This window comes from Coloeus monedula, assembly GCF_965178545.1.
Source record: "Coloeus monedula genome assembly, chromosome: 2".
Taxonomy (NCBI): Eukaryota; Metazoa; Chordata; class Aves; order Passeriformes; family Corvidae; genus Coloeus; species Coloeus monedula.
Genome location: NC_138782.1, coordinates 18,428,093 through 18,490,687, shown reverse-complemented (window position 1 = coordinate 18,490,687; position 62,595 = coordinate 18,428,093). Strand labels below are relative to the sequence as shown.

Below are 62,595 nucleotides of genomic sequence, written 5' to 3'. Positions count from 1 at the left end.
TGCCCTGCATCCAATAACCCCCTTTCCAGAGCTGTCTGCTGTAGAAATTTTACTGCAGTGCTTATTTCAAGTACTACAGCTATCTTGTGTACCACCATTTATTACAGTATGTCCACGGCAGGGAGATAAAGGTGCAGCTCAGAGTGCTGCTCAAACAAGATACATCCCACCCGCCAGGATAAGGGCTACCTGGAGTCCCTATCTAGCTTGGAAAAGAACATACCCCATTTCTGCCAAAAAAAAAGTATTGCTAAAGTAACTGTGATGTTATAAAGCAGAGTCATGAAGGATTTGTGCAGCATATTCTGAATTACTTTAATCATCCTAGGGATGATCCCAAGGATCACTTGCTTTAGCATTTCTTACATGGGACAATGATAAGGACAGGCACTTCTCCTGGAACAGCAAGGTGAAAGCCCGCTTCCCAAAGCAACTGGAGTCAGCAGACTCATCATGTGTGTGAAATCAGGATAATACAATTTAACATAATGAAAAGAATCCTCTCCAAATTCTTCAGGGCAAAACGAAGCAATTCTGCATTTCTCCTTCTCTCCAGGATTTTAATCATCAGCATAGACAACTATGTTTTGGCTGCAGGCAGGGGAAAAAAAAAAAAAAAAAAAAAAAGCAGGGAAAGGATTGCCTGTGTTTTGTCAAAGGCAAGCCTGGCAGAGTATATTTGGTTTTCATCCATTACACTGAATGGAATCTCAAAGTTCAGGAAAAAATGTCCCATTCTTTATGCACTGGCTTTCTCCAGTGACAGGAATCAATTTTGTATCAGAACGAAGGAAATACTGAAGATGGAGTTAACATAAACTGAGCTTTATCCATCCCATGGGAAAAATCACAGTAATATTCCACATCCACAGGCTCACAGGCATTTTGTATGGCAAAAATAAATAAAAAAGCTGCATCTCCATTGCTCCTAGGAGCCTTGGGCTGGGTGCCTGTCTGTGCTGCAGATTTTGCCTGTAACATTACACACACTCTGGGCACACCTCAGGAGAGGGTCCTGCAAGGCACTGGAGCACAAAGGCCCTCAATCTGCGAGGAGTGCCATGCCAGGGGCATGCAGCATGTGGCTGAAGTCTCAGGACAGTAACACAAAACACAGAGACCAGTAAAACTGCAACATAAGGGATTTTATTATGGAAATAGAGGAGGGAACAAAGTCAGAAATAAGGATTACAGCCACCTGCCAACGTCTTGAGAATGAAGCTGCAGCATGGAACAAGTGTGAGGAGGAGATGGTGTTTCATCACTCATGCACCCAGGGACAGGCAGATCTCTGCATCTCTGTGATGTGAGCCTTGTCCATGACCTGCTGCTGGTCACCTCTTGCTGTGTCCAAGCACATTTCTCCTGCACTAATACTCTCTTAGTCCACAGTCCCTCTTCCAGACTGCCTGGACATGGTGGAATGAGCCTTTGTTGATGCAGGCCTCTCCATCCTTGAATCCTCCATCATCCCAGCAACAGGACGCCACAAGGAACATCCTCTTCCAGAGCCACACTGCAAGATGTCATCCCATCCGAACTGTGGTCCTTTTGGCTCCCAGAAACTGCTCCCATCTCCCATGGTGATGCCAGGATGCAGCTTGGCAACACACTCACTTGACCTGGTCTTTGTGCTGTTTGCTGGGTTGGGCTGCACAGGCTGAGCAGTGTCAGCCACAAGTGAAGCATCCTGGGGAGGACAGCAGGAATTGCAGCACCATGGCATGTCTTGGACAGGAAAAAGGCACACTCTGCCTCTGGGGCTGTGGTTAATCAAGGATCTCAGGAAAAATGGTTTGTTGCTTGTAGTTCATTTGTGGTAGAAGACAACCGGCATAGATCTAAAGGCTTTTGGAGATCAAATTCACAATCTTCCTGGGGTTTTTTTTTGGGGGGGAGGCCTATGAAGAAACAAACAGCAATGGGAATTGTCTAGTAAATTATTTTGTCTTCTGAGAAATGGAATCCAGAAGTAATCATTGCTTGGAATTTTCCTGGGCAGATGTCGGAGGGTAAGTGTTGGATAATAGATGTCCACTTGAGTCCAGGCATAAATGGGCCATACCTCTTGGTCCGCTGCTGAAGGTTTTCCTGCCAGACATGGTATAGTTGTGATTCTAGGACCATCTAGCCTTCAAAGAAACTTCTGGGTTTATATTCCAGCTAACCCACACCCATGAGGTGGTCTTGGTGTTGGGATGGAGTGAATTCTGGGGTGCTTCCTTTTCCTTAGGTTGCAACCTGCAATGGCAGAGACAGTAAGTTTGGGATTTGTATAAGGCTACTGCCTTGGGTCCTCTGGAGCAGCTTCCATTGGACCTTTTTGCCTATTCCTAAAACACAGGGTTCCCCCCAGCCCATCTGTCTCTTGTACCAACACCAAGGTCAGAAGGAGGTACTCACCCCTTCACTTGTGGAGTTCTGCCACTGCTGGGCTGTGCTGGGAGAGTAGAGCAATTTCTTCCCATTGGCTGTCAGATGACAAAGTGACTGACCAGCATTTTGGAAGACTGTGAATATCACCTTAGTTTTCACCTAAAACTGAGCAGTTCTTGTCATCTCTGCTCCATGAAACCACTGCTTCCCAGGCCTTGTGTTACACTGGAGTTAGAAGAAGAGAGGCTGTGTGTAGAAGATCCTTTTGCAAAAGAAACTGAAAAAGGCAGGTGTTGGCCAGAAGGAGGGAAAAGGTGGTGCTGTAGAAAGACAGGTGGGTTGGAGCAGGCACAGTGTACTAAGGTGACATATTCAGAGCCCTGACATTTTCAAGATGACATATTCAAGCCCAGCTATCCAGAATGTGGCCCATCAGGCACCATGGAGACATGACCACCTGGACTGATGAAATCAAACCTGAAAGGCAACCAGATAATTTGGGGACATAACTGAGCTTTTACTATCTGACTTATGAGACAGAAACCCTGCAGTTTAGGTGTCTATGCAACTTGTTAAGACTTCAGTGAATTGAGAGATTTTAGTCTGATTTTTAATCTGAAAATCTGGTTCTTGTTTCCTAAAAGCATTCCAAATTCTTGCTCTTTCTCCAAAGAATACCAACAAAAAAGCCAGAACAAACAAACAAAAGATCAGTAAAATTATGAAACTAGATTCCAAATATAATTTAGCATTCATATAGCATTTCAAAAGCAATTAATAATCTAACTTTGCACTTATTAACACTGTTTAGACCTATTTCACCTGTGTAAGTAGCATTCAAGCAACCTTGATCTGAGAAACGCTCATGAAGCAAAGCAATTAAAGCCAAAATAATGTACTGGTTATCTTAGTTATGTAATAATTCTATTTTTGCCAAAATAGGTCCAGTTCTAAAACTCTTATTTTGAACATGAAAACATAAACAATTACTAAGAACAGATTAACATTAGGGTTGTTAGAAGTTAGTAACTCCTGCAGCTATGTCTAAATGGGTACGTTTGTCCAACCTGCTGGGAGAAGTGCATAGGAAATAGAAGAGTGGGACAGTACCACCACCAAGCAGCACTTCACAGTGGTGCCAGTGCCAGAAGAAGGTAGCTGGGCAGGGATGGAGCCCACCTGAAAAAGTCATGGCTTTGAGTTTCCACCCAGGCAGTTTAGAAAATAAGCAGCATCTGGTGGTTGCTGGGAAACACATCACCTCCCACAGCAGAGTCCATGCACAGATGCTAAAGGCAGTAAGTAACAGGACTGCCAGCAGCCATAAGCTCCCCTAGCTCCAATTTGCTGTGTCATTAGCCCCTGCTTCCTCAGTGTGGCTGCATGATGCAGAATGAAAGAAGAAATAATCAGCTGAAGTACTGCTGCTTTACACAACGGCTCAAGGTGTCCTAGCAGGAAGCACCACAGGGCTCAAATTTACACAGCAAGTGATTAAAGCACAGCAGTTTGCAGTCTAGTCTCTCCCCTGCTCCCTGGGAACTCCCTGGGAAGCAGCTGACACAGCTTCTCCACTGCAAAGTCTGGCCCCACTACTGTGCTAAAATCGTAACATGTTCTGCGTTTCCTTACACGAAGCCCCAGTTTCACAAACATAGACTCAATTTGCAGAAATTTCACTGGATCAGCCCTTCAAAGCCTATTGCTTTTTCCCTTTTCTTTCTTTTTTTTTTTTTATAAATAATGCTAAAATTCAGACTCCAAACTCAACATTCATATGTCTGAATAGGCACAGGCAGCTTTTATTAGTCTGGTGTTTCTTGCAGCTCCTACTCACTTCATTTGGCCAGCACTTTTCCAAGAAAACACTTTAGTAGAATCCAGTGGATGTTAACATATTTCAATGTCTATAAATGGAGCCACAATATAACTGTAGGCAACACTTCCTTCTCCCTTCCTATTTTATTTTTTTTTTTTAAGAAGCCTTGGACAGAGGCTTTTTGAAAGCAAAATCCTCAGCATATTTTTCTGCCTGCGGTAAACACATTATGAAAGTTTACATATTTCTATTAGTTTGACTGTCTCCAGACTTTTGGCATGCCTTGGGACAGCTCTATTTTTAAACTCTTAACTGTGTACAGAGCACTTGATAAAGAGGTTTAAAATTTGACTGGGCAGTATTACTACCAAAATGTTTTTTCAAATGCACGAACATTTCACAGAGACAAATGATTCTGCAGATCTCAGCTAGAGAAATTATTCAAATGTCAAAAGTTTAAGCTACTGGTAGAAAATAATGTAAAGCTGTGGAATGCCTCAAAAAAAAAAACAACCCAATTCTTACTTTCAAATAAATTAAATCTGAAGTTAATTTTGCACATCAAACCTTCATGTGAAAGAACTGCAGGGAATTTGTACGGCTTATAAGCTTCCTTAAAATTGCCTAAACTGCTGACTTGATTTTACAGAAGCAAACCTACATTAAATAGCAAAGAATACTAAAAACAGTCCTGTAAGCCTTGGGAAAACACATGGATCACAGCAACATGGTGCAAATCTCTGAAACCTGGAGCACAGGACAGGAATTTTGAAGACCTGAAGAATCTCCTTCTGCCTTCTAGTTCTCCTACATCTCTCCACCAACTCCTCTGCCCTCCCTGTCCATTTTCCAGTCTCCACAGCCCATGCCCTTATCTTCCCTCTCTCTGCCATCATCCTTCCCCCACCATTAGTCCTGGCTTAGTAGTAGAATACCTGAAACCAGGACTTAGGAAGATTGTTGACATTTTAAAGAGGCAGCTAGCCCAGACAGGATAATATAAGACTAAGACAATCCATACGTTAGTAACACACACTTACTCCCTTTTTAAAAGTACAGATTTTACAGATATTTTACATGAAATACAAAAAAAGACAGGTGCCCTTGTCTTACACAGATCTCCAAAGCCTCAGGTACACGTAATGCAAAGGATCAAGCAAAGGATCAAATGCCTTCACTCTACAAAACTCGAAGCAGGATACTGTATTCCTCAAGAATTTTTATGCCTTTAGGAAAGTACCATGTCTTTAGAAAGGTACTGGTAAAATGACAAAAAACTGGAAATTTAAACCCAAATATTTATATTTTTCTTTTTCAAAAAGTCAAATTTTCTCCTTTAAGGTAAATTAACTACTTCCATGTGTTCAATTAAAAACATAGCTGGTTTTGCTGCAATACAAGTTTTCAGTGAGGTACCACCACCAGAAAGAAATGGGAATAAAGTGGGAGGCATTTTTTGTCAGTGCAGTTTTTGCCATGAACGTACAATCTCAATGCACAAACCCATGAAAGAGGTAATAGCAATCAGCCTTTGCAAAAGCACAGTTGCCTTCCTACAGCAAATTTAACCACAGCACCTTCTAGTTCTGTATCATACCTACCATTTCTTAAATGATGCTAGAAAGCCAAGACACAGCAGTGACAACACCACCTTTCCTATTAGCTGTGTGATGTTGTGATACCATTTTACCAACCAACTTCTGCTTCCCATCCCACCCATTGCCCAGCTGGTACACAGGAAGCATAAACCCTTCCCTTATCAGCCTTACTACTACAGACTTGAGGTTTACTCAGAATGATCAGCTCTACTTCCATGATACTGCACTCTTGAAATGACTGACAGTACATCTGCCTCCATCAAATAAATTAGGAAAACATCGTTTTAAAAAAAATCCGTAAATCTGCAATCTCTTTTCCTAAAAGATTACTCCAGCTTCTACCAACAACATCCCACAGATAAATCCCAAACCACGACAGCTGATGGAGGTACACAAGCATAAACCCAGTGGAGACACACACCCAAGCCCATCACTTTATAGCACAGATTATTTACTTGAATTTTTATCTGGAAGCCTGTCAATCTTCCACACCACGGCCCTGTAGGCACTCTCGTATTTTGCTGTTCCAACCGAGACCTGGATTACGGGATCAGATTCAACCTCATGCAAGGCCCCAAGGCATGCTCTCCTATTCATTTTTGCTTTTAGGGACTTTTGCCTTTGGAGGTTCATGGTCCAAAGTGCTTTGATCCACTGTGTGGGAACAGGAAAGCGTATCATAACGTTTTCACAGTATTTTGCAGAGGGTGAACGTGTCAGGATCTGAGCAGTTGAAGACATGTTTATGAAAGCCTGAAGTTCAATGTAAGCCCCCTGAACCACCACTGCAGCCTTCACAGAAAAGGGAAGGTCTTGCCCGCTGTAGCGTGTCCTGAAACGCATCAGTTCCAGCCTGCAGGCATCCGGGGGTGTAAACTTAATAATCCGTGATTGCTCAAACTCCTGCTTTTTCACACAGTTATGGAAATGGCAGTCGAGAATATCGATCCACTTCCTCTCCTGCTCCTTCTCAAAGTAACGCTCGTCCCTCTTCTGGAGCTCCAGGTCGTTCAGGGTTAGAAAACACTCAGCACCACTGTTCACAAAACACAGGCAGTAAATGTGTGTGATGACTGCACTTTCTACGAGTTTTCCTTCTGCCTTAGTGACTTTCCCCCAAAAGTTATCCACTATTTCCAGAGTCATTTCCTGCTCTTCATAATTCCTCTTTTGTCTGGAAACAGTAGGAAGTTTCATGAGCTCCTCCTCGACCGTCACGAGGAAATCGGTGAAGTCGTTATAATCTGTGGTGCCCAGCTTTAACATCTGCTCCACCTCCGGCTCATGGATCACCTCTACTTTGGGATGGTACCTCCTCTTCTCCGTGTAAGACACGCACTCGATCTTCACAGTGTGGATTTTTCCTGAGACATTGTAGCTCTCCAGTTTGGGTTCGGACAGCTTGCACTGCGGCTGCAGCTGGAATTCCTTGAAAGGTTTCTCCAGGCCCTTTTCATAATACATCTGCAACACCCCTCCAGCCAGGACGCTCAGGTAAATAGGGCCCCACTGCCGAGATGACATCATGTTCTTCTTTTCAGGAATCCTCAGCATGAATGGCCACCCATCTGATTTCCGGCTCCTGAAAAGGCTGCGTGGGATGGTGGGGGAGAGCTTGTGCCACGCGTGGGTGCTGGAGATGGGTGGGTTTTCCACAGCCTCACAGTTGTCAGCTTGCAGATGTTCAAGCCTCTCACAGATGTAACTGAAGGAGCCCTGGTTAAGGCTCTTCTGATCATGACAAGTTTCTTTGTCTCTAGGATGACACCCGCTCCTGTCGAGCACTTTGTCCTTCCTGTGCATGCTAACATTAGCTGGCAACGTGCTAAGGGAGCACCCTTCCTTCCAAAAAGGACTGGAAAAAGCACAGTCACTGTGGAAGTACGGGAAGTGTCCTGGAGCCAGCTCCTCAGAGCTTCCTGGTGGGTTAGGGCTTCCTTCATCTGCTGATTTGGAGACTAAAGTCTTAACTGGATGGTCATTAGGTGAGGGGTTCAAAGGAAGGTTGCTTGGTTTCTCTGAGGCTAGGGATGAGCAAATCCCGGGGGATGGAGGAGGGTTAACATTTGTTGGCCATTCAGGGATGGGATAAAGCATGTGAACCCCAGACTTTGGAAAGCACAGGTTTCCTGGGTAGTCTCTGGTAGGTGTAGTAAGTGGAGAGTTGCTGGGGGGTCCAGGACTTAGGTAGAAATCAACTACAGGAGATGAGAGTGGAGTGCTGCCTGTAGAGGATGACCTACTTGAAGACTCATGAACATTGGACAAGTTGAGCTTAAGGCCATTTGCTTTGCAACTACTCTGATTATCAACCAACTTCTGAGGTGACTGGAAGAGCGGCTCGTCATCAAAGGTGACCCAGTTTGCTGGATTTGGGGAACACATCTTGTGGGAGAAGCTTGAGGCACTTGCACACGGATCACCTGCAAGCCATCTATGAAGAAACAACAAACATGATTCAAATCAAACTCAAATCACACAGAGCTCAAATCTGCATGCAGTTCACAAATCCAGTGTATTTTGTTTTACACGTATAATCTGAGACAGCTGTGTAGAAACAGATAAACTGCCCATGAATCCCCACAGCTCTCACAGGTTGGGGATTGAAGGGAGTTCTAAGCTCTATGAGCTGTTCAGAGCATCTGATGTACAGACCCTCTCAATCAGAGAAAGCAGAATGCCCCACAGCAGTACAGCACTGCTTGAATAATACTTTGAGCTTCAAACCATACAACATAATACTATATAGCTTATGCATCATTTGGAATATGGACAGAGATTTTCCATACTGGGCATCTGCTCCTGGTGAGGTTTCCCCTCCTTCCCCCACCAAACAAAACAGCATTTTACTAAGAATGGTGTAGCTGTTTCCAAAAATAGAATCAGGAGGGGGAGAGGGGATTATTTTTTTGATGACAAGCTGTAGCAACTCAGTGCTGACGGCAAAGGTACACGTGCTGCTGCCATCAGGGCAAAAACCTGGATGCCTGCCAGACCTGTGCAGGAATCTCTTCACATCAGTTCTTTCAACACAGGCTTACGCTCTTGGAGACTGGACATGTTACAAGGAAGCGCTGGGAAGGCATTAAAGTTATAAACAAGAAATTAACCCTAAGGATGAGCAGTACCTTCCTGCTAGAGAGCAGACTGCAAGCCTCCACTGCAGACAAAATGCTGACGAAACACAAGTCAAGGCCAAGTAACAACACTCACATCTGCCAAGCACTGAACTGGCTGGTGGCCTGGAAAAAGGACAGGTCTTTAAACCAATTAATAAACTACACTTCATCAAACAAAGTGTCTTTGGTAAAGGGCTCAGCTGGATGTCCTCAGAGCAGGACTGCAAGCAGTAAATCATTAATCTTGCCTTCATGGTTCTGAATTGTGCACTGAAATTAAACGCTCATTGCATCCTTATGCAGGGCGTGTTGTCCCCAAAGTTCTTCCTCCCCACTGCTCCTGCCTGATGAGGGAGCAAGCAAAAAAATTGCCAATGCCTGAGGAGGAATTGAGTACAATGAAACACCAGGGGGTACATATAAACATCGCTCATTTGATAGAAAGTTACTCTTGTTCTGTCAGAACACATTCACATTTGCCTGAAAGCACAAGGAAGGCAGAGTTCATATAGACAAAAACCACCTGCATGTACATTACTCCATTAATTAAGATCAGCTAATGATGACTTAGAGCTCTTGCCCTCCGTGCAGACAGCCACAGTCAGGCTGCTTAATTGCTACAGAATCACATAACCATAAAAGCCATTCTTTATCTGTAACATTCAGAGAACAGTTCACTTCTAGACATGCCACAGTTCAGCCAAGTGAAATCTTGTGCTACAAGTCTTTCTTTTTACCATTTCTCCATTATTTCTGGGGCAGTTTGTAGCTGGTAAGAAAGTGCCATAAACCGTGGCACAGCCTGCTTACTCTGAGGCTGAGCAACTGAGAGCTGGCAACGGAGGAGGACTCTGGTCCTTCATTAGTTTTTGAACTCTCAACCTTTTTGTTCAGAAAATATTTGCACTATGCTAGTTATTTTATAAGCACCACTTAGAGAAAGAGAGAGAGAAAAGGAGCAAACAAGAACAAATTACTGTCATAGCTCAGACACACACAACTACCAGTGTATCCTTCACCCACACAATCACTTCATCATAATAAAGTGCAGCAATGGAAAGAAAAATCACAGCTATTTGCTCTCTGACTTGGTCATCATGTTTTCCTCCCATATCACACCCTTCTCCTCCTCTCCCTCTGGTTGCCACCATGGCTCTTTCAGCATTAATTATTTCTAGAGATGAAGTCTTGAAGTTTTCAGCCCTTTTTTTCAAAGCCTCACTTGTTAAGAGCAGCTAATGGGATGCTAACTCGGGACGTGGCCTTTTCGTGGAACAGCCAGGACACTGAAGCAGCCTGGCAGACAAGAGAACATAAGGAAACAGCCTCAAAGGCTGCCATTAAAAACTCCTCTGGCATTTACAAGAGATAAGGGACAGCCAGAGAGAGAAAAAAACATGACGTGGATGGGAGAGAAGCCTTTCTCTCTGGAGGGGCTCTGGGGATGATGCCACAACCCTCCAGTGCAGCCACAGCCATGCTCAAGGGGCAAATCACACAACACTGAGATACACCAGTGGAAAAGAAATCATAAAATCGGGTGTTTACAATAAAGAACACATTCGCAGGCTGTTTCCCATTCTTGTTAGAAAGGGAGGTTTTCAGCATCCTTTATTATTCCCAGATGTCTGGGGTTTTTTTCCCCTAACGTCTGTTACTATTCACTTTTTAAAATGCCATGCTGCAGGTTATTTGGCAGGTTTTTTTCCTGTGACAAAACAAAAAGGTGTTTGAACTCCACCTGCCAAACATTTAACTTCAGTCAGTAAGTGTCAATGAAGGAAACTTCTTTCCCAGATGGAGCCCTCCTCTGCAGTCACAATACCCTCAGTGTACCTGTCAGAGGCTGCAGCTTTCTCCTCTTGTCGCTGTTGCAGTTACGTGGGAGTTTTGTAAAAGAAAAAAAAGATGCTGATGATAACAAAAACACACATGCAAGAAGTGTTGAAATAGATAGTGGTCCCCCTACTGTTACCCACTGATCCCCAAAACTGACCACTAGGATTGGAGAAAAAAATAAGCCCAAACAGATTTTTACAAGCTGCTTTTATAAAGTCATGCTAATAAAGGGAAACACACCCTCTTGTGTGTTCAGGATAGCACCACTCATCTAGCATTGAGAAAAAATAATAAGATCAGTCTAATGCTGCTTTACCTCACTTGTTCTCTGATTCTTTTACATCTGTACAATGCAATAAAGTAATGCTTTCAAGTTCTATTTTGTCCTAAACCGTGCTCCAAATTCCTTCTTAAGAACTGGGACATTTTTCCTCGAAATTGAAAAAAATTCAGGCTTCAAGATGGATGTGTTTTTTCGCCAAAAGGCAAAGGTCCCCCACGGGACCCACATGAATGTAACCCAAATGCTTTGGGTAAAAGGAAAATGATACAAGATACCATTGATCACACACATGTTATGTGGCCTGTAACATTTAAAGTACAAGCACGTGTGGTATCTTGTTCAGATATGAGGCAGGAAATACCATTTTTAGGATATTGAAACTGCCAATAAATAAAGCTGGCTGAAATAACAGTTGATCCTAGATGCATTAATTCCAGTGAACCCAAAAGTTGCAACTCATTTCAGTTCATCCTCTTCTGCCTGAAAACAATCTTCCCATTGATCAGATGAACGCAGTCCCTCAGCATTTAATGAACAGTAGTTGCAGCTTAATTTCTTCATTTTAATACCTTGAAGACAGAAGAAAGAGAAATGCTATTCTATTATTAAGAGATTTCATAGGCTGTAGCTATCACTGGTTTCTCTGTTGCATCAGAAATCTGCAGCAAAAATACGGCTCAAATTTCGTGCCTTGCTGGGGGATATTGTTACCTCTTCCTACACTGAACACTAATAATAACTCCCTACTCACTCTAAGGTGTAACTCAAGGTATTGGCATTGGTACTTTTAATCCAGATGCACCTGGGTCCTCAGCGAGCTGAGGGTGCTGACATGTCCTCAGCCATGTCCCCACCATGCTGACAGCACAGCCTTCTGTCACCTCCTTCACAGCAGCAGCACTGAACCTGCACAGGGCACGACTGAACCCCTTGCACATCTCACTCTCAGGGGTCTCCCCTAAAATTTGGCACCAGTTAAAACCCTCAAGCACATCCCCTTCTGTTCAAACACAAAGGTCCTCTTTTAAAATATTGGAGGAGCACGGGGTCAGCTAATGAGGAACATCAGGAAACACCTCCCTTCTGCAAAGCATAAAGCAAGTAAATGCAGTGTTTAATAGACAGTGCTCACACTCCCAACACACAGAAAAGCATAATTCTATAAATACATTCCTTATTGCCTCTCTAGCTCCAGAGGCCATCATGGCTTCAGAACTGTTGAGCTACACATCCTCTGAACAAATTCTCTTTTTAACACCCAAGCACGTACCTTATGTGTGCCACTTGTTCAGTGGGGTTTTATTGGGTAAACACCAGCCTCATTACTTGCTCCAAGCTCAAAAAAAACCCCAGATTTATCTACACACAGTGTGACAAAAGAGTTAAATAATCCCTTCCAAATAAGCTGAGCTCTTCACATGAGCTGCTCTGTTTGTGGACAGTGCCTGGTCATTTTATTTCCGCCCTTCCAGAAAAACTATGGACCCCATACACTGCTACACATCAATTTTATTTCCAGGAGCAAGGCTGTCTGTTGCATACAGGCCACATAGAAATTTAATGCAAAGCTCTGCATCCTGTGCACGCTGTGGTGAAGCTGTTCCATAACCACATCATCTGAGTTGTTACTGTTCCTGGTACAAACACCCAGACAATTCTTCAAGCATTTTGCCACAGAGTGTAGTAGGGAAGTACAAATTCTCTAAGTTTAAGCAATGAAGCACATATGGTATATAAAACACCCAAAATGTTCCTAAGCCCTTGTGATATCCAAGTAAAACATGGCAGATTTATCTCTGAGTTTTACAGCCATATTCTTTGTGTCACTGTTTTGGTTATTACTTACCTACAAAAAAACACAAAGCACAACTTCTACATAAAATACTCCTTGATTTATGATGATTCACCTCAAATTTTACTTTGCTACTACATGTGGCTGCACTTCTATTTAACTCTGCTTTTTCTATCCTGGATACACATAAAATAATTTATCCAGTCTATACTTCTGAAATAAACATAAGCAAAAGCCACAGCTGATGAGAAATACTAATTTCTTGGCATTTTCTTGTATTTGGGATATGGGTTAAGCCTCCGACTGCATTACTCATTTTATAAAATAAGGAACTGGTGTAATAGTCAAAAATACGCCAACTTCAAAGTGCAATGTGACCTTTTATTTACACTGCTCGCTCTCTGGGGCATAGGCACAGCTGGGAGAAGTTCAGAGCTTGCAGCTAATCTGTTTAATTTGGAATTCCTTACTCTCAGCCCTGAGAGTTGGAGGAATTAAAGCTTTCAGCTTTTGACAGTGTGCACGTCCCCAGAGCAAAGGCAGGCCCAGCTCTTGCACACACTTGTTGCTTGTTCCTGCCTCGGTCGCAGGGGGGTTACAAATCAGGTGGTTGGTACTTGCAAAAATCGAGAAAATTGACATTTTTAAGGGCATCAACACAACACATCACAGTTCTCAAGCAGAGACAACACTTACTTTCCTCGATAGGGAAAAGGGTTGGGCAGAGGCTGAAATGCTCTCCCGTAGTGAGGATGATGTCACAGGGTTTGGGGAGAGGGGGACTCCCCACCACAAGGTCAGGGACTGATGGTGACAGCACTGCTGGTCCCTGCACACCAGGGGAGCATCCAGAGCACAGCCCAGCAGGGCTCCTACAGGCACAGCACGATGGAGGCCTGAGGAAATTCCAGCTCCTCTGCCTCTCAGAGTCACACCTCATGCTTTACAGGCTGTGAGCAGATACGAGATTCACACAGGAGGAAAAACCTATGGGAAGCTCCCAAATGGAAAATGAAAGAAAAGCAGCCAGATTCACATCTCTGGTAACCATTCAAGCCTGCTCAGCTGCAGCTGAAATGGGTCTTCCCCAAAGAAGTAGCTCCTCTTGCTGACAACAGGAGGAGGTTGGAGGATGGAGGCCTTCCAGCTTATGTGAAAATTTAGCACAGCTACTCCAAACAACTCCCATCTTTGCCACGAATAATCATTCGAATATGCACTGTAAAAAAACTCCTTTTGATGTCCAGATCCATTCTGGGAGACATTCCCTAACACTCAGATGTGAAGTCATTCCAAAGCTGCCTCGAAAAGACAACAAAACATCATGCATGACTGGTCTTGTGTGTAACACCATCAGCTTCAACCACTCTTCCCATACACAGTGAGCTGTGATTCCCACACCCTCCCTCTCCCCACTCCAGCACTCACATCACCATGGGTGAGTCACATCAGCCTTGTCCTTCACTATTTTCTTAGTGGGGAATGAAAATCAAGGCAGAAAAGCCTAGAGACATTTTAGTGGAAGTGTCTGTATGACTTTATGGAGACAAACCAAAGGTATTTCCTACAGGAACTGAGAGATTTTTTCAAATCACAGCCACACAGCCACCTGGGATCTACACTGCCATTCCTCTAAGGGATTTTTTCCAGAGCTTGTTATCAGGAACATAACTTTCAGAACGGGATAACATAAACTAAATAGAATAAACTAAAAATAATAATTAAAATTTTTTTTAAAAAATAAATAAAATAGAGATCCCATTTAAGTGTCATTGGGAAAGATACTGGAATGGAGACCTGAAGCTGCAAAAAGCAGCAGAGGTCCTCTTACCCCACAGGCCACCTCTCTCACCTGAGGGGAACTATGAGGTTACTTGCAGCAGGTCCTGCACTACTTGCTGTGACTCAGCCCATACACAGACATTACAGAACACATGAACCAGCAAATATAACAGCATGGAGAAAGAAGTCAGGCAAAAATCAGCCTCCAGCTACGAAACACCCAAGGATCACAGGCTTGCAACAAGCACTTTCTAACATAAAAACCAGTTTTCCCAATCCACAGCTACATGTAACTATTTTGTTTCAGGAAGATGCAATAACATCTTACACCACACCACGAACTCTGCATAATTCTGGTACGTAAGGAAGAGCCATATTTGGGTACACTTAGACCCTGTTTGTTTTTCCTTTTAATGTAACCAAAGTGATAAAAAACACATTTATCTCTGGCATATCTGTCAGAATAGCAAACAGCAGTACTCAACACAAGCCTGAGCATCTTTCTTGGATACATCAGTTCTAACTTCTCAGTCAGTTCCTGCAGATGACACCCAGCAGAGCTCCATCCTGCATGTCCAGTGTTTTCCTGTTCACTGGGCAGATTCCCCATCTCAGAAGGTGACAGACTGTCCCAGGTCTCACTAACACACTGTTCAGGGGCACATTGTTTTCTGCATCTTTGGTCTGCAAGCTGGGAACGGAGAAGGCAGGACAGGGTGGACCCCTGCTCCTGCCCCATTAGCTGGCAAATGGGATGGTCAGGAAAATCCTCAGGAAGACACAGTCTGCTATCAAAGACAGTAGGAACACTTTAACCAGCTCAAATTAGAACTGGATTAAATCTTGAGCAAAATGGTTCTCTACGTTTTAGTGAACATCTTTTACAGAAGAAAGCTCATTTTTCCTGGAAGAAATAACAAAAAGCCTGATGAAATCAGTATTAACTACTCAGTGTTTTTATTCTTCTCCTTTTTGGATATCACAGTGCCTTCTAAGACACACCACTTGTGTGCAAGATGTGACTACAAGGTGTGATGGAAGACATGATTGCATCTTCTCAAAGCAAATCAGTTACATGTAGCTGTATATTGCAAAAACTTGGTTTTTTAATGTTAGAAAGTGCTCACTGCAGACCTGTGATTCTTAAATATTTTTTAGCTGGAGATTGGTTTTTGATCTGTGCTGTTGCACTTAATTTCTTCCCACTGCCTGCATAGACAAGATAGGTAAATCATTTTTAGTTCACTTCACTGTGCACACGTGTGCTCCCATCGTGTGTACAACACCCCTCCACACAGGGGCCATTCACTGGGCTAGTCCTGCTTCATCCTCTGAATCTCATCCCTCTTCAGCATCACCACAGTGATGGCAGAACTCGCACTCCACAGGCAGATTTTGGACAGTGGGGATTCATGTAAACTGTTTACTGACACCAGCTGACATTGTACTGTACAGAAAGTTTGTTGGGTTTTTTTCATTAAAAAAAAATGCTCTGGCCTAGGAGACAGGAAAATAAAACTATTTTTATTTGCAGTACTTCTGCAGGTCACTAAGTTAATGGAATGTTACTGCATCTACTGAAGCAATTTTTAACTGTGTTTAGGAAACATGTTATTATTAGGAACACACGCACATCCCACAGAAGTGCTCTGGTCACGGCAGCTCTGCACAGGGCTCTGGCAAGCACTTTAACATCCCAAACCTCTCCCTCTCTTCTCCCCCTGGGCAGATCCAGAGGTTTCTAATCGGCTGAGAAGCAGAAGAAATGGAGTTATGGGTGGCTGTCCCACTTCTGTAATAGCAACAGCCTTTTTTTTTTTTTTTTTTTTTTAGGATTAAGCAGCCCTCTGGATTAAAAAAAAAAGCCTGAGTGCTTTGGCACACAAATCACATATCAAAATATTAAGCTGGCTGTGGTCAGAAAGAACTTTAAGCCTGGTCCTCTGCTAGTGTTTGCAGTGTCCAAGGGAAGGGAGGAATGAAATGCCACAAAGAATAACAAAGAATACACAGCACAGAAGAACACTTCAAAACCTTTGCCACTAATCTCAGAATGAGTAATAAAAGGTAGGGATGCTAACAGAAATACTGTATTTAGCAAATTCACTGAACAACATAATAGTCCCCCCTTTTTTTAATTTAGTTTTTTTAATTTATTTTTTTAGTTTAGTTAATTAGTTTTAGGTTCTGAGTCAGATTTTATATCTGCCTTTAAAACTGCCTCATGTTTTAGTGTCCAACAAACACGTGGCAATACCTTCCTGGAGTCTAACCCATGACATAAGATTTGCAGAGCTCTTCTAAACATGAAAAGTACTGTCTGACAGCTGTCAGTAACAATTTCTGACAGAACAGCTCTCACCTCAGCTGTGGGATACTCCTCTTCTCCCTGCCTTAAAGCCTTACAGGAATACTAGCACTAAGGAGAAGGTGTGCCACTTGAATCCTTGTTTATCTGGATAGAAGTATTTTTAATAGCAACTGATGACAGTCATGTCAGAAAGCGTAATTCATAACACTGACACCAAAAAAGGCCTCTTTTGGGTTCCTCTCCAAAAGCCTTTTATGACAGACACGTGGGCAGCGTGGTTTTCTGAAGCAGAACACGTCAGCTTATATTTATACCAATCAAAAACAAAAGAAAAGGAGTGGTGGACTAGAGGGACCTTGTTTACCCAAACACGAAGTCAAACACTGCCCAGGATAGTGCATCTCTGTTTGTGTAGCTGGCTGCATTTCATGTTGGAGCTAATGCCCACACACAGATTAATTTACAAACCGACATTAATTTTCTATTCAGAGATCAACAAGCTGGGCCATTAAGCTTACAAACCCCAACAACTTTTAAAGTGATGGAAAATAACACTTACTACATATTCACGAGGGAGAAGGAAAACAATCAAAACCGAGCATGAAGTAAGGACCTCGTGCCTGCCTTGGGGCAGGTTTTCCCAGAGGTGTGATTTACAACTCCAGCATCAGGTAAATACGATCTCTGGCCACAGTCCCTGTTGTACAAATTCCTCCTAAGCTCAGCCACAACTGGTTACAGAGCGCAGTGCTAAGTTCTCCTCCACTCACACACAGAGGCGAGAAGGCAGCTAATCTTTCCTCCCAGTGCACAAAATAAGGCAACATAAAGTGTTGTCTTCAGCTACTGCTGTTTCTTCTTTCACAACTACAGAAGAGTCTCAGTCTCAGCGAGTTAACTCCAAAATGAACAGTTCATGTCTAAAAGCCTCAGGCTCCAAAACTTCTGCTCCCTCCTCTCCAGTCGCTCATTACCACTCTCCCAAAAAAAGCTAAGTCCTGTTTGCAGAGAAATCACTCAGGGTTTCTCCACCTCACAGAAAAAACACTGGGAAAGCATAGAGTTGTGTAACTTTCACTTGGGTCCATAGAACAGCTTAGTCAGCAGTTTGCTCAGCACACTCATTTGCCGCAAGTATCTGAGCAGCTACACCTTTAAAAAAAACCTCACTGCAAAGCCCCCCTCCTTCAGTGAGCACTTACCCAAAGCCAGAAAGTGAATTCTGTCTACATTTTTTTTCTCACTTACGCTATCCTTGAAACTCCATCCCCGGCGTCTGCACTAGGGGTGCATATGGTCAGCGCCGTCTAATCATCCCAGCCCTGTGCAGCACATCCTCCCGCATCCGCTCCGCCTGTTTTTCCAAAGTCCTGCGCCCCGGCTGGATTCATGGGAGAGATTTCTGCAGCAGCGGTTTCGAACACCGTGACCCTACGTGCATACTTTAACATCATCAGCCGAACCACTAGAAAACGTGAGAAAGGCTCCAGGAATTCAATTCACTTCGAGTATTAAATGAAAACACTCCTCGCTTGCCCCAGTCTCCTCCCTAACAAGGCAAAAGTCATGGGAATGTGATCCCGTAGGATGCCCGGCACCCAAAGCCTCCCGATTTCCGCCGTGATTCAAAGCCCCGGGTACCCCTGGGCAAAGGGAAGAGAGGGAAAGAGGAGAGGAAAGGAAATGGGAGGAGGAAAGAAAATTTTTAAAAAAAATTTTAAAAAAGAGGGGAAAAAAAGGAAATTAAAAAAAGAAAAAGGAGCCAAATATTTATGTTAACTGTATCACGTTCGTAAACCAAAACAAAAGAGCCCCATCCACCGGCCCGTTTCAAGCCAGAACTTCGCGGCTACGCCTCAACTACCCGGAAAATTCCACTTGGGACGGACCCCCCCCGGGCCCCGCTCCTCTGGCGCGGCTCCCCCGGGGCAAAGCCGCCCCGGTCCCGCTCCTTACCCGCTCCTTGCCCGCTCCTTGCCCGCTCCGGTGCCGCCAGGGCCCGCCCGCCGCCGGGAGCGGGGCAGCAGCAGCAGCGCCGGGCCGGGGGCGGCGGCCGAGCCAAGCCCCGCCCAGCGCATCCCGCGGGAGCATCGCCCGGCGCGCCGGGAAAGGCAGGGGATCCCGAGGGGAACCGGCGCGGGCAAAGGTCCTCCGGGGGTAGGAGATCCTCCGAGGACATGCAGCAGGAGGCTTGGAGAATGTCTTAATCACCCGCAGGTTTATACAGTTGTGTTATCTTAAGTGATAGAAAGTCCTTGTTATCCATTCCCCTCCGCAGGCACCTAGCAGAGGTGGCACGGTACCGTGCAGAAAGACTGCTCCCGAAAGGCCAGAGCACACAGATAGAATGGGGAGGATGAAGAGGGGGAAACCAGCTATAAAACCCTCTAGAGCATTCCCAGGGACATGGAGCAGAGCTGCCAGGGGCTGCAGGCACGCAAATTGCCCATATGAAAGGCTTTCAATAGCAGTGAGAGCTCACTCACAGCAGCGAGCTCCGGTTTCTTGTGTAATCCATCCAAAATTCTTTGTGAAGCGTTACTCATCCACTCCAGCTCCACCGCTCTTCAGTGGTTGAAATTTCCCTTGTATTTTAATAAGGAAGGACATCCTTCTGATAATAGTTTTGTCCGATTTATCTTCTCTGTAAAGTTTTCTTATGTTTTCTCTGAAAATGAAGCAATCCTACCTCTTTGTTTTATGCATGGGAAATACTATGCAGGCTCTGTCTGCATTTGCAATAGAAGTGCTCAGTACAGCTTTCCCTACAAATAAATTCTTCTGTAAGCTTAACACCATTACACAAATTGCACCAGGACAAACACTGGCCGTTCGTGGTTTGCAAAAATTCTGGGTTTATCTTAATTTTAAAAAATCCAGTGCCAAATCTGGCACCGAGTTTTTTTCACCATAATTTAACCAGTAACTTGCAAGCCAGTGAATTGTTACAATCCTCTCACCTTGAAGGTCCTTCCTGAGCACTACCAGCCTGAGGCCTGCAGGCTCAGAGCACAGGGTTAGGCAGATCCACCTGTAGCCTTGGAAGTGCCAGAACCTCATCCCAACCTCTTCCCGCTGGAATTCCATCCCTGTAAGTCTTCTGCCCTTGAAATCCAGGCCGGATGTCAAAATTGTATTTCCATAAAAATTGTACCTTACATAAACAACACAGTCTTCTGCCTTCTCCCAGGACACACACAGCCTCTTAGCAAAGGGAACCAGTGGATCAATACCCCCTGTTTTGCCAAAATGCCAGGAAATTTGAAATAATTTCTAATATTTTCTACATACTCCAAAATGAGTCCTTCAAACTCTCGTGTACTCCTGCACAACACTCAATGAAACCTTTTTTCCTGTTTGGCTTCCACAATAGCTCTTCCTAGTGGTTTTCAAGTGGGAAGGGTATTAATTTCTCCTATCTCCTTATCAAAGCAAACATATCTAAAAATAGATCAGATTTCCTTTTGCTGAGACAAGTGCATACATTTTCAAGACTATTCTTCACCAGTAAATTCTACTATCACTTCATCTTCCAAAATAATTCAGTGCAATATAAACTCAAGCATCAGAGAAAAAAACCCTGATACTAAGATTTTAAATTCCTTACTATAATTTGACTTTGATGAATAGCATATGCAGAACAAATTAGAACTATTAAAATTACTTCCACTGTAAATACAATTTGAAGAACTTTTCACATAAAGACACGGTATCATATATTGCTAGAGGCATTTATAAAACTCATTCAACATTCTGCAACACCAACAAATTCAGTTTACATTGCTGACTATATTTAAATTGATCTTAACATTATTTGCAGTATATTGCCCTTTTTATAAAATGTTTACTGTCTATGACTATTTTGTCAAAAGTGAAACCTGTCAGTTCATATCTGGCTAGAACCAAATATTTGTAAATAGAGACAGAAAAACTCTTGCTTCTGGACTTATTTTAACGCTTTGTTCTACTGCTTTGTTTTTATTTTTGCAAGAAATTTCTGCAAAAGTTCATCTTATCTAGGAGTTACTTCTGTATTTTCTTTTGAAATGTCACATTCTTCTTCTCCTCCCATTTAATGAGTCTTTCACTTATGATTGCTATAAAAAACTTACGAGCTTAGTATATTCACTATTTGAATGATGTATATTTATTACATATAAATTGGTTATAGAAATTTAGCATGGTAATATCCTTTCTGTGAGAAACTGAGTCCTTGTTGGCTTCAAACATTCCTGATCTCATGGGCTAGATCAATAATCTAAGAGAAAGTTTTCTTGCCTGCACGTTTGGACTAAAAATAAACCAGATTTTCCAAGACTTCAAAAAAAACTTCTGGTCAAGTTGATTGTCCCCCCTCCAGGTGCATATTTTCTGTCCAACCCTGCACATGCTACAGACAATTTGAAAGTCACTAAGTATAAGGCACACAAGAGGTGCAGCACCAGTTCCAGGATTACAGCTGTTCCCTATGCCAAAGGCTGCAGCTCATGAAAGTGCACTGAAATTCTCAGTTCAGACCTTTTCAAGCTCATAACTTCATTAAAATAATCTTTCTTGGATACAGGGTCACTATTCAAGCACAAATTGAAGACTTAAATCCAAGGGAAAAGCAACTTGAAGCTTTAAGGGAGGGCAAGCAAGGATGAAGGCTCTGTCTGGGACAGAAAGGGAAGTGTGTAAGGGGAGATGTGAGGTGTTCTCATACTCATTTCAGAAGCAAAGGACTTTATGCAGAGGGAGTCTGCAGGAAGCTACATGCCACCCTTGACTAGATTCCAAGTCAATTCATGAAAGAATCCCTACTGCCCAAAATAACTGGAGATTACCTGGACTCTTAGGTTTTGTGGGTTTAAGCCTTCTCAGGACAAAGCCGTGCTGTTTATGGGAGACCATAACTACAATTCTGACACCAGGCCTGGGGTTCAAAGGCTTCTTCCTTAGTTAGGAAGTCATCAGCTTAGAAAGTTTTGGACTCACAGGGTGAATTAGTGCTAAAACCAAAACAGATAAATTGTGATTTCTACTGTTATCTCTGCAATTTCCATGTAAGATTATAACCAGAATTCTTTTAGGGCTGCTCGTGGGGTGTCTTGCCCTACAAATGAAGCCCAAGGAGAACCACACTTCTTTTTTTGCAGCTCAGCATTGCAGCAATGCAAGTATTTGCCCCTGTAAGGAGCTGGGTGATTCTGAATGAGCATTGACATGTCTAAAGCTGCCTACACACACAGCAGAGGCTGACAATGAGAGCTGCCCCGGGCAAGTTTCCATGTGCTGCAGTTCATAGCCCCAGTCAGGCCCGGGATTACAAAGGTCCCCCAAAGCTCTTCTCTATCCCCCCCTATAACCAAGCTGGCAGTGCTGCAGGTACAAGTGCAGTTAAAAGAGAGTTTTTAACTCTGTGATTAAAAGAAATATGCAGGAATTTGGGCAAAAATGGCCTCTTCTAAACAAACATGGTTTTAATTCACAGCTGAGCAAGACTGCAGGTAGTGGCAGAGGCAGGAAATGCAGAATAAGACAAAACAAGCATTCTTAGAGCAGCATCCAGCCTTTGTGGGAGGAAGTAATCAGACCTCTGGCAGCAATTACAATTTTTTACTGCACTAAGCTTTGTTTTTATTATGACCCTGCTGTTGCTAAGATAGTGCTCTCAAATTACCTTACATACAGACTGTATTAAACAACAGGTTTGCTCAATTTACAGGGCCAGATGGTTCTCCAAAGTTTAATACATTATTGGGTTTACACTATTAAAAAAACCCCACAGCATTCACACTGCTCAACCAAGCCAGTAAATAACTCCTCCCTTCTCCTGATAGGCACTATGTGGATACAAAGTTTATTTCCTTTCCTGTTTGCTATTGGGGCCTTGCATGTCGGAGCAAATCCATTTCTTGGAGCTGTAGGAGTGAAGTCAGCATCCAGGAAACATGCTGGGCCAAAGATCTTCACACCAAAACTTCATCTGCCAGGGAGGGAAGGTAAGGCAGGTGGAGCAGCAGGATTGCAAGTACAAATTAGAAATGAAGCTGGCTCGGGAAAAAGGAAAAATAACCATATAAACAGCCAAAGGTAGGAAACCAAACTGTTTCAGCCTGGACATTTCACATCCATTGAGAAGATTGTGGCACCATCATGCCATGAAACACCGAGCTGGTTCAGAATGAAACTGAAGGGATTAACAGGAGATGTGACAAACACCACCAACTTTAAATCAACACTTGAGCTGATTGCTGTTTAAATCACAGATGTAGCAATTGAAAATAAGCATTGTTCAAACAGCAATGGGATGCACCCTTGCACAGCTTATGACGTCAGCCTAAGATTGCTGTTTTAGAAGTTAAGCTTTCAGGCAGGGAAACCTCTGACCTCCAGGAGCTTAAGGCCTTCTAAAACAGTGTCTTTGGTGCTTCTCGGGCAGTTTCAAACTGATGAAGCAGTGGTTCTTAAGAGGGCAATCTTGAAGTTAAATTAATGCCTGATTACAGCAAGTATTTATTTTGAACACACAGAGTAGTTACTGGGGATGTGCTTTCAGAAATCTAGGATAGCTGAACATTTTGAAAGCCTTGAACATGTTAGTATAGCTTTAAAACAAAGCTCAGAAAGATTTTTTGAAAATCCAATTAAAACCATTAAAATAGTGCTGTTTTCTGAATTAGCCACTTAAGCCCGAGGGTGAGAGATTATTCATGAGGTGCCCAACACTATGGAGAAATTAATTCAGCACTCTAAAAATGCTTTAAAAGCTTGTGTGTTTTAGTGAGTTGTCATTTAAAAAAGTAACTGACATTGGGGATTTTCTTTAACCCTGGTTTTACACTGTATTGTGCTAAAGGTTTTAACACAACACTCTCTCACTGGTTTCCCCAATTAACCAGCTAGGAAGTCAAACACTCACACTGCACATCTTTGAAGATTAATTCCAGTTTTAGTAAAATTTCCTTGCCCAGATTTTGTACATTCCACGATACTCTGCACATATCATTGCATACAAAGCAGTTCAAAATCATTTTTCTGGAAAACTTTGCCTCAAAGATGAATTCTTGGCTGCGATGTTGAAACAAGTCTTCAGGTTTTAATAGCAGTAGCCATTTACACATTTAACAGCACTTGAGATATTCAGAAAGATTCAGCATCACCTGGTTAGCAGATAATAAGCACAAATTACTAGGGCATTTCCACTTGATGCAGTTTCTAATGCCACAGAGTTAAATGTAATATCCTGTGCCTCCTTACAACACCTGCTACAGCAGTATCCAAAACACTGATTTAAACCTTTTTTGCCAGATTTTAATTTTGGGTATTGATAGTTTACAGTTGTCTAGAACTTACTCAAAACATTTCCTTGAAAAACTGAAGGCAGTTTAAGTGACCAGAATTGTCCCTTCCGGAGCTTGATTATTGCTGATTGGTGAGGGGGACACCCAAATACACCCCCAAGTAATAGTGCAAAGAAAAAATGCTGATAAATTGATGTACATTGGAATTATACCTATACATTCTCTATGAATTCCAGCTTGGATATTGGGGTATACTCTGAACATGCATTTGATTTTTTAACACAAATTCTAAACACACTGTATTTTTATTCAGCCATGTAAAAAATGGCCTAAGCAAAGCCTTTCTCTGAATGCAGTGACCTATGAAAAGTAGTATCAGTAAAAGTAGTATCAGCTCAGTAATTTCATTCACAGAATAACTAGATTAGTACCTTCACTGCAAGATGAAAATCCTCAGAAAAGGCAGCTTCAAAAGAACTGGATGAAAGCAATTAGCTTCCAGCCCTCAATGAAACAGTTGAAGCTGTACCTGCTTCCATAAAATGGTTGGAGAGGAAGCCAACACTTCCCAACCCTCATTAGCACCAGCACAGAGTTCTTAATTCAACATCAGTAAGAAACCCTGCAGGCTCCCATCTCCTCTCCCTTTCACAACCACTTCTATTTTGCATTTCTGAAAGGAAGAACTATCAGAACAAAGAGAAGCACTGAGATTACCTAGACTGGTGTAACTACTCCACCAGCAACAGCTGGAACACCACACCACAATGTCACACTCTGCAGCCTGGGCATAGCCAGAAGTAAGGAAAAAGTCAAACTGGTTTCATGTAGTTGATTTTATTATTACATACTGATAATACATATCAACACATCTGATATCAGAGTAAACCCTTATGGGACAAATAAGTGCCATAATGGAAATTATGGAACAGAAGGTTGGTGTGGAAAGTGTGGAGCAGCACAGCATCTGATAAAAAAAAAAACCAAAACAAACCAAACCAAAAAAAATACAACCAAAAAACCAACCAAACAAAAACCCAACCCAAAACCAACAAATCCCACCCCCCAACAACAAATCAATGCTGCAAAAACATCTTAGGAGAGGCCTAAAGTTCACACACTTCTGAAAACACAGGAAAAGCCATGTGCATCCCCCCAGTGAATCCATCACAACTCAATTCCATGAAGACCTTTTGCAAATTCAGTGTTTAAATCTTCTACATATTTCATATTCTTCTTTACTGTAAGAGAGCACAGTAAGCTGATCTATTCTACACACATTGCTTCACTCTTTTGGGGCAAATGACAGTCACAGTTTCCTCTAGCCTTAAACAGCTATTTCAAACAATATATATATACATACACGTGTAAACAAAATGTTACAGAAATGGCATACAGCAATTTCATAGAAGTATCCCAATTCAGCTATTTGTGCTCTTTACCTTGGAATTCAAAGTACCAAATACAAGCAGGAAAAGTTTTCCACTGTTGTAGTCTAATGATCCCATTTACTTGGTGAATTTGAAAAATCATTTCAAGCCACAATTTCAATTCATTCTAGAGGGCTGAGAACAGGAATAATACATTTACAGTAACTGCACAGCTTGCATGGTCAAATAAAGTCTCCAGACTTGTTTCTGAACTGTTATTAACAAGTAACGGAATGTACATGTGCTGACAATTAAATGTATAACTCAAAGATAGACACCTACTGCACCAAATTTGTTAATGCAGAAACATATTTGAAAATATACAAAATCTGAAGTCATTACATGAAACCAAAACCTGGTTTTAAAAAGTGCACAGTAAAAACTGAAGGTAATTACTATATAAATTATCCACAGAGTGTGTATTTCCTGGTTTAGAGCCAACATTAAGTTCTGTTTTATCTGTTACAAGTTCTAAATATTTTAAAGCCATTTACAGCACCAATTCAGTTTTTACTAGACCCAATACCAGCCTCTGCTTCCTGGAACAAACAGGAACTGGATGATGAATGGTCACTGTCTGCATCCTGTGCAGCAGCAGCTTCCAAGGACTCAGCTGTAAACTATCGATTCTTGTTCTTTTTAGAATTTCCCTGCAACAAGAAACAAGCAAACAGAACACTGAAATTCAGGTAAGGAAATCTAGACAGGTAACATACAAAACCTGATGTCTGGTAATTGATGCCTACAGGAAACAAAGAACAGTCAGACTGAAAAGAAACAGTCCACAGGCATTTAATATTGGCAGATTGTAACTGTTTGCTCTGAAAATGCCTCTATTTCTGTAAGCACAACAGAGGCAAGTACCAGATATTTCAAATTAGCACAGCAGCTCCTTACTACAACTGAAAACTGTGAAAGACATTTGAGGTACATCCCAAGACACTCAATTGTATAAATACCACTAATATTGTAAGGGCAAGTCAAATCATTATTCACCTTCAGGTGCTATTTCAAATATCTCCTTACAGAATAATTGCCTCAAATAAAAGAAAAAAAAAAATCAATCCCCCACCCTACTGGGTTTTTTTTTCCAAAATAAATTTTATTTTAATTCAAGTTGTACGGATTATTCCTAGCTCAGAACAGAGTTTGTTCCAAAGCTAACTAACTCACATTTGACCTGCAGTAATTCCACAAAGGAAATGTGGAGCTTAAAACAAAGTTCTGTGCAATAGTTACTTGCTGGCAATTCTCAGTCTTCCTATTTCCTGAAGATAACATTTGTTTTGAATCTAACCAACAACTCTCTCCAAGTGATAAGGGCTTTAACTGCATCATTTTGATTTCCAATTAATCACCACCTACATTTGGTAATACTTTAAAACCTGGGTGGCTTCTGTTATGAGATTCTGAGGTCCTTACCCACAGAGTACCAATTAAAGTCTTAGAAGTACAGCAAGTGAAAAATTCCAGAAAACATTTTATAAAAACATGTAGTGCTATGGTCAGTATGCAGCCAACAGCTTCCTTCTGGAAACACAAGGGCTCATACACCACAAAATAATTTAAAGAATACAATGCCAAGTTAAATCACTCAGAAATCTGAAGAAAAGCAAGGGGAAGAGTTTGCTCTAAAAGATAAAAATCACCATCACGGGACCTTTAATCAGAACATGGAATTTATTTTATTATTTTTATTTTTTTAATCCTTCAGTGACACCTGCTTCCATGCATTCTGCAATTAAGGAGAATAATGCTCATTTATTTGTTTCACAGTCAGACAAGTGAAGGGCAAAGGCCTTCACAACATCTGTTCCTCCCTAGAACCATCAGAATAGGATATACCATGGTTTAATCACTACTGAAAACAGCAGACTTCTGTAGTTTTCATCATTAGGTAAGTTAAAAATCTGTTTCTGACAAGTGGGTAGACTCCTTGCTTGGAAAAGAATTCAAGTGGGCATTTCAAGCTCACAGAATAATGTAACTGGCAACTTTTTCATTCATACATGAGGGACAGACAAGCTAGAATATGGAACTGAAACAGAGGAAGAGACCAGCTGCCAAGGACAGAGTCTGCTGCAACCAAAAGGAGTGCAGAAGGGACACTTCTACCCAGAATTTAATCCATAACCACTCAGCATCACCAGCTGGATTTACAAATAGCTCCATTTTCACCACATGTGAACAATAAAAAGGTGCTGATCTGCCATCACTTTGAGAACCTAATGTGAAGCAGTGACATGAAGAGCTTGCTCTTTCCCACATGTGTATTTTGCAAGAATTTTTTATTCACTGAAACTTGAAGGAGCAAGCTTGGAGCTTCCTTTCCAACTGGCTCAGAGCAAGAATTACAGCTTGTGAGCTGGTTTGTCCAAGGGCAGGACTGCAGGAACACCAAATGTAACCCTCACACCTCCCAGCTGCAGCCAGCGCCCCGTGCCAGCACTGCCGACTCACCTTACTGGCCATCTTTAGCGTATCGATCTCTTCCCTTTGCTTGGTTAAGGTCTCATTCATACTGCACAGATGGTCACTCATCATGCTTAACTGATCCTCATAGCTCCTCTTTGTCGTCATCAATTCATCCTAAGGGAAAAATAAAATAACCAGAGGCCCTTGGCTCAGTATTAATGATACCTGGCAAAGCAGCACGCTTCCACCTCCTCTTAGTAAGATCCACTTTTGATGCTGAGTGTGTGCAATTCACCAATGCCTCATGAAAGAAAGTCAACAGCTACTTCTCTTTTACCTGAAGTCTCATGCATGGTTTGTTCCCTTTATTTTTGTGCTGTTTCCTTTAGATTTTTCCCCCACTTTTTATGGCTTACATAAAAGAGTAACAGCTAAGTTTTCCAACATCACTTCCAGCCAGAAAACAGGTAATGTTTATAGGGTTAAAGCATGGCTTGTACAAGAACACACACGGCATCCAAAGCTGAAGGAATCACCACTCCACATGCAGTTACAGAGCTATGATCCCTCTGGGATTACAGAGGCATGGGGGGACAGTGTGCATGACTAGAACCCAGCACTGAAGGGACACATACACTTTAGGAAGGACAGAAGGGATGAAATCAATGCTTTAAGTGAAGGAGTGGCTTGAAAACAACTAAGATCTCCTAAGCAGGGGAACAACCAGGTGATATGACAGGCATCTGCTGCAAGCAGATAAAAAATCTTCCATCCACAGACTCTGATCCTCATTAGGGATTTTAACTACTCTGGTACCTCCTGGAAGGGCAGCAAGGTGGAACACAAGCAACTCAGGAGTTGTCTTGAGAGCGGCAAAGAACTTCTTAATACTAGTGATTAGTGGGACCAAGAGATGCTCTCTGCTGGACCCTGTTACTCACAAATAAGGAAAAGCTGGTCAGGGATGTGAAAACCAATGGCAGCCTTGGCTGCAGCTACCATGAGTTAGTGGAATTCAGGATCCTGAGGGAAGCAAGATGAATAGTAGAATTACAGCAACCTTAAACTCAAGAAGAGTAGATTCTGACTTCTTTCAAGGTCTGCTTGGAAATATCCCAGGAAAAACTGCTCTGGGAGTTCCAGGGGCCCAGGAGAGCTGAATGACCAAGGACAGAACGAGGAACGATCCAGTGCCTAAGACGTGGAGTGACTGTGGCAGAAGGCCAGCATGGCTGTACAGGAAGTATCCAATTCCACAGCTTGATCTGAACTCTCTTCTCTGACCAAAGGATGGGGACAAATTACCTTCAGAGGACCCTTCCAACCTAAACAAGTCTATTATTCACTATTATGCAGACTACTAAACATAGAAATGATGTGCCTGCTATCTTTTCCTAGAAAGTTTTAATATGCAGCTGGAAATTAACATCTCCTGCCGAGTTCAATATCAATTGTGGAATTTCTTAAAGGAACGGATCAAAAAAGGGTTTAAAAAGGACTGTTCATGGACACAACTGTTCAAAGCTTGCAACACTCTATTCACTGCCTGTATGGAGCAATTTTGGTACTCACCATCACTGAGAGGTGAACAATAATAAAATGAACTAAGTGTAAAGAAAACATGAAGGTATTTATGAACTGCACAAGTTCATATATTAACAATATTACTATAGACTTTATTTTACCATTGGCTCCTTTCTCAGCTGTGTGGAGGAGATGGACAAAGGGACAGAACTCTCACAAGATGGCTTAAGAGTCAATTATTGTTAACAAGAGCTTCTTAAAGATTACCCCAAAATTATCTTTGCTTAATATTAAGGTATCTATATTTAAAAAACCAAAATCAATCTGGCCTTTTTTAAAACTTTCAGACTCAGATACAAGAAAGGATTAAGAATTCCTTGTATCATCTGAAATCAGTCACACAACCACAACTTTTGACCTTTAACCTTCCCCCATTTTCATGAAAATCCTTGACATCAAATGTGCTAAAACACACGTCTGGCCACTATAATCTTTTCCTTGGAAGCACGTTCCACTTCAACTTTATACCTGGGATTCAAAGAGTATTATTTAAGGCTCTTCTCTACATACCATTAGAGTTTTTATATGCCATGACTCAGGACCTAGTAATGGCATGGCCAGGCTAGATGGTTGTAATTTTTCTGCTCCCACTTCCCCTTACACACAATTACAAAATGCATCTATTACATTACAGAACAATTTACTTGCCTGTAACCTGGTGATGTTTTGACTGGCAAGCTTCAACTCTTCCGTGAGCGATTCCTTGGATTTCTCTGCCAGAGACAATCTTTTGGCAAGTGCTCGACACTACCAAGAACAGGATAGGGAGGGCAGAGGGAAGGAGAGTCAGTTCCAGAGCATTGCCTTGTGGCATCCTTAAGTGGTTGCTTTGGACTTCTCCATCTTTCTGTGATATTTTGACTTCAAGAAACTTAGTCAGAGCTTGTGCACACTTTTAAATGCAAAGGTAATGCAATAGTTGACATTAAATGTTTCATTCTACAGAGCTACTATATTGCCAATCCTCTAGATATCATATTTTTCACGTAAATGCTACAAAACTTTTCATAAATAAAAAGCAATACAAACAACTCACGCCATACAAAGGCTCAAATATCACAGAAAAGATGGTTCCTCCAAACTGTGCCATCTTCCATTAAAAAAATATTTAAGAGGATTTGCTCTGTTAACCTGGAGCTTTGGTGTATTCCACATCGTTTATTATACAAATCAAAACAGCCACTACTTTCAAGAAAGTTCCCTCATGACTTGAAATGAAAAGGAAACCATAGATACAATGAATCATCTTGTTCATTCTTGTAGTAGAACTTATGCCTAAGAACCAATTTTCCCTGGAGAGCTGTTTCCATTACTTCATAATACACTCAAATATTTTTGAATGACATCAGCATCACTTTAAAATTAAACCAAAGCTTCCTTGGTAACTAAAGCCAGCTGCTTCAGCTTATATGAACAAACCTATACATGATACACATTATACTTCTTAATACAGCCAAGACAAGGCTACCAAAAGATTTATTAAACATAAAAAGTTCTTTTACAGTATCAGTTTTTATGCACACTAGACCACAGTCTAAAAATATTCTAGAAACAGATTTTTATAAAACATTATGCTCCATATATTGGAACTCACTTTCACAGCACTTGCCTGTGGAAAGTTCAAAAAGAGATTTACAGTCATTGCCTTCATGCTCACCTCAGCATGGAAGTGCACTGATTTGCTGTCAGCAAGCTGCAGGTGAGAGGTCAGCTCTGCTATCCTTGCCATGTAGTGAGTTTTTATCAGGTCTTCACGAGACTCAACATCTGGAGCCTGGCAAATCAAAGATTTAAGCAGACAACATTTATGTTTAGTAGACTAAATACCTGAATCACAACATTGCCTCTATACAGATTTTTCTTCTTTCCTTCTGAGGCCTGCCCACTCTTATCAAAAAGCATTAAATTCCCCAAACACAAGAGACAAATTACAGCAGGTCACACTGCAATCTGTCACTCTGATGGTGACTCTAAATGTCACATTTCCTTACAGGACAAAGAACTGGCTGCAGAGGTAAGAATTTACCTCGCTTTAACATAACAAGTGTCTGATGAAGATGAAAATCCACTGCAGAAGTCAACAGCTTTCACTTACAGGAAAACTTACTGTCTCTTCCCAACAAGGAAGAATTCCTTCACATAACTCTATTTCAGAAGCTTACAAAAGCCGTAACTATTACTAATGTTGCATGTTTCAGAAGTTCCTCTAGACATTTAAAATTAAAAAAGAAAATAAAAAATAAAAAAGCCCAACAAAACTCAGTAGTTTACAGACTAACCCACTGGAGGCAGCTTCCACATGATTTGTCATCACCTTCAAGTTCAGCACTATGCAGAAGCCTTTAAGAACTTGTATCAGTTACTATCTAGCTCCCTACCCCTTTTTAAATCACACTTTGAGAAGAAAAGGAAGAGTAAACTGAACTACACATCAGTTCACTGTGATATCAGAAAAGGGAAAGCATTATCTCACTCTCAGAAGTTCCTGCTGGGGCAAGTGTTACATTACAGCAGGGCTAAATAAAGAGTTAACATCTAGACTAACAGCCCATTCAAGGTTTGTTTCAGTGTGACCTCTCCTTTGTACCCCAAGCACTGCAGCCAGGGTCTTTTATTCAGCTTGAGCTCTTCCTCAAGGGTTAAAAATGCAGGCTTGGACTGCAGTTTGGGCTACTGAGGCACAGACAGAGCAGTGCTTTCCTCAAATTACAGAGAACAGACCCTGACTCCAGCTCACACTGCTCCAAAATGCTTAAATGGGTAAAATAACAGTTCACTGACAGATGAAGAAAATTAAGAAACACATGCATTTCAGAAATTTGACCATATAGTAAATACAGACTACACGGTCAACTCATGGCATTATACTGGAGTATTCTTGGTAATTAGACCTCTGGAATAAGTTTAACAGAATCAGAACTGAAGTATTTAACAGATGGACTTTAATAATGTTTAAAACAGATTACCTTTTCATTATCAGTAGTTACAGTCAACATTCCAATCTAGAACAAGGAAGAAAATACACTTAATGAGAACTGCAAAAAAATAGATACCATAGCTGCATTTTGGTTTCAGTCATAGAAGGACTTTAAATTTAAACAATCTTGCAACTGTTCAAACTGAAACAAATTTAAGTACTTCCACCTGTAACATAAACAAGAGTGGTTATATGAATGCCTTGAACAGAATTAAACCTGACACCAACTCTCAAAAATTTATCTCCTGTCTTATGATGTACACAGGGAAAAGGCAATAAAAGCAACAAGATGCAGCTGGGCTTGTATGGTTATGCAACTGCTTGATCATATAAAACTAATTCAGAGCCATGTTAGCACACTGAAACATTACTTGTCATATTTAAGAGGATGGAAAGTCAACCTGGATTTCTTGAATACCTTCCAAACGCCATCCTTTCCACTCTGACTAGTAAGCACTGACAAAACTCTACAGGAGTAGTGTATGCCAATAGCTGGTTTCATGAAAAGAATATCTTCATAGAGAATCAAAGGGGGGATTTTTCCCCTTGATCTCAACAGGACTATAGATTTATGTTTATGGGAAATATTAATATAATATGTTGACCTGCGAGTAGCATTATCCTCAAACTCCTAAGGATTCAAATAGAGGATCAAAACCTTAAGACGACAGTTTACTTCAAAACTGGGTATTTCAAAACAATCCAGTGGTTATTTTTATCCTGGAGCAGGAAAGTGGGAAGGACAAAAAAAAAAAAAAAAAAAAAAAAAAAAGAGGATTCTATTGAATGCTGAGTTGAGTAGATTTATTATTTCTTACAGATGACATTTCTGTTAATACCACTATGCCACTTCAGAAGTGGAATTCAGGGGAAAGGCCAACTCATTTTAAATATGTGCAGTAAACAGGAAAAAGCCATTTACCAACACAGAAGAGCAGGGAAAGAATGCATGCTACATTCAAAAGCAATTGGTGAACCCAAACTGACCCTAGTAAGTCTTCAAACCCGTTTACAAACACTACCTACCTACTTCCATTTGCTTTAACATACCTAGAGATGAACAAAAGTATTGGAAACACAGGCCCAACCCCAAATATATACCACTTGCAAGGTTTCCTAACTACTGACAAATCTAGAGGTTAAGCACCTATTATTTCCCCCCTCAGTTACAGAAGTACAGAACTACAAAAATATCACCACAATACTAAAGACAGCGAACAAAGTCTCAAAAGCCAAGAAGTGCCAAACTCTGCAGAAAGCATTTGCAAGCAGCGTTGCAAATACAAGGACCCCAAGAGTGAATGCTTTTCAACACAGTCAAAAGGCTTTCATTTTTAGTGTTCCACTGATCAAACAGCACTGCTACTAAAGAAAGTGGAATTTTCTCTATTGAAGGGAAAAGTCACTTACCAGACTAGTGCTCTTAATAGGTTCCCTCAGACTCTTTTCTGTGGTTTCCTTCTTTTGTTCTGCTACATTTGGCAAAACAGAACGCTCCTGGATAGTGTCAGTTAAATGTCCACTAAGAGAGTTCTTCAGTTTTTGGTTTTCTTTCTCTAGCTTTATTTTAGCTAGCTGGGCCTCCAACATCCAGTGTTCCTTTTCTTGTTCAAGTTTTGCAATTTTCTCCAAACTCTGCTGGACCTTTAGGAGAGAAAGTTTACAATCCAGGTTATTGAACCCAGGGAGAAAAAAAGCCACACACAGGAAATGTTTGAGGACAGTATTATTTTAAAACACTACATATGTGAGCTAACAAAGTGCAGCAGGTAAACTGTTTTGAGCTGTGTGCTTAGCTGTGGCTCTTTATCAAAAATGGCCATGTGATTTAACTGGTTTGAAACACGCATTACAAAGGTATAGCTCATAAAACTGGCAACATCCTATCCTAAAAAAATCAAAGCAGGGAAGAATTTCATAACAACTTGAAAGATGTGTACCTGGACTATCACTACCTTTTCCTATACTAGAAAGGCAAACTCACCCTTCCCAGCTGTCCCACCTCACACAGACAGAGCCACCCACTTTGTCCAGGTAAGAAAACAACTACGGAACAGAACACATCCAATCACTGCACATTTCTGCTGAAATTCAGTTCACTCCTACTAATACACTTAGAATATTGGCCACTGCAAAAAAAAAAAATCACCAAAGTATTTGCTTCTGTAACAGTTCAATAACAATGAGTCAAGCACAGGCTGAGTATACAATAAAGAAGTGTCAGTATTAACTAGCTATTCTCATCCATATGAAGCAATGGACAAACTGTGTAGGCCTTTTAAATACCATGTTACCCACCCTGCTTCACCTTCCAGAAAAAAAAAAATATATAGGCATACTGGAAGACAAACTGTAATCTATTACTCTAACTGAAAAGAAAAATCACTGCTCTTAACCAGTGCTAGTAATTCCTGCATAGTCCAAAAGAGGACTTAAAACAGTACACAACATTAAAAATTAATGCCTTCAGTAGTCCTTATTCCTGTCTTTATTTTGCATTTAATTGAATTATTAAAGATTACCTGTCTTCTTGTATTTCCAAATGAAGATACCAATGGCATAATCCTGCCTCCTATATCTATCTGCATATACATTCTGCAGACAACTCAGCCTGATATGGGTAAGTTTTACTTTCAAAACTCTACAAGACATCTACAGTCCAATTTTAAGGTTCAGCATATTCATATATACCTACAAATGACCACAGACATAGATATGTGGAGACTTTGATATAACTTTAGCTTTACAAAATACACTACCATATATGTTAGTACAATGTACACCAGAATACCTGCTGTGCGAGACCTTCTCTGCTTTCTGTAGAACTCAGGAGAACTCTGCGATTGGCTAAAGCCTCTTCATAAGGCACTGAATCTGCACAAGGCTGCAGAAGAATCAAAAAACCCCTCTCAAAACATATTACACACTAGATGAGAACAAGCATTCTACTTTTATTTTCTTACTACTTTCCTTACTTTAGTAAAAGGAAAAAAAAACATGTTGCAAGTGCTTACCAGGCAGTAGGAAAAAATGGTTTGAGCTCACAGGAAATACTGCTCCAAAAGGTACAATTGATTAAAAAGTGCTCAGAAAACTCCAAGTGTTAATTAATGATCAAAGGCATCTTAAGGTCCTCTTTACAGACAGTGATTTAGTAACAACTGCTAAGCACACCATCACTTAATTGTCAATTTTAATGGGGACAAGAGGGAAACCTGGCAGCATTCAGTTTTTTGGTTCAGCACATTTTCTCCAGGGTACCTCCTTTTCAGCTGTCTTTTTTCCCCCCTACTGCTCTCCACTGTCTTCCAGTGAATGCAAGTGTAAGAATATAATAGCATTCACTCCATATTCCTCGTGAATACAGGAGGAAATTTAAATAAGCAGCCACCCTTCTCCTTGGAGTCTTGGCACAGAAATAATTAGTGGAAATGGGTAATGGCAGAATTGGCACATACCCTTAGTTCTGAGGGCAACTATGGTCTCTAAAGTTCTCAGTAGCATTATTGCACTCAGGGTTTCATTTCCTCAGCCAAAAACTGTCATTCAGAGAATCTCTTCCATTCCAAATACTGCAAATCTTTAGTTTGTATTCTCTTTGGCACAACCAACTATCTACAGAGCTGCGCTCTCTCTGTGCAAGCATGCTGGCTGAACAAACCTTCTTCAAAGACTTCATGTAAGCAGCTGCCTTCTTCTTGTACTGCAGCATGCACTCAGCTGAGAGAGGGCTGATGAACTCTGTTCCTCCCTTAGGGCCATAACTCAGCGAGGTGGTGAAGTGATCCAAGTTGTTGCTAAAGAACGAGGCCATCTAGACACATCAAGAGAAGTGGCTTTTTGAATTAAGTTGACCAGAAAGATTCTTTGGAGCAATTACTCTTTCAAAAGACAAGTATTCAGTGAAACTGGACTTCATAACAAGACTTTGAAACAAGCTACAGGCTCTTCCATGTAACTTAGATCTCACTAACACAAAGCATCCTCTTCACAGTATCTGCTTTTATCACTCACTCAGTTGTTTTTAACTCATAGCCTGAAAACATTGTAAGAATCAACCTGACACTATCATTAACATCATTAACATCAGAGGCACACAGAGATTTTCTAAATCATTCAGCTATGCTTTATTTTTTTCTTAAAAACCTGCACAAGTTAGGGAATCATATGAAACAAAAATATCCATTACCTTGCCTGCTCCATTTGTTAAAGCAGCAACAGAGGATAAAATACAGTCATTTGTAGTTATGAGTTTCTGTGTGGCAGTTGGAACATCCTGTTCTAAAGTAGCTTTCTGACTATAGTGCTTGGAAATATCTGGAAAAGGAAAAGCACATTTATGCCAAATTAAGAATACAAAACTTTGTGAAAGTCACTCACAAAAGCATCTTAGCCTAAATATATCAATTTCAACAGCACCAAAATTTAAAAAGAATCAAGTATTTATCATGTAAGAACATTGTCAATTTGGCCTAATTTAAAAAAAAAGTAATTGTTTGACAACTGAATATTTTGCACCTATTTTACAACAGAGTACTATTGCTACAGAATGGAGAAATCCCAGCTCATCACCACCACAAATTATAATCTGAAGTAATCTTAAACAGTTCAAAATTAGTTGGGATTGAGAAAGAAGAGAGAAATCAAACATTCTGGAGTACAGGAATGTGAGACATTAAGCACAGCACTTCTGTTGATAGTTAATGAATCCTACTGACAGTTTTCTTCAGTACTTTTATTTTCTGTATTTCCTTTAAAGTTGGGTTGACTTTGCATTATAGTAACCATACTAAGAGGTAGAAAGTATTTTAAACTTATGCTACAAAACTCTTGGCTTAGGGTCTCATTTTGTTTGAGGTACAATCTTTAATGTAACTTTGTTTTTTTTAAACAAGGACACTGCAAAATGGGGCCATACTATTCATGCTCTTAGGAAAAAAAAATTTTGCTTAAAATTATAAAAGCTTAATTTTTAAACAGCTGACTAGTAAATATAATAAATCTCTATCAATTATTTTCTCTCCACAAACAGCTACATGGTACTGAAATTCTAGGACATACAGGAACATCAGTTTTAAAATTCTGAGTTATAACCAAGTATCACTTCACTGAAAACATAACATATCCATGCTGTTCTGATAAAGCAAAGTAAGCCATTTTCCAGAGAAAGTCAAGTTTCAAAAAGAACCCAGACTTCCTCGTAAGTTTTAGTTATATATTCGTGCTAAAAATACTCAGTAACCTAAAGATAGGAAGGAAAAATTCCACTTTGAAGGCAGGTACTAGGTCAATGCCACATATGTAGAGAAAAATATGTACATTTCACAGCATTCCATTCTGTATGCTAGTTTCAGCAGAGCAATGAAGTTCAGAAAGTAAAGTGATACTGCTCAGGAAAATCTGGAGAGCCACAGTTAAATAATCCAGCAACTCTGAAGAACAAAGCTAACAGAACAGAAAAATGAAAACCATGCATAAATGTCTAAAACAAGTGGTTAGTAGGTTTAGTTTCTTAGCTGGTAAAGGTAAAACAAACCAGATTTATCATATATGATACATTTGACACTGTTACAGAGAGAGTACACGTGTGCTGTGCTAAACAGAAAGAAGCAAAGCTGAAACAAAACAACATTCCCAACTCTCACCTTTTAAAATGCCATGGAATCCATGAAGACTTGCAGCAATGTTTGTAAACACAAAGTTGTAATTTGTCCTAAGGAGTCCTTCTGGTCTTGTACCTAAGAGTACCACGTAAGAAGGAAAAGAAAACCACAACACTAAGATTTGACCATGAATGAAAAAAGTTAGCTTTGAAAATAATTCCGTTTCCACCTACTAGAACCATTTGCATGGAGTATGAGTCATAACTCATTCATTTACTTAAATTTTCCCTTTCAATATCAAATGTACATACATTCAACTTTGCCAGAGTAGGCATGTGAAAGACTTTCAAGGTCCCTAGATTTTATTCAGATTCCATAAGAATCAATTGTTTTGGTCTCAAAAACAACACATACAGAAAGACATGTTCACAGCTGCAGGAAAGACCATCTGGGCCCTTCTAAAGGGTGAAGACTGAAATAACCTGAAGCTATACAATAACCATTTCCTACTGCTGTTTACAGGATGCATTTGGAGATAGCTTCCCCACACACATACACACAAAGGCTTTACCTCATTTTATTCAGTCATTGCCATGACAGTTCATAATAACGTTATGAAGACAAGGAGCTGGAAGTGATGATTAGTAATAAAAATGTAGCTTATTAACAACTTCATAATTAAGAGATGACAAAAGGCACACTGTCAGTCATACTAGAAAAACCCACAGAAAACCAGTCACAGGGTAACCAACCAAGCCAGAACTGACACTCACTCGGTAAGGCCAGAAGACTGACGTAGGTGTGTAGCTTCTCAAAGACTGCAGTCAACCTTTTCATATCTCTGTGCAGCTCCATATTTCTAGCTCTTAGAGCAGCTGTGCAAAGAGAAGACTCACACTCTTCTTCCAAACTAGGAATATATGAATTATTTTTTTAAAAGCAAGCAATTGTCTTAAAAAACAAATTCATGAGCTTTAGAGTAGGTAAGTGTTCCCTACCTCCCCAGTCCAAAGCAAAAGCAGACTAGGAATTTATTTTAGAAAGGTTAACATAGAGGAAGTTAGCAATACATGAAAATTACTGTGTGCATCTCCACACTTAGGTGTTCCTGTCACAAGCCAGGAATGACTTACTCTAACAGCAAGGAACTCATTGCAGCAATTTAAGTTTGAAGACTTTTCCCTCTACTACATAAATTCTCTTTTGCTTCCTAAGGAGCATGAGAACAGGTATAAAGGAGGCATAAATCAAGATTTTTCTTCTTCCTTAGTCCAAACCCTCTCTTAAAGCAGTTCTTTGCACCTATAACTCACCTCCCTTCAATCAACTCAGGAACAAAGATTTTCACAGCACAAGGGATGTGCACCTGGCCAAGTTTTACTACATTGGTATATTTACTGAATGATAAATGACCCTCAGAGAAGCTCAAGGCATTACCAGTTTCAGTGCATCACACCTGAATAGTATCAATGCTATTGAATAACATTAAGAAACATGACTGAAAGATGCACATATTTTTAAAGTCTCATCTGGGGGTTGGGGGTTAAGGGGCTTTAAAATACATGTTTGTAGTCCTAATGCCTTAAAAAAGCCATGTCCAATCTCAAGGTTTAGAAAACAATGTGAAGAAACAGAAAGAAACAGAAAGAAACAGAAAGAAACAGAAAGAAACAGAAAGAAACAGAAAGAAACAGAAAGAAACAGAAAGAAACAGAAAGAAACAGAAAGAAACAGAAAGAAACAGAAAGAAACAGAAAGAAACAGAAAGAAACAGAAAGAAACAGAAAGAAACAGAAAGAAAACCAAAAAAGAGTTCAGCCTTTTAATACAGAACAGAAGGCAAAGCGTTTTAAGGTTTGACTTAATATTTCAGTTGTAGGTGCTGACAATGCTGCATGCCTGATAGAGTTCCTTTAAATTTGATCTATCAAATGAAAAGTACCTTTTTAACTGATAAGGAAGAATCTTTCTTAAAAAGCCTAAGTAGGAAGCTAAATGTTCTGAGAAGGCTTTCAATTTCACAGTTGTTTCCTGAAAGGAAAAAAAAGAACAGGTAAGTGGTTTTGCTCTGTAAAAATCTTCCTGGGTGCTAAGAGGAGGAAAACTTACCAGGACTGTCACAGTATCCTCCGTGATGCTCTCGAACAAGTGCAGCATTCCTTCCTCCAGAGGGCGAACGTACGAAGCGTTTTCATGGAGATACTGTGAGAACTGAGGGCAGAGAGGTTTTAAAATGGTGCTTGCTGACGGCTCGTGTGAACTCTCTCAATTTAACAACCGAACGGGACATTTTGGCAAAGCCCCCGTCACCTTTAACGATGCCTAAGATTTCATTAATGAGATACAACAGTCCAGTGATGTACAGCAACCTCTTCTATAGGGCAAAAACACACCTTGAGGGAAAGTGAGAAGTACTGCAAGTCCAGGCAAAACCTCACCTGGGGCTTTGCCACAGCATCCTGGCCCATTTTAACTGCCATGCACAGCACACCAAACCTTCGCTTTTTAGTTTTAAATATTCTTGCATTCCTTTCTCAACTCCATCCAGTTAAGGCTAGATCCATGCACCATTTGGCCACCAGAATAAACTATCCCACCTTCCTCCCAAAAGTTGTTTGGATCCCAGCCTTGTCCATCAGCACAAACATTTGCAAAGCTATGCTGTGCAAAGTACTGAAGAACTAAAGCCAAGTTCAAACTGACAGCAAGAGATGTCTCTTGATCTGTGACCAGTCCAGTTTTCAACACGAGCCAATGCAAAGCACGGAGCTCCAACTAATCACAGGAGAACTCCTAAAACTATGACAGGTTTGGGCAATAATCAAACTTTGGCCTCATGGACCTGCCTGACTTTGCTAAAAATTGCTTAATTAAATCCTACAGCTAATTTTGCCTTCAAAAAAGCAGACCTGAGAACATCATGTGTACTCTTACACACAATCAAAATGTAACAACACCACCAGCTTTCCATTTTGGTACCTCAGTATCACAAAAAACTTCTTCCACAAATTAATACAGGTAGTCAAAAGCAATCCTGGTTTTTATTTTACCCCACAGAAAGATACCTTCACCTTTGATTATTTATACCACAAGAGCAGCTAAAGATCCCAGGCAAACAGAATACAAGAGATTTTAATTATTCCTTGTATTATTACAGTGCAGTAACACAGTGTTAACAAGAAGAGTGAGATGCTAAGCTCTCATCCATGCATGCACAAACCTGGATGGAATTAGGGAAAATTCCTAAATCTAAGGAGGAAGAAATAACACATGCAGAATGCTCCTGGCTTGTGTTGCAAGAGAGAGAACTTGAATTATCCAGCACGATGCTGTAGACCCAGCGGAACCCAGCAATCCAACACTTAAAGAGAAAAGGAATACTTGAACCTGGCAGGGAATTGTCCACATCTACTTTGAGTGTTTGGTGGGGAAAATAGCTTGAAAGCACCAGACAAGACCTGGAGTTGGGGAAAAATAAATCAGTGCAAGTCTGCTAAGCCACTACCTGACACTTGTTTCATTTTCTCTACCATATTAAGGGGAGGTTATTGACCAACTTGGTGGGGTAGCTAAAAAAAAAAATTAAAAAAAAAAAAAAAATCACACTGAGAACACTTGCCAAGCAAATAGACAAATTAATCAAAAATACAGGAGCAACTACAGCTTCAGAGAGCAATAAAAGATGCTTCAGTGCTGGAAAGTCACAGCAAAAGCCCTGAGAAGTAGCATGCACTGAGGGAATTAGGTCATGAATACACAATGGGGCAGACTACAAGAGACATAATTACGAAAACAAAGCCTGAACTACTGAATCAGAGTCAATTATAAGAAAAGGAAAATGAAATTATAGTTCTGATTAAGTTGCATGTTTCCACTGTGCTGAAAACCAACAAAGAAGTGTTAACAAGGAAGTCAGGGGGGAAAAAAAAAAAATCTGTGAGAAGTGATGTCTAGGAAACCTGATTTTATTCCCTTAGTGTAAACTGCAGCAGTATCTGAGAATGTAGTCACCACACTGGGCCACATTAAAAAAACCAGACACCATTCCTGCCATAAAAAATCTGAAAGATGACAAAATCACATCATTTTCCCAAGAAGGACATGTCATTTCGAGTGCATTTGGTGGCAGGAGCAAGAAAATGTTCTCAAACTAGTATATGCTGAATTTCTGCAGAAGAGTATTTTTGACTAAAATAGTTGAAACAACTGAGAAGGCAAAAAACAGAATGGGATTTCTCTAGTGGATAACCACCTTCACAATCATATTTGTTACCTGCAAAGAGATTATAGGAGGTTTTCCAAAGAATAGGAAAGTTTTGTGGTAGTTAACATTGACAGCACATGCACTGCAGCCATTTGATTGATGCAAACCACAACTCATCTCAGTACCTTAAGCCTGAGCCCTACCAACTACTAAACTGAAATTACAGACTGAATCACAAAATACACCCTGCAACTTAAATACTCACAGATCCCCTTAAACTATGAAGTCAACTCTGATCTTAATGCAACTTGTTCCAAAGCACACATATATGCATCCCCACAAAAGTCCTTGTGCACAGTTATTCTCTGGATGATACTCTCAGAAAGTCTTTCCATGGAATTGTGTCAAAAGAGCTGAGTCAGATTTCTCATATTAAATTCAACATACTTTACAAACTTGACGCTTTGGAACACTTACAGGAAAGATCTTCACACAAGTAGCCCAAAATCAGACCATAAAGTTGGTTTTTGACAAGGGAAGAGAGTCCAGGTTCTCTCCCTCATAAGCCTACCTTCTATGCTTTTTTTACCATTACAGCTAAACACTTTAAACAGTGTTTAAGACCAGATTCTGTCTCAACATCTCCCATGCCCCAGTGCATTAACTAAAACAAGCTCTATTTAGCAGTGCAATATTTGTGCATTATTATTTTAAAACAAGTCAGCTGAACTTTCAACAGATGCACTTCAATTTAGCAATTAAAAAGCAAAGCTTTGATTTGATAATCATATTGCTCTTCTAGCAGAGGCACAGGGGAAGGATTCTCTGCAGCTACACCTCACTCACATTCAGAGAATTCACAGAACAGAAAAGACTTCTCACATGGGAGAGGCTGGCTCTCAGGAACACACTGACGGCACTCCACGACTAAGATCAGTTACTCATGAAAGTCTAACGAATTGAATAGACCTGTAGCTGAAGTGTGTAAACTTTACCTTCTGATTTAAGGGTGATATTGTGTCTGTTGCAGAATCAACGGGGAAGATCTGTACCTTCTGCTCAGTGTATGTGTGGAAGTTCAGGAGAGCTGTTACAAGTTCTTGTACAAAAGCCAGGGCCTGGCCAGCAAGGTCTCGCAGCTTGAGCTGTAAAGACAGTTATAAAATGACTGTATCTGACATGGATCTATTTAAATATGAAAAAAAACAAAAAAAACCAACATCTGTTTGGATACAAAAAATTATTGTCAGCAATTTCTTTCTTGTTACTATTTCAGCCTAAAATACATAGCAGCAATTATGTTTAACTTAATTTTTATTCATAAACTACAATGCCACACAGAAGGGCACTGTTGTTCTTTGACAACAAAGTATCTTTTTATTTCACACAACTGGTGATGCTTTGCCTCTGCTGCGTTTTTCAAACTTGCAGGCCACAAGAACACTTAGAGGTCAGCACAACTACAGAAACCATGTCTGAAATTTCCAAAGAACAACAGACTAATTGCTGACAACAGCTCAACACCTGGTTGCAAGGAAACCTCAATTTAATTAGTAAAAACCAATGATGTTTTCTCCCAGAATTAAAGGTGTTTGCTTCTCTAACCAGGAACACTCAATTCTTATTCTCCTGGACAGAACTGAGCTGCTGCTCATGAGTAAGGCTGTTCTGTGGCTTTAGTACAGCAGGAAGGTATCAAAGAAATTAATCCAGAATGGAACATAAATTCAAGAGAGAAGAAAACTATACTCTGTTGTGACTTATGGGAAGAGAATAAGGTTATAGTGACATTTCAGCCAAGAATAACTTATCCTTCAGAAATGTACTCTTAATGCATCAATGGACTGTTAAATCAGGTCAATCTTGATTATGGATCTGGGATGGTGGCAAGCAATTAAAGCAGTCATTATACTCAGTTTGTGTATGTTAATTAGCTATGCAAGGAAGGAAAACAGACACTATTACTGTTTTGCTACCCTTCACACTGCCGCCTGTGCTAATACACCAGCATTTTGCCTCCACTGGCAAAGCCAGTCATAAAAATCTGTCCTGGAACATTTTCAAGACTGCAGATCTTGAAGCATGAGGCTGCCTGACATAGTGCTGGCAGAAAATAGTAAAAGGAGAAACTCTCCATGCAGTTATTCAGATTCTTCTTGGAACTCAGCAGCAGCAACCTGAAATTCAAGGCTATTTCCATCACAAAACTGAACAGCAGGTCACCTGTTCTCACAGCAGACATTATTAGGAAAAAGGTCTCTTTATAGGCACTTCTGAAAAATGGAGAAAGCAACTATTTTAAATCTTTCTGCAGCAGCATCCGAATGCACTAACTTGAAGGCTTGAGACATACCAGCAAATAGAAGAAACACCCACAGTGCTGTAGAGCCCATCCTCAGTGGTAGCAACACAGGAAAATTTTGATTGCATACAGGTTTCTGATTTGCTATTGTAAAAGCCCTTAAAATATTCAGCCATTCACAGAAAACCAATGCTCATTTCTGAATACTGAATAAACAACATTCCCAAGGAATCTCATGAAATGACAGTAGTGAACAGAAACTGTTTGTTTTCTAAAAATATTTAAATGTATAAGGGTTATTTTGCTGCAATAAGAGGTGCTTTGGCAACAAGTATCCCACAAAGTGTAAACGAATCATGCAGAGATCTCAAAGTGACATGATTTATTCCTTGAAAGGATTGTGACTAGTGACAAGTAATGTTAACTAATATGGCATTTTAGTGCACACACCAGTGTGCAGTTTACAAATGCATACATCCTCTGGAGCTCAAGTGATGTGACTGAAGAAGCTCAGTTTGAGGAAAAGGAATTTAGGATACCAAACCTACCTTTTTTCAACAAAAGACCTCTGAACTAATGCAGCTTTAATCCACTTTAAAAAGGAAATGTTCCAACTTGTAGCTTACTGCAGGTGGACCCAGTAAAAGAATATTTCATATAACTTTAGTAAGACTCCTTGACAAAAGAACAATTACACTACCTCTGGAAAAGTGCAGAGGTTCAGTGGGCAGAAATGCCCTCAGAATATCATGACAGTAGTAAGACAGGCTACCTTCTGCCATTTCAGGTACTAAAATGACTGGTTTTATTTCAGCATCTGTGTAGAAAGTTGCACAGAGTCACATGAAACCACAAGAAGGGCTTACCTGATTCCTTCTGTTGTGTAATGGTACATTCAGAGCATTGTATTGAGTAGATCCTACAGGACAAAAATTGAGTTACATGCACTTCTTAAATTGTGGGGGGTTTTAAGAGACATTTATTGGCAAATACTGATTTTTTAAAAAAATGTCATTGCAGGGGTATCACAGGTTATGTAAGCAATATTAACTAAAGAGATAGAAACAATTTACTCCAATAAGGTAGGCCTAAATACCCTCCCTTAAGAACAGCTTCTTAAGTTATCACTTAAGAACGGAGGGAAAGCAGTTCAATACTTGCCTCAGATTATAAGTCAAATTTAATCCTCTGAAGACCCTGAATTTGGAAGATAAGAGCAGACTCCTCTTGCCCAAAGAACAGTACTCATCACAATCAAGAGTGAAAAAATCTTTTAAAAGAAATCACACTTAAAGAATTCAAGATTATCTTCAAATTCCAATTGCATACCAAGGAGGGCCAAGTAAGACTAAAATATTTTTAATGGCTTGAACTTTTTTAAAGCTCCTGTATATTTGCCATATTGACAATTCAGACTAAGATGTACTCTCCATGTATTTCAGCATTCTGCTCCAGTCAAGAAAGAACTAGAATGATTATTCAGTTACAAGCAGGCATAATTTTCAGAGGGGCAGAGGGCTATTTGTACCTAGAGAACAGCTTACAAAGTCTTAGAGATTTGAAAGGGTTCACATCCATTCTCAATTCAGTTTAACAACAACCAGTTTAGTTTAAAATTTGCTCACAAAGGAAACTTACAGTTTCTCATTCCTTTTCTGTCATTCCCATTTGGCTATGAACGCATGGGAAGAGGTAGTTATGTTCAGTGGGGAAAAAAACTGTCCAAAATTACTGAATCCTACTTCTAACTAAATGCTTCAGTAATTTTTTTCTACTCTGGAAATCATGCTTAGCAGTCAGGAAGTCATTTGATTGTTACTGAAATTAGCTGCTAGTTACACTTGAAGCCAGCTACAGAGGCTATAGGAAGACAGCTGGAATCCACAGCAAACAAACATCTCCTGACTTACATTGATCTATCACTAAAGAGATGTTCTCTATTTGCAGTGTTTACTACACAAGCAAAGGCATTATGCAATGGCAGCTGAGTGAGCAGATAAATTATTTTAGCGAAGTTCTTGCTACAATGACAACCACCTATAAAAAAAATATGAGCTAAAGAAGCCAGAGAAGTAGAAATAGGCAGCAGATGCCAGGCAAAGTGAGAGGAGAGAAGTGAAAAGAATACCAGTTCAAGGCAGCAACACCTAAGCATGATGTGCTGCATGGGAGTCAACATTTCCCAAAGAGATGATCATCTGGTGCTCCTAAGCCAAGACTCACTGGATTGCCAAACCAGTGGAGAACTTGGAACACTCACCCCTGCAGCACCTGCCAGATCAGCTTTTAGAGAACCTAAGGCTATTTAAAACATTGTTGCCAGGTTTTAAATGGAATGAAAAATGCAAAAGCTACCAATGAAATATACAAGAAAGTCAAAAGGCTGTTTTCACTTCTCTGCTCCTTCTTCGCTACTTTCAGCTTTTTCACTACTCCAGATCCTCATGGTCTTGAAGGGTCCAGAAGAGTCCAGGCAGTGCCTGCCCAGCCTTGTGTTCAGCTACTTAGGAAAGCACACAGTGCACAGCATTGACCCAGCACATACTAACCCATGCTTGTACCAAAGCCATGCAAAGGCTGAGCACTCCTAACTCCAGGGGATCCTCTGCACTTCAGCTCATCTAGCAGCAGTTGGAAAGGAAGCAGAAAAACATTGCTTCAGGTAAAAGTCCCAAGGTTCAGAGGGCTTCTTCCCCCTTCAGGTAAGAACTACTCTCTATGTTTTCTGATCAATGAGAAACCCTGACAAATTTCCCACTTAGTAATAAGTGCAGACCACTATTGCTGCAATATCTCTGTAGCTCCCAGTTTATCCTCACCTTGACTTACTGCAACTCTTGAATATACCCTGCCAAAAATAATATTCTTTGAGATACGTAACCAATCTTTATGGAGCAACCATTAAATTGACAGTGTTCCTTCATTGTTTACAATATTCTGTCAACACTAAGCAATACAAGTGGCAAATCACTCAAAAGCCTCCAAAAGCTTCAATTTTCATTATATATCTAAAAAATTGGTATTTTAGGATTACTGAAGAAGACCATGACAAGTATTAGGAATACTTACTAGTTACCTCCAAGCGTCTGTTCAGATGTCCAACATTTCTTACAGCTAATACATTTTAATTCTCAAGGACTACTCCCTTCAGATGGATACCCAAAAAATCAAACAAGATACCCAGACCAAGGCAATACGTACTTGTGTCATTAAAAGGTACTTTTTCATTAATTATGCATAGAGATTCTTCCAGTCTACTGCCCAAAGCTGCTTGAAGATTCTTTAGCTGTTGCTGGCTAAATAACAAAGAGACAAACAAAAAACCACACACACACACACATTGTAAACCTTTAAAATTTCATCTGTATCACCAACACCACATCTCACTATAAGCATCCCTTGAGTGTATCAGTATCCTTCTAGAAGTCAGATAGAAATAATACAGTAGGAATCATCTGTCCTCCTTTACGTCGTATTTAACACAACATTGAATCCTAATCCCTAAGAAAAGCAGTGAAAGTTACCATAAACTTGTAAATCCTAAATTCCCTTCTCGAGAAGCTCAATTTACTTCAGAGTTAAAATTCACCTTTTTTTCCTATTGTGCAACTATTATATAAGCTGTATGAAGGCATTTTTTTCTACTAGAATTTGAATGGGAATGGGCCTTCAAATTTGTTACTATGCATCCAATGCAGTATTCCAATAAGCAGGTAATGAGCTGTCAATAGTTCAGTTAACTATGTCACATCACTATCTGAAATACCTCAAAGGCTTTTCAAAACCCCATATTTCAACACTGCTATGATACTGCCTGTTCTGACAAGATTTGACAATTGTTTCTGATGCATTCTCAAGTGATTTTTCTCTAAATTTTCTTTGCTTGCATTTGACTGTATAGATACAAGTGAACCTAAGTAATTAAGATTACTAACATAATTTGAATAGATTCCTGAGATGAACAGTAATATATTCCAGCATTATATACATATGTCTAGAAAGAACACTCCATTATTGAGTCAGACCAAATTCCACACCTTACCCAACTTAGGCCCCCAAATTCTTTACTGTTTTGCTTCCCATTTGACATCTAGAACTCCTGCACATATAGTGAAGGGTGGGGGGGAAGGTGTCAAAGGGACAGGCTTTTTTTCTTTTTTACAACATTTAATACACAGAAATTTATCAGGTCTAACAAGGTGAAATAATCCAAAATAGATAAGGAAGATAAGAAGAAACCAGACAATAAGTAGCTCATGCACATTAACAAATATTTTTCTTGGAGAGCAGCTCCAAAACTGCATAGAAACTGTACAGCAGGTACTGCAGTAGCAGTGAGCATGATAGAAAATGAACTCCAAGACAAACTGAAAATGTACTTCCTTTTCATGCTGTACAGGAATGATAAACAAGTAGTTTGACATGTTTGGCCTTACATTCTGCCCTTTAATTTTCAAAACATGCAGGCTGTCAAGTCTCATATCCCCTGGCTTTTCTGAGTAAAGTGTGGGTGTCGGAGGTGAATGGATCCCTTCCCCTGACAGAGCAGGGAAAACAGAAGGGCAGTATTCTCAGAGACACATCCTGCCATGTGCTCACCAGACAGTGATTTCAGTGTTTAAAATGAAGTGTCAGGCTTTATTACTTTTAAAAACTTAATATAGCATAACTTAAAATAGTAGGGACAACTTCTCACAATGACACCAATTACCCAGTTATCATAAAACATGATAGCCAAGGCCTGAACCAAATAGTAGCAGATTAGGACTACAGTTGTTCAAACACCACAAAAAAAGCAAACAGCAGCAAAACACAGCTTTCATCCTCTTTTGCAAGTTATTTTTAGTGAAACCCTGACTTGTATTAGAGGAGTTATTAGATTCAAGTATCTTCACATCTATCAAAATAATTAAAATACACACTTCAGGGTTACCACGTGAAAGAAGGAACTCTGCATCTGATCATTCACTACACATCTTGTTCATTACATTAAAGATCTATGCTGCACATATATCTTCTAAAAAAATGCAGCTTAATGAACTTCAGAGAAACACACCCCAACTTGATTTGGCTCACAGTCCTCAACTTCCCATTTTCTACAACTTGTCTTCAAGACAACGAAAATATTCCAAAACTAGCAATGTAATTCTCTGATAAAAACTTCCAAATATTCTAGCTGAGAATATTATACCTGAAGCAAAAACAATTGTTCAAGAAGCTTTTGCGGTGGAGGGCGGTTTTTGAAACTCTTTTCAGTCAGTTCTCTCAGCATATCTGAGCATACTCAGATTTTGTTCTTAGAAGCAGTTTTTACAAACTCACATATCTTTGTTTCATACAAGTTTTTTCTTTCTATGGTTTTCCATTACAAATAAATTCTTCAAGCTTTCATCAACATCACTGCTATTTTAAAAGCTTGGAGACAAAACTGCTCTTACTGAAAGCAGAAATCATGGAATTGTCTAGTTCCATACACAGAAAAGGAAAAGAAGGCTTGACCCGCACAGATCAGACTTGTCTTCATGATAAAATAATTTGAGTTTTACCAAAGACTTTTTTTTTTAACTCTTTTTTTAAAAGGTATTATCCTTAAAAAATAATCCAGTTAATGTTTTACAGCAGTTATTCCTTTACATCAACGAAATTTTCATTATATGAAATAAAGACACTTACCACTCTTGAGTTCGAAGCCTACAGTCCTTAGCTTCTCTTTCTAGTGTCTGAGACTTGATCTTTATGCAAGAAGATAATCTCACAATGTAAGTGCTGACACAGCAAGACATTGCATTTCAAAACTTTTGAAACTTGCAAGCAAGAGGAAAAACTCCTTACTTCTAATTTGGCTTTATCATTCTGCAGCTTTTCTATGGTCTCTGTGTATTTCTTCGTTAAGCTGTCCACCACAGCCTGGTGCTGGGCAGCATCAGTTTCCAAAACCTCCAGTCTACTCCTCAGCTCTGCTTCTAAACGTTTGTGCTGCTCATCTGCTTCAAAGAACTAAAGGAAGAAAAGCAAAGCTCTTTAAAAAAAAGCTTCATTTTGTTACTGAATCCAGTCCTATAAGTCACTCCAATTTCATTAGCCAGATCAGGTTAACAGCAATTACTAGTTCTCAGACAAATAGAAATTTTATTTTATTTACAGAGAAAAGATTCAGGAATAAAGTACTTTAATAAAAACAAAGTTTTGTAGTACCAAGCATTCTTTAAATATATTGCTGATTAACAGCAGACACACAAAAAACTGAACTTGAGCCATAAGGTTTTTCTCAAGTTTTTTAAAGTGAAATGCATTCCATTTTGGTAAAGCAATTCGTGACTTAATTATGGCAACTTGCAGAAAATATTTTATACTTTAAAGAAATTCTGAAACAGTTTATGAACTAACAAGAAATTTCCATCCAGTACCAGGCTATTTTCAGTAGGGCAGCTGTCACCAAAAGTTAAAAATTGAAATGAGAAAACATGTATTATGTGATTCCACACACTGTCTTAAACATCCAAAGTCAAAATACCTAATTTGCCTAGTGAAGATCTTTATAAACAAACTACCTGATATCATCCACTGCTTTGCATACAACAAAGCTTTTAAACCCACCAGATTTTCAGACAGCACTTTACTTTCTGTATCTTTGTTTGTGTCACCAGCTTTCCGAACCAAAACTAAAGGCTAAACAAAATTTCACTCACAAGTATATGTAGTCGCTCATTTTCTTCTATTTTTTTCTGAAGATCTTCATTGAAGACACTTTTCTGTTCTTGACTCAACTGAGATGACGATTCTACACTTTTCTAAGAGAAACAAAATGCACTTATTATCTCCACGTCCCAGGTCAGTGAGAATAGTTCCCATAGCTAATTCCCAAAAGAGGCACGTGAGCAGATGTCCTGCTGCCACTGATATATCAGAAGGTGTGAATACTGCATGGAGCACCAGCCTCAAGGCAGCACACTTCCCTTCACACCCTTGTTACCCTACAGAGATACAACACTGCCAAAGGAAAGCCTCCACTCAGGTGTCCCATCCACACACACAGGGAATCACGTGGATGGGCAGCAGTCCATCTGAATTCACTGGAATCCTGCATGATACCAAAACCCTCCACACACAGGCTCAGCTGGTTTGGCAGCTGTGTGTAAGGCACATCTGTCCCCAGCAAGTGTCCGGGTGTAAGCCAGGCTGCTCTCAGCAGGCTATAGCACAAAGTGGCATGGAAAGCACAGGGTCTTTCTACAGATATCCCTCTGCTGTTTCCTCATTTTTCACCCATTTAATCCCAAAGACTCAGACCACCAGTGAATCCCATACACCACAATGCTGAAGAAAGGCATTATTATCATTAAACACAGGGGAGACTCTTTGCATTTAAACTCAACACCAAACTTCAAGAGCTTGGGACAGGTAGGGCAGCTAAGTCACCTCTGTATTTGATGCCAGCCTGTGAATTCCACCTGAGATATGGGCACATGCTCTGCTCCTTCTAAAAGGATTGCACTCTGACACAGATCAGGGAACTAAAGCTGTGCATTTTGACACATGAACGGGAAAAACTTAGTGGCAGTGGTTTGCAAAGCTGCTAAAGGCAGGCTGATGTCCTTCAAGATTTGGAAACACAACTAGCAAAACAGTAACTTACACAACATGAAATAAAAGAACAGAAGGGTCAAACTGCATTTGGAAGAACAATCTGTTGTGGTGCATGAACAATGTAGTCAGATGTATTATGCTTGTTAAGGAACTGGACAGCAGAAAAATGGACAAGAGTTTAGGAGAAAAGTAAGGAAGATGATCATATTACTAATCAATTGAATGATTTCTTTAATGTCACTCTGGATAACTACAGCACATTGAGAGCTGTAACCAAAAAGAAAAGACAGCAGTAATTAAGAGGGGTTTCCTCATGAGGAAAGTAGCAAGAGATGCTTGAGAATTATCTAAGTCCAAGCACACCACCCCTGGAATTGTGATGTTAGCTACAGAAGACACAGCTGGTCTCAGACTATGATATCGCTAGGTTTAATCAGAAAGCATTTTGGCACAGAAAGATCACAGAATTGAAATTATTCTGTCATTTTGAAATGACAAAGAATACGAGCTAAACATTTAGATTTCAAAGCATTTGACAAGATTCACACAGAACAGCTATGATCACAGGCTGAAGAGTTAACTACCAACATCAAAATCCCAAAGCAAAGAGGTGGGGATAGGAAATGAGGAGTGATCAGCCTTCTGCATAGCAGCTGACTAATCACAGAGCTCCAAGGTATTTCCCAGTTGTTTGAACATTCAATAAGCATCCATAAAGGAAGACAGCAATTCAGTATCAGTCAGCTGACAAACTAGAAGAGAAATACGCAGCAAGTATTATATATATTGATACCCATTTTATGGGTATTTTCACTTACATGAGGTAATAACACAAGTTCTGACAAGAACATTCAGCTCAACCCTTGACACAAAATACCTACTGCTAAAAATCAGGATAAGGCTTTGACAGGTGAGGAGCAGACATCTGCTAAGCAAGTTTTTCTTTGCCTTCAGCACATACCTTGTTCTTTTTGCCCCGAGCTTCACTTAATGCAAGTTCATCTTGAAGTAGCTCCACCCGCTTGGCAAGTTGCTGATTTCGAAAGGTCAAGCTGTCCATTTCTTGTTGCAGTTTCCTTAGTGATTGATCCTTCATCTTCAGTTGATCCTGAATGACAAAAAAAAATTTGATTTTAAAATTTTCACACTTATTTTTACACATGCTTTTGATAAGTAGTATCACATTAAAAACAAGAACAAATTAGAAAATCACTTCACTACTTAAACGCTGAAGAGGCAGAAAGTATCATTTCTAAACTAAAAAAAGTTATTTCACTTCCTTGAGCTGCCCACAGACCACACTCAAGTAGGTATTTCATTCTACACATTAATCAACTAGAAGCAACCTTGCCCTTTTACAAAGCCAAAACTTACAGAGAACAACGGGTAGCTGCAAAACAGAAATTCTTTTACTAAAATCAAGTCCCTTCTTCATTCTTTTATTGACATTACTTTTTAGTAAAAAGTACCCCTGTTTACCTATTTTGTCACAGCTTAGTACACGAGACAAGAGGTGTTTTTAGAGATTACCTTCAATGAGGCAGAATTTGCTTGCTCATCTACAACTCCTTTTTTCAGGACTTGGTTCTGAGCACGAAGCTGAAAAACAAGAGATGCCAGTAACTATGCAAGACAAGGGAATAAATAAAAGCTATTCATGAGAAAGTGAAGAAAGCATCATATTCTCTCAGGAGAGTACCAGGTGTGAATGCTTTTTCAAGTATTTTCTTCAGGTAGGTAGCAGTGGTATCAGGTTGAAAAAAAGTATCATTTCATATCCTGACTTGCCAAGAAACAAGAAGTTACTTTACCACCTGAACATTTTGGTCAAATAGAACAGAATTCTTACTCAATAAATACCTTTCAAGACCAGTTACTTAAATATAGTTAAGATTTCAAGACCTAGGACCGGATATGGAAAAGTTGCAACCTCGTCCTTGACTAATGAAGTTCTTGGTCATACTCAGTGTGTCTCCCCTCTTCTCCCCAAAAGTGCTTATAAACAGTTCTGGAACATAAGCAGGACTCACAAAGTCAAAATCTGTATCATTTCAAGAGAAGTTGAACTCTAATGCAAAATTACTTATTACCAGTGTCAGCAGATGATCCAGAGAGAACAGACTGACAGAAAAAGGCACAAAAAGCATAGAAGGAAAAGCCCTCTAAGCCTCACTTACACAGTACACAAAATCTGAGCTAAAAATCACTGCAGTGAAAAGTGATACTCAAGAAATCTATTTCCCAGTCACTTCACAGAGTGCCTCTACCCTGCAGCAGTGAGCATACCGACAGTTCCATCTTCCCATTCCTTGAAAATTGCTTGAATCCTGGTTTCTTCAAAGGCAGTTTGTATTCATTTGACATGTGTGAGTCCAGCTGTTGCAGATATAAATTAAAAGGGTTTGTACAGTGTTTGGGAATACCTCTGGCAGGTGCATATAAGGCAAGGCTCAATGTAAAACAGCAATGGCTCACTGTTTCAGTGTGATGACTGAGTGTATTTGAAAGGTCAGAAGTCATTGCTAAGCACAGCTGTTTTCCCTGCAGTATTCCCACTGTGCTGCTCAGGCATCACAGAGGCAAGACAAGAAACTTCCAAGTGCACCATGGAAAAACTTCCAAGCACAGGGTTTCCCTAGCAAGAAAAAGCAGTGCAATAGTTTTCCACACCTGTTTTTGTGCCACAGCTACAGCTGCAGGAACACATCAGGTGCAGAGAACGAAGCAGCTCAGTCCTGCTGCACACACAGACCCCAGACACACAGGCTGCCACAAGCTGCAAGAGCCTTTTGACCATTCCTTCATGAGAGAGCCAGAAGCTGCAACTTGTGTGTTTTCAGAGCCCCTTCTTCCTCTCATCCTCCTTCTGGACTGCTCTGTGAACCAAGAAGAAAAGCAATCCTTTGGCAGGGACTTCCCCCAGCACTGCTTGAGTCTGTCAAACTCTTGATCACCTCTCTCCATGGCTTTCACAGCACCATTAAGTGAACAGGCTACTCCAGGGCTACTCTCCATTTCCACCTGCACACAACAAGCAGCCAACTGAACATGTGCACAAAGAGGAGAGGGTTCTGCAAAGGGGAGTCCCACAATGAACTGCACTGCACAAGAAATGGGACGAGATGAAAAAAATAGCTCCCACAAAGGATAAGGGAAGTGCCACAGGCTGAGAAGTGCACGATGAAGCTCAAAGAAAGCTTTGGGACATCATGATACTAAAAGAAAGAGGATCCAGCAGCTGGAACTATTGGAAGCTGTAGTCAGAAGCCGACATTTCAAATGCTCACTCAGGAATCAAGCACCAAAATCCCTCCATTATCTTATCCGCAGCCACTACTGATCTCCAAGGAATAACAGAGCCTCTGTACAAAACAACAAGACATATGAACTCTGACACCTACAAAGATGCAAAGTTAAAAATTAAATTTTCTTTAAATTATTTTGTAGAAGCTTTAAAAGGATATCTATCCATGAACAATTTAGATTCTACACATGGTGTTTTTATAGCAGCTCCAAGGAGAATAGTATTTAAAGACATATGGTTCTGTAAGCTGGGATAAGTGTCAAATACAGACAAGTGCCTTGTGCCAGTCACCGATGCTGGGCTACACAAAACCGAAGTGCTGCCTTTCTCCCCCAAGGCTGCTGAAGGACTGTGCCATTCAAGACCAGCAGTCTCCTCTTCCTTTTATTGAAGAAGAAAGAATGAAGAGCTCCGTATTAAGCAAGGCTCCACTATTTTAGAAGTCATCTCAGGCACCTCGGAAAGGAAACGCTTTCTCCACTATGGGCTACAAATCTTTGCAAACCCTGTGTCAAGCAGCACCAGAAACAGGATGCAAAGCCACGTAGGGCAGAAGAACGGGGACAGACAAGAGGCAAGTGTGGAAGCAAGTGTCCTGCTCACTTCCAAGGCGCTGCAAGCACCACTGCCAGCGCCGAGTTCCCACACGCACCGCCCAGACAGAGCTCACACGGGCGAGACGCACGACCGAGACCTCGCAAATGTTCACACTCAAGCGGATAAAACCAAGTTTCGTGCCCGAATGGGAAGCGGAGAACAAGGGAGAACACTGTCATTTCACTTCCCTGGCACAGCTGAGCCCGCTGTTTGTACTCCAGGATGTCTTGCAGACGAAGCCATTCTGCCCTCGCGGCGCTCCCCCGGCACCTGCAAACCCGCACCTCCCGCGCCGCCCCGAGTCTGCCTCCGCCGCATCCCCCGGAGGTGGCACCCCTGGGCCCCCAGCACCGGCCGCTGCCGCGGAAACCAGCGCTGCAGCCCCGAGCGGCGCCGAGGGCTGCGGGCCCCGGTGCCCGGTACCTTGGAGTACTCCTGGGCCAGCTTCTGGTACTTCCCCTGCAGCTCCGCCGCAGCCGCCGCCATCTCCGCCCCGCCGGCTCGGCTCCGCTCGGCTGGACTCGGCTTGACTCGGGCGCTCCCGCCGGCCCCGCACGCCCGCGAATGGGAAGACGCACTTCCGGGTTCAGGGCGGCGGGAACGTGATGACGTAACGGCGCGGGGCGGGGGGGCGGAGCTTTAAGCCGCCGGCGCCACCATCTTGACGCAACTTCAAGATGGCGGCCGGAGGGGGGCGGGGCTGCCGGGAGGCCCTGGTCACGTGACACCGGCGAGGCGCTCGCTGTCACCGGCCGTTGCCATGGCGACAGCTGCGGGGCCGCGCGCGGCCTCCGGGCTACGGGGCGCCGCCCCGCCCAAAAAGCTTCGCCCGGGAGCGGGGCCGGGGCCGGGGGTTCATGTCGTGATGATCGCGATGCGAAAAGCGGCGAGCGATGATCCGGTGCCCCGGCGCCGTCCCTGCCTGGGCACCGTGCCCCCGCCGGTCCCGCGGGCCCCCGCCCGGGCAGCGCTGTCGCCAGGGGGAGCCCCGGGACGCGCGACACGCGCAGAAACTGAGGCAGCCGCGGTCTTTTGCGGGCCCCTTAGGGGACTCAAGGAAACAAAAGGCGGTTCAGACACTTCCCATGGCTCGCAGTGGGTGTCACTGCCAGCGCTTGGATCTCCCTACGGCCTCCAGCCTTCATACACTAATTGAAGGAGATATTGAGTATATCCATTATATCCTAAGGAAGGTACACGGGTAGATCCCGGGTCGTGCAATGCCCTCTCAAGCTGCAGAAACTCGAATTCCACAGTCTCGGGCATCATTCCGAGGGGATCTCATCAATGCATACAAATATCTCGAAGGCAGGTGCCAAGGGGATGGTGCCAGACTCTTCTCAGTGGTGCCCAGTGTTAGGACAAGGAGCAATGGCTGTAAAGAAAACACAAATTCCACCTCAGCACAAGGAAGAATTTCTTTACACTGAGGGTGGCAGAGCGCTGGCACAGCTGCCCAGGGAGCTTGTGGAGTCCCCCTCCCTGCAGACATTCAAACCCCACCTGGACATGCTTCTCTATCACCTGCTCCAGGTGACCCTGCCTTGGCAGGGGGTTGGACTGGATGGTTTCCAGAGGTCCTTTCCAATCCTAACAACTCTGTGATTCTGTGTTTCTGGGTATCTGCACCAGTGTTTTCCTGGGGGGGCCTTTCTCTGCTCTCTTCTCTCCAGTGTGCAGGTCTCTGTTTTGGAGCCACCTTTGAGCTTCTCCAGTGTTCAGCCATCCTTTGGAGATTGCTGAGGCTCTGCTACTTATCTCCTATTTGCTTCTTTATCCTCAGATTTGCCAAACATTTAAACATGTATATAGCGTCAGCACACTTCAAGCAGAAACTGAAAACATCATAAAAGGTGTATTTGGTCCTGCCAGGTACTCAGACAATGCAGAATTTTGTTTCTGAACATGACTGGAAACAGATGTGTAAGGAAAAGTGTAATAAGGCAAAAATGTGATGAGACTTTACCAGTATATGCTGAGCATCTGGTGATTTGCAGGTTAAGGGCTTCCTGGTCTAGGACAGAGATGTAGCAGCAAATTAGTACTTTTGTTCAGTTTCCATGGTATCATTTTTTTTCCACTTGATTTCAGCACGGTGTCTTCATAGCTGTTCCTCAGTAGTGGGTAGTGCTAGAGGTGATAAATCATCGTTTTGTTACCTCCTTTTGTCTTTGTTCCCATTAAGTAGGAGTGCATAGAAGGTGCCTGCAATGGAAACTAATTTTTTTCCTTCATCTTGAGGCTTTGATGGTGTGTGTGTGCACTATTCCTTTGCTCATCACAGTAGTGGAGTTGGTGAGCCCTAAATATGACATGGGGGCCAGATTAGTAAATAGGTTTGTATCTCCAAAGGAAGGCTTAACGTCGGAGGAGATGATCCATATTGCCAACAACAGCACTGTGCATTTTTAGGAAGTAAAAAAGGAGAAATAAGCAAAACCCACAGAGTCATCATTCATCCAAATGATCTTGCTGCTGTTCTGCTTGACCAGAAGAGCTTAAACAGCAATCCTGTTTAAGGAAGCTCTAGTTTTTAACAATTAGAGCAGATACACTTCTCCTTCCACTCCATTTTGCATCCCCTGCAGAAGTTTCTAGCAAAGCAAATGGGGTTTGCAGTTGCTGCACATCAGGGTTAAAAGCAGCATGCTTTCCATGGTATGTCCTTATATGTCAGTGCAGTTAATTTTGTACAGGAAAATTATTGAAAGCCTTTACATTTGACTCCCACCTGTATTTTTTGGGTTGCATTTTCCAGGAGGTCTTTCACTGAAGTGTTACACTGAAATACTTTGAACACACTTTGCAAGTATTCCCGAGTTTGTGCTGCCTTCAAAGATGCCTTTGTGATGCAGTTTTCCCCTTCTCTCTGGTGCAGTGAATGCTGGCAGAGAGGTTTCACAGCTGAAAGCTGGGAAACAGAGCTCAGGGAATTACAGTGCCTAGTTGTGGCAGAATAAATTGCTTCCCCACTGACAACAGCAGTGCTCCTGACTGGGCAGCAGGCACTTGGAGTGGAAGAGCACAGAATTTATTTGCCTGCATCCCCGCAGAGTGGCAAGATCCAAGTGTACATCATATAGGGCATTTATCATAGGAGGGAATGCCAGTTGCTTGAAACAAGTGAAAGGAGCGAATAAAAGCTGGCTGCCTTTTCTGCTTTAAAGCTGAGATCTGGCTGCAGGATTTTTAGGCTCATCAGAACAGCCCTACTTCAGTGTATTTAAGCATCAGGCCAGCCTCTTGTGTTTTAAAGTGGTACTGTCTCTTGCCCAGTTTCTCATGGATCCCAGGGTCCCTATAATGTTAATGTTGTAATTTATCAGTGTCCCATGGTGGTACTTGGCAAACAGCTTCAGCAAATTTGCCCAAAAACACAGGTGACAAAAGTTAGCTTCTTTGTTGGTTGAGGTTTTTTAACTCTTTCGCAGGAAATTCTCAGATTCATCCTTTTGATTTGCCATGGCAGCTGCAGTGCTACTTCCCCAAACGTCAGCTGTGAAAAAATGTCTTTGTTGTTCTGTTTCCTCACAAGCACATCCTTAATTCTCACCTCTCCCTGGAAAGCAAGGTTGTCCCAGCACTGCAGCCCAAAGACGTGTCACTGCAGCGTGGTGTCGTGAGGCTTCCACAGCACTGACTCAGTAATTGCAAGGGACTGGTCCTCTTGTCGGAAGTTTGGAGCGAGAGAGCTCATGGGAGTGGAATCCCAAGCAGTGTGGGGTGGTTGCCACAGGACCCCCAAAATACTGCCTCCTGCAAACACACCCATGGGGATATAAGTACAGGTTATGGCAGCAGAGCTTAATGCAAGCTCATGACGTGTGGAGCAAAGGAATCCCTCCCAACACTCATGGCATTTTTGTTTCCATGGGGGAGAACAGATAGCAAAAGACAGACAGTATAACCGAGGCTGTCCTTCCCTTGTGCCTGTGCTCAGTAGCTGGTACAATGGGTGTTGAATTCTAGGTGCTCTCTCAAGACAACTAATTTATTTAAGAATCACAGTGATTTCAAAATGTACTATTTTCAAGCTCATTTGTCCTCCCTCCTCTGCTCAAACCGTGTCATCCCCTCTGTTTAGTCAGAACTTGTACTTACAGACCCCGGGAATAGGTGCAGGTAAAGAAATAAACAAAGAACATATTTCAGATTATCCTGGATGTTTTCTGTGCTTTGGGAAAATAAACTTCACTGTCATCACTTATGTCCTCACAAGTACTCACAACAAAAGGGTTTCTAAGAGACAGAAAAAATTCAAAAATGATTGGAAGGGAGCCATCTTCAGTCATCAGACTATCACAAGCAGCACATAAACCACATCCTCGGAAGCTGCAAACACCCGAAACTGGTGTTTTGTTTCTGTTATCGTAGCAACGGCAAGTCTGAACAGCAGGATGTGTGCTCACAATGCACGCTCGTTATTTCTCATGGTGACTGTAACAAACTGCTCGTTATGAATAACCTTTCACCTCATCAAAACCTGATTGTTCTGATAAAAAAAAAAGCAGCCAAGTAGTAAAAAAAAGTGTATGTATGTACAGATATGCGCCTCACAGAACAGTTTAATTATTATTCTCTTCATTATCATCATTCAGTGTTTCCATAGCATTTAAAAATAGAAATGAGAACAAGTCTCTCTCTCTCTCTCTGATTCTCTCCCTCTCTCTCTCGTGTCCCTTCCCAGCCCATAGGTTAAATAGCTTGAGTCATCTATAGGGTGTGTGCATGGCCAGGGGAGCGGTGCCTTTGTACAGGAAGAAATTGCTGAGGACGAGAAGATGGAAAAACTGAGCAGGCAGCTGCCGGTGATAAGTCAGAGTTGAACTTTGCAGCTCACGTTCCACATGGGTACAACGCATACCAGCCCTGGGTGCAACAGCAGGAACTGCTGCAACCCCTCCTCAGCAAATCCTCACTGATACTCTCTCCGTAAAACAGCAGAACTAAGTAACAGCTGAAGAGTTACAATTATTGAAAGCTTTAATTTGACTCCCACCTGTATTTTTAGGTTTGCGTTTTCTAGGATGTGTCTTTCATTGAGGTGTTACATTGAAATACTTTGAACACACTTTGCAAGTACTCCCGGGTTTGTGCTGCCTTCAAAGATGCCAGCGGTGGGAATGGGAACTTGGAGCAGTGGAAGGGGGGATGCCTCAGGAGGATTGAAAAGCAGCAGGACAGTATCCCAATCAAAGCACCTGCTGAAAAAAGTGCCTTGGCAGGGACAGGTTTGCCTTTGTGGATTGGTATGAACTGGGAAGGAGAGACAGCACGAGGAGCAAGGACGTACCAGTTTTAAACTCTAACAATGGGAGGAGGAAGATTCCTAGGTGTGATTATGAGGCTGAGAGGAGCTCTATTAGCATTTTTAAAAATATGAATAATCTAATTTTTTAAAATTTTACTGCATTTGGGGGGAAGAAGGGGTTGTGCAGTTCTCAGTGTTTTTTCTTTTGTTGTTGTTGTTGTTGTTGTTGTTATGATACAGACCAGTTACAGCAGCTTTATCTCAGCTGAGTGAGATACCACATTAAGACGGTAGCAGTGAACTTGAGTGCACTTACAGGGGTGTGTAGTAATTAATCAAAGAGTGACACAGCTGGTCAGAAATATTTCTTTTTTTTTTTTGTAAAATACCTGAGTAGCATTCCAGGCCTTCACATTTTAGAAAGAAATAAAATGTAGATAATTATTAAAAATAAAAGCCACACTAAACAACCACCCCCCAAAAAATGCACAAAAAAACTATCCTCTGTAGAACTTCATCATTATTTGTAAATGCAATGATTTAAAAGAATTAAATTTTTCTGGAGTTATAACCCCCTTAAATTTCAAAATTACATCTTTTTTGTCAAATGGCTTTAGATAAGATGACAAGCTTCTTAACCTAGATGAAATTCAGCAAGAAACAAGAGGACACATAATATTACTACAAATGGAAGCTTAATTGTTATTGCCAGCTTCCCATCCACCAGCGTTCATTCACTTGAAATCCAGCATTCCTTAGAAGGAAAGCATGGGTGAGCCACTTGCACAAGCCAGCAAAGAAAGGAACATTCCCAGAACAACAATGCAGGATTTGCACCTCTAATTGTGTCCCATATTTCTGTGTATAGATCAGAGCTAAAATGAAATTTGGTAGCAAGCTCTACCTGAGGCATTTTTGCTTCTCCTCGTTCTGAGACGTTATCTGTGATAAATAAAACAGCACCACTACGAGGAGCAGGGTATTTGTGAAGTTGGGCACCAACAAGTAGGGATTAACCAGCACACTGGAAATAATGAACCTTGACAGATCTAGGGTTAAATATTTTAAAATTAGATCCTGCTGAAAGCCGAATCTTGTCGCTTAGCAACAGCCGCACGGGATGCTGCTGTCACTCA

At 41.2% G+C, this 62,595-nt stretch overlaps 2 protein-coding genes across 4 annotated transcripts in view; both read right to left on the bottom strand.

Moving 5' to 3' along the window:
- Positions 1-8,178, bottom strand: part of STON1 (stonin 1) — a gene marked incomplete at both ends in the record, with an annotated part of 9,241 nt that extends 1,063 nt beyond the window's left edge. The window contains one exon of the mRNA XM_082302345.1: positions 6,249-8,178. Coding sequence (XP_082158471.1) covers positions 6,249-8,178 — 1,930 coding nt within the window. The remainder of the gene's footprint in view (positions 1-6,248) is intronic.
- A 17,134-nt stretch (positions 8,179-25,312) lies between these two features.
- Positions 25,313-56,763, bottom strand: PPP1R21 (protein phosphatase 1 regulatory subunit 21). 3 transcript variants are annotated; one of them, XM_082277120.1, is made up of 22 exons: positions 56,632-56,763; positions 53,838-53,906; positions 53,269-53,415; positions 51,410-51,511; positions 50,553-50,717; positions 50,394-50,452; positions 47,922-48,016; positions 45,587-45,639; positions 43,414-43,563; positions 40,324-40,425; positions 40,157-40,245; positions 38,988-39,124; positions 38,257-38,349; positions 36,801-36,928; positions 36,273-36,425; positions 35,403-35,495; positions 34,022-34,255; positions 32,601-32,636; positions 31,292-31,408; positions 30,283-30,381; positions 28,096-28,224; positions 25,313-26,285 (listed from the first exon to the last, which is right to left on the bottom strand). In XM_082277120.1, exons 1-22 carry the CDS (start codon positions 56,692-56,694, stop codon positions 26,256-26,258), a joined length of 2,343 nt encoding a protein of 780 aa, XP_082133246.1. In that variant the 5' UTR covers positions 56,695-56,763; the 3' UTR covers positions 25,313-26,255. The 3 variants fall into 3 exon arrangements, with proteins under 3 accessions (XP_082133246.1, XP_082133245.1, XP_082133247.1); XM_082277119.1 differs by having other exon boundaries at positions 40,157-40,425; XM_082277121.1 differs by lacking the exon at positions 35,403-35,495.
- Positions 56,764-62,595: the final 5,832 nt, after the last annotated feature.

Excerpts from the sequence above, each read along its gene's own strand:
- PPP1R21 (XM_082277119.1), bottom strand. The coding sequence starts at position 56,694 with ATGGCGGCGGCTGCGGCGGAGCTGCAGGGGAAGTACCAGAAGCTGGCC. Across the intron at positions 36,426-36,800 it reads TAACAAATGGAGCAGGCAAG|ATGGCCTCGTTCTTTAGCAA; the intron begins GTAATGGATATT and ends TGATGTGTCTAG. Across the intron at positions 35,496-36,272 it reads ACATGAAGTCTTTGAAGAAG|CCTTGTGCAGATTCAGTGCC; the intron begins GTTTGTTCAGCC and ends ATTCTTCTGCAG.